Source organism: Dipodomys merriami, unplaced genomic scaffold, assembly GCF_024711535.1.
Source record: "Dipodomys merriami isolate MVZ:Mamm:240054 unplaced genomic scaffold, mDipMer1.0.p SCAF_219, whole genome shotgun sequence".
NCBI lineage: Eukaryota > Metazoa > Chordata > Mammalia > Rodentia > Heteromyidae > Dipodomys > Dipodomys merriami.
The window spans coordinates 688,738-760,826 of NW_027203593.1; the positions used below are offsets into that span (position 1 = coordinate 688,738).

General features: G+C 38.4%; 1 long non-coding RNA gene and 1 pseudogene across 1 annotated transcript; both read right to left on the reverse strand.

Annotated features, from left to right (window-relative positions):
* Nucleotides 1-17,984: 17,984 nt before the first annotated feature.
* Nucleotides 17,985-18,081, reverse strand: LOC138834553 (U6 spliceosomal RNA; annotated as a pseudogene).
* Nucleotides 18,082-25,116: 7,035 nt separating this feature from the next.
* Nucleotides 25,117-31,643, reverse strand: LOC138834543 (uncharacterized). Its single transcript, XR_011374181.1, has 3 exons — nucleotides 31,437-31,643; nucleotides 29,201-29,334; nucleotides 25,117-25,179 (listed from the first exon to the last, which is right to left on the reverse strand). It is a non-coding gene; the product is annotated as an uncharacterized lncRNA (long non-coding RNA).
* Between the last annotated feature and the right edge of the window lie 40,446 nt (nucleotides 31,644-72,089).

Sequence of the window (72,089 nt, forward strand, 5' to 3'; positions counted from 1 at the left end):
AAAATGGATCACATTTAATCATATATAATTTTGAAAAAACATACTAGGAATGAAAATTTTAAAGCCATAATTTAAAACACTATTTACATTATAACTACACAGTATAGTTCAGTGGTAAAATCTTGACTTAGCATATGTGAAATAATGGTGTGATCTCCCAAGCATTACAAAGGTTCACACAAAGCACACACACACAAAAACCACATAAACACACACACACACACACACATACACACACATACCACATACACACATTTGGAATATTGATATTATAATATTAAATAGAGGAAATTATCACAAATAATAAAAAGATTAATATATGAAATCATAATATTGCTCATATTATTTAAACATTTAGTAGAAATCAAATGATCACAATATACTTGGATTCTTATAAAGTAAATGGAAAATTAAGAAATAGAAGACATGAGAACCTTTGTAAATAAGTTTTAAATAATAAACATTTTGAAACATGTATCCTTTAAATTTGACAAAAGATTAATATTACTGGTGTTTAAGTCTCAAGATTTAGAATACAATAACCAGGTGCTCTATATCTCGCTATGAGTGGCTATATCTCAAATCATTTCACTCTGGATATTTTTATGATAAGGTCTCATAGTTTTTCAGGCTCTCCCGAATTACAAACCCTATTCACAGTTACTACCATAGGTAGAAAACGGAACACCCAAATCACCATGCCCAGCTCAAACTTTTTTTTTAATTCAAGTACAAATATTTACAAAAAAGTGACCAGGAAATGAAGCCTTTCTTAATATAGTATGTGATTCTTGAAAATACAGTAATTATTTGTTACCTGGAAAAATATGTTTAGAACTATAAGAAAACCAATTTATGTAAATTCACCAACCATATAATAATTAAGAAAATAATATTAAATATTCATATGTTAAATATTTTAAAAGTAACATATTTGTGAATAATTTACATGTGTAAAAATCATGCAAAATTAAATGAACTAATCCTACAATTCTGAAAAAAGAATTATCTTAAAAAACAAGAAAATAATTAAGACCAAAAGTTGAAATATAGAAAATAAAATGAAGTGTACCCTTTAGTTGCCTTAAGTAACTGTAAACACTTTTTATATCAATTTTATAATAAAAAAAGTATGAAAAAGAAAGCAAAAGTACATTTGAACAATACCAACAGCAAAAGCATCAGTAATTGAGTGTACAAAAAAAAATCGATGGAGGGGATAACAATATTCCTTCCAAAAGAAATGTACTCATTACCTTAATTATGTAACTGTAACCCCTCTGTACATTACCTTTAAATAAATTATACTGAAATTAAAAATAAAACAGATAATATAGCAATTACGAATTCTTAGAAGCCATTAGTTAAAAACTTTATAAAAAACTGCCCCAAGTAACCAAGGAATATATTTTGATGATACTATTTAAATACATAAACTTCAGCAGAAAAGCAAAATGTTTAAAATCTTTTACAAATAAAGTAATAAATTAGAATATATTACTATAATAATCATTGAATGGATTTTTAATGGCAGTCACATATGTAAGAAATGAGGCAATATGCCATTCGTTTGCACTTAATAAGTGAGAAAGAATTTTTTAGGTCTTTTAAAATATATCATAAATTTAATGAAGAAGCTATTCTGTCACATCATATGATAATTAGATAAAGATGATATTAGAGCAAAGAACAGATTGTACTAAGTTTTGGGATGTTAATGTATGTACTTATTTTGGTTTTGGAAAATTGTGAGATTTTAAACTTGTTCTTGTGGAAAGGGAACCCCTATCCTAAAATTAACCACTGATATAATTCCAGCCTAACAAGAACAATAATGCTAGGCTGGCATTATATCAGTGGTTAATTTTAGGACAGGGGTTCCCTTTCCACAAGGACATGCACCTGATGCATCAATGGCATCCGAGTTGCACACCAACTTGTCTAGTTTCCTGGATCCTGCAGTCCTTCCAATTTTAGTCTCTAGATAGTGCAGGATGGTGGAAATGATCCAATGCACCCAGGTATAGATTGGGAAGGAACTCCCCTAAAATTTGTCCTGCTCTTTGTTCTCAAGCGTCCTAAGTAGTTAAAAGTAGAGATTGGAGCCCCTGAAGCCAAGCAGTAACAGTATTTTTAAAGCAATTAGACACATAGATGACAGGCTTGTGATTACCTCAGGAAAAGGATAAAAAAGCAGTGAAGTATAGAGGACAGACAGAATTTTAATTAGCTACTCAGAGGGTGAATTAGCTGAGCTAGCTACTCGGGAGTCCGAGATCAGAAGACTACTGTTCAAAGCCAGTCCAATCATGAAAAAACATGTGATTATCTCCAAAAAAACCAAAAGTGCAGCAGTGGCTCAAGTGGTAGACCACTATCCTGGGGCACAGAAGCTTAGAGCAGGAATGATGAATGCATGCATGAGCACATGAACATGCACGTGTGTGTACACACAAATGAGTATTTCAATGCAGAGTTCTTTATTTTTTTTACCTTGCTGTACTTTATTTCCCTGTATTAGTTCACAAATTAACAAAATTAGCAAAGCAACTATTTACATACAACTCATCATGTTTCTCTAAAGTCTACTCTCTTCATGGCAGCCTGCTTTTATTTGACCCAAAAGTAAATTATTCAGGAGATCAATTCATCTCCCTCAACTCTGTGATGTTGGATGATTGTTTAAGTTCTTCCTAGCAATGTAATTTTGTGAATTCCTGCATCAAGTAGCATATTTCTTTCATGAACTGGGAAGCCTCTGGGGAAAAAAAAAACCTATAGGTTTTACTCCTCCTGGCAAGCATCTGGAAATTTATTAACTTCATATAACCCATGATCAGTCTATGTATGCCAAAGACGGCTGTGAATATAAAAAGACCCTTCTAAGCACATAGAATTCATATACCATTAATAGGTATAAAGGTTTTTTATTATTCTGAAAATACCATAGTGAGGAGTTACAATTACATGGTCAAGATAATGAATACATTTCTTATCAAGCATTGTTGCCTCCTCCTTTGTTTCCCCTTTCTATCCCTTTCCATCTCACCCCTTCTGCCCCTCCCCGTTATTCCCCGCCTTGCGAAAGTTTTAAAGTTCGTTTTTCGACATAACATCTTGTAAATCTCATTGTTACAATGGGTCCAACTCTATCCCTTTTTAAACGATTTGTTTTTCCCATCCCCTCCACAAATTATACCAACATAAAATACAGTGAAAACAGGAGTTATATCATGGGGGAGGGACATACAAAGGAACAAAAATTCATCTTATAAATATATTACAAACAATCGCATGAAAGAAAAAAATATTTGAATACTTATGTTGGGGTACATTTCACATAACATAAACGAATCTTACCTTTTCTGCTTGTCTCAGACGTATACTATTTACTACCAATAAGGGAAACTATGGCGCCTAAGTGCCTTTGGGCCTGGCTTACTTCACTTAATATAATTTTTTCCAAGACTTTCATTTTCCTGACAATGGGGAATTGTCATTCTTTCTGATGGAGGCAAAGAGTTCCATTGTGTATATATACTACAATTTCTTGATCCATTCATCTACTGAGGGGCATTTGGGTTGGTTCTAAGCTTAGCTATGGTAAATAATGTTGCCATAAACATAGTTGTGCGGAGAGCTTTATTGTGGTCTTCTTTGTGATCATTTGGGTAAATGCCCAAAAGTAGGATTGCTCAGTCATAGGGGAGCTCTAAGTAGAGTCTTTTGAGGAACCTCCATACCACTTGCCAAAGTGGTTGACCAAGTTTACACTACCACCAACAATGCAGTAGGGTTCCCCTATTCACATCTCCTCCTGAATCTGTTGTTATTAGAGTTCTTGATTTTAGCCATTCTAACTGGGGTGAGGTGGTATCTCAATGTTGTTTTGATTTGCATTTTACTATGGCTAGGGAGGTTGAGCATTTCTTCGTGTGTCTATTGGCCATCCTTCTATCTTCTTCAAAGAAGTATCTCTTTCGCCCACTTATTTATTGGGCAGTTGTTTCTTTTAGGATTTGTTGTTGGGGGATGTAATTTTTTGGAGTTCCAAGAATATTTTTGATATGAGACCCTTGTCCGTTGTATGGATAGTGAAGATCTTCTCCCAATCCTTAGGCTTTCTATTGATCTTGCTAGCTATGTCTTTGCCATGCAGAAGCTCTGCAACTTCATGCAATCCTATTTGTCCAACCTTTCTTTGATTTGTTGTGTTTCTGGGTATCTATTAAGAAAATTTCGGCCTTTTCCAAGGAGATCTATGGTTTCTCCTATTCCATCCTGTAAAGTTTTCAGAGTGTCTGCTTTGACTCTGAGGACTTTGATCCATTTGGAGTTGATTCTGGTGCAGGGTGATATATAAGGATCTAGCTTTAGTTTTCTACAAGTAATTAACCAGTTTTGAGAGGACCATTTACTGAAGAGGCTGTCTTCCTTCCATTCTATTTTTTTTAGCTGCCTTATCAAGATTAGATGGCTGTAGTTCTTTAGGTTCATTTCTGGGTTTTCAATTCTATTCCATTGGTCCTAAGGTCTGTTCTTGTGCCAGTACCAAGCTGTTTTGATTACTATGGTTTTCTAGAAGAGTTTGAAATTTGTTATTGATTTTCTTCCAGTCCTGTTCTTTCTGTTAAGGATCGTTTTTGCTATATGTGGTCTTTTATTGTTCCATATATATTTTTGGATTGCCTTTTCTATTTCCTTGAAGAATGAGGTTGGAATATTGATAGGTATCATATTCAATTTATAGATAGCATTGGGAAGTATTGCCATTTTTATGGTGTTGATCTTTCCAATCTAAGAACATGGGTTTTTTTTGCCACTTTCTAAGTCTGTTTTGATTTCCTTTTTTAGGTATTTAAAGTTTTCATCATAGAGGTCCTTCACTCATTTGGTTAAGTTAATTCCTAGGTATTTCATTTTTTGTGGGGCTATTAGGAATGGAGTTGCTTTCCTAAGTTCAGCCACAATTTTCTCATTGTTGGCATACAGAAAAGCCATTGATTTTTGAGGATTCATTTCATACACTGCTACTTGCCAAAGTTTTGAGTCACCTTGAGTAACTTGGGAGTGGATTCTTTAAATACAAGATCATGTCATATGCAAAGAGAGGGAGTTTTACTTCTTCTTTCCCTATTGGGATCACCTTTATGTTCACATCTTGTCTTATTGGTGTAGATAGGCATTCTAATACTAGATTGAAGAGCAGAAGAGAGAGTGGGCATCCTTGTCTCATTCCTGAGTTTAGAGGAAATAGCTTTAGTTTTCACCATTGAGTATAATGCTTTCTGTAGTCTTGTCATACACAGCCTTTATTGTATTGAGGAATGTTCCATAGTTTCCTAATTTTTCCCGGACCTTCACCACAAAGGGGTGTTGGATATTGTCAAAGGCTTTTTCTGCATCTATTGAGATAACCATGTGGTTCTTATCCTTGCTCTTTTTGATGTGATGAATTATGTTAATTGATTTGCGTATATTGAAGCAGCTTTGTATCGCTGAAATAAATCCTGTTTGCTCATCATGTATGATTTTTTGGATGAATTGTTGAAATCGATTAGCCAAAATTTTGTTGAGAGTCTTTGCATCAATGTTCATGAAAGAAATAGGTCTATAGTGGTCTTTCTTTGATGAGGGTTTTGGTATGAGGGTAATGATGGCTTCATAGAAAGTGTTCGCTTTATTGGGGAGTTACATCCGTTAATATTGAGAGATAGGACTGAGAGGTATTTGGATGTTCCTGCCATTTTATCCTCCTTCTTGGGAGCTACGCCTACTGCATTCTTCCTATGGTTCTTTGATTCTGTTTTGGTGTGGTTTCTTGGCCTTTATTGTGGTCTTTTTTTTCTATGTGTAGGACATCTTTAACTATCTTTTGTAGAGCTGATTTGAGGGGCATATATTGTTTGTTTTTCTTTGCTATGGAAGATTTTTATTTTACCTTCAGTTATGAAGGAGAGTTTACCTGGGTACACTATTCTTGGTTGATAGTTGTTTGTCTTTATGGCATGGCATACATCATTCCAGGCTCTTCTTGCTTTAATTGTCTCTGTTGAGAAATCTGAGGTGATTCTAATTGGATTTCCTTTATAGGTGACTGATCTTTTCTCCTTGGCAGCTTTAAGGATCTTTTCCTTGATCTGAATTGATCATGTGTGGATTATAATGTGATGATGGGATGTCCTGTTTTTGTCTGGTCTATTTGGAGTTCTAAAAGCTTCTTGTATCTGAATGCCTATCTTTTTGCATGTTGGGAAGTTTTCTGCTGGGATCCTGTTAAACAAATTAACTTCTGTCTCTATGTGCTCCTCTACACCCATTTCCCTCAGATAAGACCTTCTGATGGTGTCTTCCAAGTGTTGAATAGATTTATCATATTTCTTGAATTTGTCTTGGATAGTTGTATGTTCTTTCTTTATAATACCTAGGCTGCCTTCAATGTCGGAGATTCAATCTTCTGCACGGTCTAACCGGATGTCAAGACTTTCTACTACATTTTTTCATTTCTTTTGCCAACCACGGTTTTTATTGCTTCAAAATCTTTGTTGGAGCTTTGTTTTAGATCTTGTATGAAATTCTTTACTTCCTTAATTTGTGTTCAGTGTTTATTCTCAAATCACTTGGATGATTGGTTATGGTTTCCTTGGACTCCCATTGCTTCTGTTGGGCTCCATTCAGCATTCTCTTTGTGGTCTCCCTGACTCCTTTCAGGTGCCTGTTTATGGATTCCATGAATGGCTCTATTGATCTTTGTCTATGCTCATCCCGCTCTTGCACTTCTTGTATTACTCTTTGATTAGATTTCTCACGTTCATGCAACTTGTGTAGTTCTCTTTGTCTGATCTCAGCCTGCTCACACAATTCCTTTATTTCTCTTTGAGTGTTCTCAACCTGCTCACCCAATTCCAGTATCAACCTTTTAGTATCTTCCTCAAGCCCATGAGCTTCCTGTTTTGATCTTTGGTTTGCCTCCTCTCTCTCCCTATCACGCTCACACTGAGTCCTTTGCAGGGTTTCAGTCATTTCATTTACCATGTTTACCAGTAATGTTTGTAGAGCTTTTTGGGAACTCTCCTCTGGATTATTCATTATCTGTTCTATCACCTGATTACCTTGAGTGGGAATTGAGATACCCGGACTTGCCATTTTTCCTTGTGTTTTTCTTGCTTCTTCTGCCCATTTGGGATTAAAGTAATGCTAGTTTTGTGCTAGAAAACCATTTTAAGGCAAGCATCAACCAAAGTCCTGTAATTGCATAGTCAAAAGTCGGCAGATACAATCTATTTCAAGAGATACAGTCTATTCAACATTAAACAACTTTATATTAATGGGGTAAGAATAGCAAAGAAGAATTTGACAAACCAGAAATTATTATGTTTAGGGAGAAAGGTGTGGAAAAATAGAGTTAGAGGGATGTGGAAATGTAAAAGGAGAATGAAATTAACCAAGTCCTTCTCTCAAGAGGGAAATGGATTGGAAAGAATGAAAGGAGAGAGAGAAAAAAATTAAAAGAAGAGACAAGAAAAAAAACGGAAAGACAAATATTTAAATTTAAAAAGTGAAACTCTTAAAAGTAATGAAAATTTAAAGAAGTGACATTGAGAGATGAACGGGAATAGGATGAGAGGAGGGGAGGGATAGAAAGGAGACCTGAAAAACTAAAAAAAAATAATTTGTGGAGGGGAAGAGGAAAAACAAGTCGTTTAAATAAGACACAGGTGGACCTGTTGCAACAATAAGAAGTACAAGTTGTCATGTCGAAAACGAACTGTACAACTTTGGTGGGGGGGGGAGGATTAAATGGGGGGCAATGGGAGGCTGGGAAGGAATGGGAAGGGGAAACAAATGAGGAGGCTACAATGCTTGATAAGAAATGTTCAAATTATCTTGCCCATGTAATTTTAACCCCTCTGTACAGTATTTTCACAATAAAAAATAAATTAAAAAATACTTCAAATATTGTATAGTTATAAATAGATAATACTGCTATTAAGGAATTTAATCCTAAGAAGTTTTGAATTGAGAAATACATTTGTGAATTAAGTATGTACACAATGGGGGATAAGGTCTTATAATCAATGACAGGTATATATGAGGATAAGCAGAACAACAAATAATTCATGCAAAAAGAACAAAAGATGAAAAAGTAAAATGAATGAGAAAAAAGAACAAAAAAGACCTAAAGGTCAGTAGAGATTTTTTTTAAAAAGCACATATACAGACATATACACCTAAAATAAGAGTTATAAGAGGAAGAAAAAAAGATTAATAATAACAATTTTTATAATTAAAAAGTAAATATTTTAAAAGATATAAAAAAAGACTACTTTGATTTTGTTTTTGGGGTGTTGATGGGAAGATCCTGTATCTCCCTTGTGTCAGTAACCAGTCTTTTGGTGGAGTCTCTGGTTTGCTTGTGGTGTTTCGTTTTCTGTGGCTTGATTGGTTTTTTTTAAGTCAGTTTGTTTGGGCAGGCAGAAAAATTCTGTTGGTTTACCCAGAAGTTTGTGATCTTCCTCCCAGGCTAGTTCAGTGGGAGGGAGATCTGCTTTGAGTATCACAAAAGAGGTAGATGGCTGTTTCCTCTAGTTTGGAGTTGTTGTGAAAAGGCTGGGTTCTGGGAAAAGTTGAGGCCTTTCAGAAAACAGTAGCTTTCCCTGAGGGGCTAGCTTCTGAGACATTCACAGAGCCCAGTCTGGAGCCATTCTCAGGGTTTATGTTTACTGAGTTTCAATTGATTGTCAGGGCTGCTGTAGAGAGGAGCAGCCTCTGGCTATTTTTACCCAGTGAAGAAAGCTACTCCTTCGGGGGTGTAGCTTTCTCTGCCTGGTTGTGGAGTTCAGAATGGCAGGTCAGGGTAGGTACTTGTGACTCGCTAAATGACTTTTTTGTTTTCATCAAAGGACTGAGTTGGAGCTAGCTGCTTAGCCAGGACTTTGTATCAAAGATGGATATCTCCGCTGTTGGTGGAGGAGTGGCCTTCCCTCCTCTGCTTCCTTTGAGAAGCAGTGAGAATGTCAGTTTTGTACTCAAGCGGGAGTGTGGGTTCCTGGGTAGCCTATGTTCTGCTATCTGCAGGATGAAGATATCTGCTATTTGTCAGTTCTTGTTGGTGTTGAGTAAAATCTGCTCACTTGCTGCATCTGGCACATTTGTCCCAAACTATCTGGGTTGTAGGTATGGTGGCTATGGACACCACAACAGCCGCCGCAGCCATGGCTGCTCGAAAATGCTCACATCTGTCTCCTTACCTGGATTTTCCCTCTCTGGCCAAACTCTCTGTACTGTGATGCACACTTGGTGTGCCTAGGACTGTTCACTGGAACATTAGAACTGCTTTCTCTGCGAGAGCTTGTTTAGCCACCATGTTCTCCTCTGCCATCTTCTCGAAATTCCTGAAGGTGTTTAAATGTTACTGGATTTGTTTTGGAATAAATATTTTTTACCTTGACTATCTTGAGAAAGAAGATTTGGTTTCTCAGCACTATAGGTAAGAACTTCAGTGAAAGAAACAAAAGGAAAAATGAGGAACAACTCAACACATACATTCAAAAGAAACAAAACAACCCAAGCAAACCCAAATTAACTCAGTACTCAATAACCTGCAGGAAATTCAAAGGTTTTTAAAAATAGATATGATAGGGGCTGGGAAGATGGCTCAGTGGTAGAGCGGTTGCCTTGCATGCATGAGGTCCTGGGTTCGATTCCTCAGCACCACATAAGCAAAAAGAAAAAAGCCGGAAGTGGCGCTATGGCTCAAGTGGTAGAGTGGTAGCCTTGAGCTGAAGAGCTGAGGGACAGCGCCCAGGCCCAGAGTTCAGGCCCCACGACTGGACTCAAAAAAAAATAACTATGATAAGCTTATGAAAATCCTGACTACATGGGAGCCTACTGTGGTGAGGATAGTGGTTAAGCTCAGACTGGACTGAAAGATCTGTACACAATGCCAGGAACCTGTTATTCTAAATTCCAGGAAGAATAACACGAAATAGACTGACCCCACGATCATACACAAGTAGGAAGCGAGATTCAATCTGAAAGTTAATCAGGATAATTTAGGGCTGGGGGCATGCCAAAGTGGTAAGAACATCCATTGAGAAGACACAAGACACTCAATTGAAATTCTAATATTATGGGTATTAAAGAAAAAAAGCTATGACTTTAAATAATTGGAATAATTGCAAGATTTGAATATTGAGTGGAGAAAAATCCATGAGACAGATAGAGTTTACCCATGTTGCAATGCTTTCTACTTATGTGATAATATTATGTGTTACTCCAGATACAACAGAGTTACCTTGCAATGAGCATGGATGTGCAATTGGGTGAAAGAAATACTCTACTTACACAGGTGTAAATTAAATACTTTTTTGGGGTAGATTTTAGTTCTTGAACTAAGAGCCTGGGTGATATCTCTGAGTCTTTTCTCTCAAGGCTATCACTCTACTACTTTGAGCCACAGTTCCAATTCTGATTTTCTGTTGGTTGTTTGGAGATAAGAGGCTCATGGACTTTCCTGCCCAGGATGGCTTCAAACCAAGATCGTCAGATCTCAGCCTCCTGAGTAACCAGGATTCCAGGCCTGAGCCGTCCATGTTTTTAATAATTTAGTAAATTGTACAGTTACAGAAGTTAAAATTTATCATTATAACTTTTATAATATATGTGTGTATATTTATATCAATGCATACATATAGAAATATTTTAATGTATTTTTGTATGTACAGTCGAATTACGAAATCATCCTTCATTACAAAATAACATGGAAACAAGTTTAATGAGGAGCAAAGCATAGGGAATAGTCACGTTTCTTGTTGAATGAAATATGAATTGTGAGAATCAGTTTGAGAAAACCATTTAACAAAATGGATAATGGCTATTAATTCCAATCCCTTTATTTGCCCATATTGTGCATCCTCACACATGAGTGTTAAAGTCAAACCACACATTTTTGCCTTTGTAGTTAAATCATGCTATAACTTAGGGGATAGGTGAAGTAATCAAATAAAGATTAAAATAATAGTAAGTGATGCTATGAGAGCTGAAAATTATTTTAAATATGATAGTAGCTAATTAAATTCCATATCTCTTACTTTTACTCTATTGTCATATCCCTCATTACCACAGTAGGAAAGTACATAGATGATTCTCACTAAATTATGTGTAAAATTATGAAAAATGTATTAAAAGAATATGGGCACATCGGGGCTAGGAAAGTGGCTCAGTGATAGAGCTCTTGCCTTGCATGCATGAGGCCCTGGGTTGATTCCTCAGCACCACATAAGCAAAAAGAAGAAAGCTGGAAGTGGCGCTGTGGCTCCAATGGTAGATTGCTAGCCTTGAGCAGAAAAGCTGAGGGCCAGCGCCCAGGCCCAGAGTTCAGGCCCCTTGACCGGACAGAAAACAACAACAAAGAATATGGGCACAGTGTGGTTTTAGCTGATTCAGACCTGTAGGGGGTAGTGTGTTTTTGACAACTTAAAAAACCTTGTGATGGAGATGAAGGAAGGGATGTGCTTATTCTGGAAAATTGGCTAGAGGGTTGCTCCTAGAAAAATAGTGGTGAATTCTTCCCAAAGGTTACAGTAAAATCAATCTCACAATCATGTTCTCTACTGCACTATTCACCATAGAGAACTTATGGAATCAGCCCAGACGCCCTTTAGCAGAGGGATGGTTGGAGAAAGTGTTGCACATATACACAACTGGATTGCACCCATCCATTATAAAGACCGGTACAGCATTTGCAAACAAATGGATAGATCTAAAACTATGTTAAGTAAACGACGTCAGAGCCAGACACACAAAGGACGCGTATTTGGAAGCCAGAATTTTATGCAAGTTAAACAACAGTATTAATCAAAGCATGCTATTTGCAGAGGAGTAATTTCTTATAAAATTGAACTTTTAATCCAACAAAATGAATACCAGGAAACTATCACTTGGAAAATGTGAGGGGAAGTCAAAGGGAAGGATTAAAGAGACTTACGGTAGAGAGTGAAGCCATAATATTCAATGCAGATAGTATGAAACTAGGAAAAAATGAAAGTGGGGTGAGGTTTGGAAGGATGTGAGAAATTTATGTAAAAATCCATCATACTTAAAAACTGATTCTTTGAATGGAAAACCCTTCGTACAATTATTTACTAAAAATATAATGAAAAACAATGGAGACATCTGATCTTAATCCATGAGTCAATATGATAATTTCCTTCTCAGAAATTTTCTTTGCAGGTATTATCTTCATAATAACAGAAAAGTGAACAACGCAGTGTATATCAATACATCACATTGCCTATCCTAAATCGACGCAATATAAAAATCATAGTACAAATATTTCAATATATCACATGATAAAATAACAAGTAGAAAATATCAAACTATGATTGTTTTTCCAAGTACTTTACCTTTGGTATCTAATTTAATCCTCACAATAATCCCATAAAGTAGAACTACTTCTATTTTTAATTCTAAGATGATGATATGTAAGTCTTCAGAGTTGGAATTACTAGTACAACATTGTACACACGTTAAGTGTTAGGCTGCGGTCAGTTCCCACCATATCAAATAACCTCATTCTATTTTATAACTGAATACCAGCACTCAGTCTACTAATTCTAGGAAAATTTCCCAAAATTATTGTGCACACTCTAATAATATTTCACTTTATCTTTGTTAGAAAATAAGTAACTAAGCCGGACACCAGTATATCACACCTGTAATACTAGCTACTCAGGAGGCTGAGATCTGCTGATTGTGGTTCAGAGCAAGCTCGGGCAGGACAGACTGTGAGACTCTTATCTCTAATAAACCACTAGCAAACTGGAAGTGGCACTGTGGTCCAAGTGTTAGAGACCAGGGACAACACCCAAGCCCAGAGGTCAAGCCCCATGACCAACAACAACAAAAAAAGAAAATAAGTAACTGTAATATGAAAACTCCAAGTTCATAATCAATTTATACCTCCCTGGTGAAAGGAACTGCTAAACTATAACATTCTTGATTTCTAGCTCAAAATACTAGAAATCATATTTTATGCCTTCACTCAACACTGCACTGCCTGGGGACCCCATCTCTGGTTAACACAGTCTTACTGAAAGAATGACCTGCCCAATTCCTGACGGAAACAGACTGCAGGTCTTTTGGAGCAATCGTTTCCACATTGTAGCTCACCTAAATTGTTTACCATTAGAAGTATTTTGATTGCTTTTTATACCCAAAATTTTGAGAGAAATGTACTACTATATAATGTTATTAAAGACTGATATAAAAATCACTTTTCACCCCAGATAAATATTTTACCTTTTGTATACACAAAAATGCAGTCTGATATATTAATGTTAGGAATGAGAGGTTAAAAATCATAGGCACCATTGTAGCCCCTTTGTACAGTATGTTCTCAAATAAAATAAAATACAATTTAAAAAAAAAAAATCATAGGCACCAAAACCTAAGTATGAATTAAAGACTCTCCAACTTGTGAATACAATTGTTTTAAAAAGACATCAATACTACTGCATTTTTAATGATAATGATAATGATAATGATTCCCTATGATAATAATGAAAATGATAAACTCTTAACATTTAAAAATAACTCATTTTCTTGGGAGTAGGACACAAAACACAAGGTTAATTCTAATCATTTAAAAATATCGTTATTTATACAAAACATTCACTCAAAACTATAAAGATTCTAAAACTAACTGAAGTACAGAGACACAAAGGAAATAATTTAACAGCATCATGTACATTCAATGGACTGTTAATAGAAAACAAAGTTATACTAATAATTAGCTTACCCAATTCACTTACATTCTTTATTCTATTCCATTTACTTTCATAAAAACTGGGCTTTCATAAAATGATGCATAAAAAAGCCTATATGCCCACTTACATTTTCAGATCTTAACAATATTTATTTCAGAAATTTTAGCTCTATAGTCAATGAACTGAAATAATACTAAAATATTCAAAGGACTTTCAGAAATTGCAAGACTTCCTCTGGGATGTTATGTATATTGGAAAAGATATTCAAAAAGCCTTATATGTTAAAGTTGCCGTAGTTACTCCCACAAAAGAGCCATTGGTAAAGATCCCTGTGCATGTACAAAACACCTTCAAATGCATACACAATCTGGACATTACACATGCATTTTGTTTGTTCGTTTTTGGAAGGAATATCTAACAAGCATATCGACAATACTTATTTTGTCAATAAGATGGGATATTCAAACTTAATATGGGTTTGATTAACTCTTAGTGCGAATAGATATGGTCTTGCAAAGAAAGTGATTTTCTACCGAAATCCGGAAAGAGTTTATCCAACTTGTGTTTCACAGGAATAACCAGAGAGTAATACCTGTTTGGTCAAGTCTGTCCAAATCACTCCATGAGTGTATCTTAAAAGTATAACCAATTTAAGAGGTCAAATTTTGTACTGACAATCATCTTACAGCAATAACTTACTACATAATTATGTCTGTATCTTCTTACCTCACATACAATAAGAGCTGAAAGCGGTCTCTTTATCTAACTTAATGCTGTAAATGCTTTGATTATGATGACTTTTTTAGTAGACAAATAATATGTACAGAAGGGTGGTTCCACTGAAATGACATGACAGAACATTGATAAATAAAACATTGCAACACAGTTAGCTCTGTTCAGCCTCACCCTGTCCAGATTGGCAAGCAACATTGCAACAGCACACGCACACATATACATGTATACACATGTTTGCACATGTACACACACATATACATGCATGCTAAATTCAGGGTTTATTGTACAAAAAAGTTCAAATAATATATTAGTGATTAGGACAAATGATAATATGCCTTATTACAAAATAATACATGAACCATCACCACCCTTGTTACATTTTACATGCCTCTCCAAATGTGACCACTTAATTTATTTTTAATTAATTGATTACCTTATTAATTCGTTTGGTGCTAATACTAGGGCTTTAACTCAGGGCCTGGCTTTGTCCCAGAATTTATTTTTTATTTCAGTTTTCTCAAGGCTAGCATTTTACTGCTTGTACCACAGCTCCATTTCTAGCTTTTGCTGGTTACGTTCAAATCAGTATCTAATGGACATTTTTTTTTTCTTGGTCTGCTTTCAAACCACAATCCTCAGATTTCATCTTTCTGATTAACTACTACTAAAGACATAAGCCATCAGTGTGGCTTCTACTTTTTCCTCTATAGTTATCTAATGCACATACTTAAATAGTAATTTAAAGCTGAGAGTATAGAAGCAAGATGTACAGTGATGATACTGTCCTGTCAGAAATTCAAGTTAGTAATGTAAATTATTCTTAAGACCATACACAAAAAATACCATATTATAGTGTAAGAGAACTCACTATTTAACATATGAGCTTTAAGAGCTTTCTAATAGATCCATTATTTATTGTTACCCAACATTAGAAAAATGTATGAGGCATTGGTAAAATAGAAGTCCTTTGCATGACTACAAATATTCCTTTTTTTAAAAGACACTTGCTTTCATCTAAAAAGTAGGCCTGTCTATTGTCTTCATGTGATTTTGATGATTGAAAGTGCTTAGTGAGAAGGTCAAAATGTATTAGTAGTCCTTCATTATCAATTCTCATTTTCTTCTTGGAGAATATAATAATCAAATCAATAGTTCAGAATCGGCAAGCAATACTTCAGAATCATGCTTCCAGTGCAAGTGGATCACCAGTAAGAAATCCTCAATACCAATTTCCACAAAGTTTTGTCACAGATACAATCTCCCTGCCTTCTCTAGCTGCTTTACTACCCTCTTATTCCTTCATTGTACAAGAAAAGTATGATTCAACTGATTTCAGTCAGATCTGTTACTAGAACTATCAAGGATTTATTTTACTGTCTGTAGTTTGGTAAAATTATGTCTCTTTATGTAGGCTACTAAAAATGTATTTACTAACTTCAAGTAAATACATAAATTCGATTTCCATCTCTTTTAAAAAATAAAATTTTGTTTGCTCTACAAATTGATCAGAGGCATGGATTATGTGGCTAGCTACGTCATTACACATCTTTCTCTTTCTTTCTCTCTCCCTTTCATGGTTCTCATATATAACACGATTGCTCCATAATTATCCTAATTTATTTTGCTTTTATATTTTTGGTTGTATCATTTCACTTTTTGCCTGCCATTTCCCAAATCATTTATATGGAAGGCATTATTTCCTAGTTTCTCATGCCTAGAATAAGCTGCACATGGAGACATCACTGGTCCTCATTTTCAGTGTGTACATTTGAATATGGAGGAATATCTTTCCTCTGCTCTCCATCAATTCCCTACTATCCAGTTAGAATAATTTCGAATAGTAAAATTGGAAAAAGAGAATATAAATCATGGTGAATAAACAGTTGCAGAAAATTCACCAGATATTTCTGACCAGTTCAACCAATGTGAACTATTAGGAAAATACATGGACACCTCATTCCCACTGGCACTCAAAGTTTCTGGTTAGGCAATTCTTAGGAATATGAAGAACAAGATGAAAAAATAAGGAATGATATCAATTGCAAGAAAAAAAATGGAGAAGGATCCAAGCAAATTTCTTCATTGGGCTGCCAAAAATATTCGGCTTACTACAGTGCGGAGACTTCTTTCCCACAAGGCCACTCATGTGAATAGTAGGGATGACGATGAGTATACCCCTCTTCATTAAGAAGCGTACAGTGGACAATTAGACATTGTCAGTGAGTTGGTGTCTCAAGCGGCACATGTAATAACTGTAGATGACTGGACACCCCTGCACAGTGCATATACGTGGAATAATACCAGAATGACTTATTTATTACTTCATCATGATGCAGATACCAATGCCCAACTAAAGGCCTCTTGTCCCCCTTACATATTGCTGGTGAGAATTGAGCTAGCAAAGATACGCTGAATCTCCTTCTGTTGAACCATTATATAAAACCAGGCCTGGAGAACAACATAGAAAAAATTGCATTTGATATTGCCAAAAGGATAAGTATGTATCACTACCTCTATGAAGTTGTGGAAGGCTGTACAAATTGTTCACCTATGTCCTAATGGTCGGGTTAAGTTTCTTAAATTTCAAAAATGCAAGTCGATCTTTTATGTCCCTACAAAATATTTTCACAATCCAAATAAGAGCAATATATTTTATTTTGGTCTGTGATGGGGCTTGAACTCTGGGCCTGGGAGCTATCTCTGTGCTCTTCAGCTCAAGGTGAGCGCTCTACTACTTGAGCCTCAGCTCCACTTCCAGTTTTCTAGTGGTTTATTGGAGATAAAAGTACCACAGACTTTCCTTCCCAGGCTGCCTTGGAACCATGATCCTCAGATCTCAGCCTCTTGTGTAGCTAGCATTATAGGCATAAGCCACATGTGCCGGCAACACCAATATTTTACTGTAAAAATTCATGGATTCTGCGGAATTCTTCCAAGTGAATTGCCTGCATTGGATGTCAAAATGTATTTAATAGTTTTTGTATACATGTATAATGATTTCTTCAGAGTTTTGATTTTTTAATCAGAAACAATTTTAACTTACCTGTTGAAATGAGTAGTACAGAAACTAAAATATTTCTGGTGCTTGTCTGAAAAAGTATATTTTAAAATATTCTATATTCTATGTTTGCATAATGTTCATAATTTATTTTATTTTCTCCTAGATATACCTTGAATTCTACATTATTTTATAATATTTAGGTTCATTAATGTGTCCTTTGTGATTGCATTCCATATAGAAACAGTTTGATTCCTTTTTTTCTAGGTCTTAATATTATTTTTCTTTGGGATAAAATGACAATGTTGTCTAGTTTGAAAAGTTTTGTAAAGTTTATGCTTTGTAAACGCCTTTCTGAGGTGAATATTTAATACACTGATGTCAACCTAAATTTAATTATATGAATTACGTGTATTGTTACAGTTGTAATTTTATAATCAACTTTTTAATAACTGTTTTTCATTTCTTGCATCTGAAGAATGAAACATATGGAATACTTCTCAAATTTTCATATTATCCTTGTGCAAGTGCCATGTTAATCTCTGCATTGTAATTTGAGTATTCATGCTGCTGAAGCATGTAGTATCCTCTAAATTTAAGTAGTTAATGATGCAATCTTTATACAAGCCTATATAGGCTTGGGTGCCTACTTGTAACAAGGAAACAGTAATGTTCCTAACAATGCTATCGATCTTATTTCCCTAAAATTCTGTGAATAGTAGAAAAAATTATATTGATCAATCGATTGCTCACATTTGCAAATTTTTTGTCAATGACTATCTTAAGTCTTTTTATTTGGAATTTGATCATACTCTCAATTATTTATAGATAGGTCCAAAGGTGATGGCTTTTTCAAGTACTTATTTATCCAACTGTGTTAGCTATGTGGACCTAATGGATTCAAAGTAAGCGTTGCTTAAGAGCTACTTCTAAACTTCTTCAGCTGATATTTTCTCAAATGAGGTGTTACTGGCACAAATGTCTACCTGAGCCTTTACCCTTCTTCCATGTGGGAACAGACCAACCAGAAAATCATACCCTGACAGCATAGATTGTCTTACTAGAACAAAACTAATCTTGGTTACAAGGGATCATAGAGAGATGAACAGTTCAAACAGAACTGTTCAGACTAGAAGGTATTTTATCAAAATATAATTGTTTAATATACCTTCCATTTCAAAAGTAGCTAAAGCCAAGAAGGTGAAAAAATTGTTCATATGCATGATTACTTAATGTCCTGGCCTGTCTACCATCCAACCAGGCAGGAACTTACACTACTGCCTTTTTATCACCAAATATTTTCATAGTTGCAAGAGAAGTCCATATGTTTCTCCTTGTTATTAGGCATTAAATTGATACTCTTTTAATCACAGTGTTTCCTCTTGCCTCCATGCTGTAAATCTACAAACGATAAAGCTTTAGGTCTAACTTTATCAAACACTAAGGTAGAAATAATGGAATAATACTTTAAAACAGAGTTGCCTTTGATACAGTAACTACAACAGAACAATGCAAACCTGTGCCTTTTAATTATATTATATATAATTATGTATTTTATATTTATATGTGCTGATTTTATATTTCACACAGTAAAACTTACTAGAATTAGTTGATATTTTGGCAAATAAATTGATATTTATTTATTCTAGTAAATAGAATTGGAATATAAATAATTAGGTTTAAAATATATATTAGAATATAAAAAGTATCAATGCAATGTCTTTAGTATAAACTTGTGATACATTTTAACTTTTCTTGGTCTTCTGAATCCACATGATAAAAAAAAAAACAATGTTTTCCTCTAATCTATAATGCATTTTACTCTGCTGCTCTGTTTATTGTTTTAACTCTCTTGTCCCAAACTGTTTTTCTCCATATTTTGGAAGCATTCCTATTGATTATACCCAAATTTTGCTAAGATGTCTAAAAAAACATTATTCTTCTGCAGTCCCCATGGATCCTAGGATCCCAGGTCCCAGTTATCTGCATCATCAAATAACAGGGGCAAGACTTCTCACCAAGGCCCATGCAACATGTCAGCACATAGTAATTGAAGACCAATCTCAATTTCTCATTTCCTATATTTCAGGGCCCCAATTCCTTGAGATGCAGGAATTAGCAGTAAGCAATTGTGGAATGCAAGGCAACTTAAAATGAAGAATGAAATAAAATTTGAGAGAAAGTACAGTAATTAAAACATGCAACTTATAGATGACCAGCCCATATGAGTGAACAAGTTCACAAAGTGTCAAAAGATTATTTTTAATACCCCTCCCCTATGATTAATGAAAGATTTTATTCCAACATAAGTGGGCCAAAAAATAGTTCCTTGAAGGATAGATCCATAATTGGTCTACCAAAGCCCGGAAAACTTGACTTAGAGGTCAAATGTAATTCAGAAAAATATTTGAAGCACTAAGGGGTGCTTCAAAACACTGGGACTTCAGTACAACATGGTTCTGTGGTATAAAAATGTCACTCTCAAACCAATGATAATCTACATTTTTAATCTTCTGAAAGTGTATTCCTTTTCAAATAAACTTTTTAAAATCACATTCGTCAAAATGACATTTTACAAGTTGATGATACTTAGTGACATTACAAGTTTTTTAAGTGTAGGGAGCAAGTTACAATAGAGTTGAATTATTTACACAGCACTAATGCCAAACACGTTCAACCATTCATTAAAGTGTAGAAATAGTACCACCCACAATTTGTGTTTTTCAGTAAGGGCCTTCCAGAAATGTGTTAAATAGGTTAGCCTCCTAAATTTCAAACCCAAACGTGAGCTAATAAATTTCATCATTTAATAAGGTACACTTTAAAAAGTCACAAATAGTTGCCTTATCATATGTTATTTTATGTTTTCCTTCTGTCTAATATAGTAAGAAATATGACTTTAAGTCTTGAATATGGGTATTCATCAGAGATATGACAAACATAATATCTGTCTTCTATTTTTATCATATTCCTCTTTTGGAATAAATTTTAATTTTCTTCTTTTTCCAAAACTTATAGGCAGTAGAAAATATTATTCCATGTAAAATAAAAGAATCACACCATTGTACAAAGCCATTTATAAAAATTCGTAGTTAGGAATACATTCTAAGCCATTTTTTTAACTTTCTTTATGTCTAAAGATTAATCTTCCAAATGGATGAGAATAAAGTCTTGTTTAGGTGCTTCACCTCTCCAGTCTCCAGCAAATTGTTGCTGCAGATGAATCAATTATGGAAATATAAGCTGACATCAGTGCAAGAATATGCAGGATTGAAAGTCCATGGAATGCATATAAACCATTCAAAGTATTAATAGACAGTTTAACACAATGACTATCAGGAAGTTGAAACCAGAGAAGAATTATAGTAAAGACATAGAATGAATGAAAAATGAACAAGGGGCAAGTACAGCTAGAATATTCAATGTACACACATGATAAAGGAAGTGGAAAATTGGAAATAAATCTTGGAGAATGGGTTGGTTGAGAATGATGGAAGGAGTGACTCAGATCTAGGAGCGTTGGACAATTAGATGGATATATTTAATTGTAAAACAATTGCACAACCTTTTAAAATTCAGTTAAAAAACACAAGAAACAAAAAACAGAAAAATCACAACCAAACAGCAATCTCCACAGAGTATGAATATGACCTCTCAAAATTTTAATCAATTAATGAAGGGCAGTCTTGGGAAAAGCAAACAAAACTGTTCAAAGAGAGAAGTTTGGGATAGGGGAGAATTTTGAACAGAATTAAATAGATTGTCTAAGGTTATAAATCACCTACATCTGCTGCAAATAGTATCTTTCTTCTACGAGTTTTCTGTCTGAACTGAATAATCCAGTTCTGAGACACATTTGGTAGCTTGTGAGGTTAGTGTGGAAGAAACAAGATCATGAACCCATTACTCCGCTGGAGAGAAAACAATACTCTATATTTTCTCTAATATCTCTTCACTACTCTTTCTTCATACTTTTAAGTCAATTGATTTTGAATTATATTTTTCCTTCTTTCTTCTGGCAAAGTAATTCATTAAATATTATTTGCCATTTTCTTCTTTCATGCTGTTTAATTGGCCATTGATATTTAATGAGTCCATTAAATATCCCTCTTGCATTTGTTTGCCATGAAACAACATTTATGTTAATGAGGAGAAATCTAATGTAAAACTTTGTCTCCAGAATACAGCCCTAGAAGCTGTGATCACAAATATTCAGCTATTTTTTTCTTTTACCTTAAAAGACTTCTTGTGTCTAAAGTGCCCACAAAAATAAGTACTCCATCACTTGTTGGTTCAATCAGAATTGTCTAAGCTCAAAAATATATTTTCCTAACAAGATGCTTATAGGAAACAAAAAACACTGCACTTTTATCTTCTCTCTTAAGATTCTCCTTAGATACCATATCAGGAACAGTGAAGTTATTCTAGGCAAAATTATTTCAATAGATTATTTTTCTCTTGGTCTTGAATTTGTTCACCAAGATGTCTGGAGGACAATAGAGTTAAATGACCCATACCTTGGAAGACAGTGTCTGTTACAAAAGGACAATGCTTTTATGTCCTATTTCTATGTCCTCCTTTTAGCTCTTGCCGGAGTTCCAATTAATCACAGCTTCTTGGCTTCATGTCTAGTGAAGCTGAAGGACTATATGGGCTCCACCACTGTTAAATCTTCATTATTTCTCTTTTAAAACTCTTTAAGTTGCCTCATTTGGACGTGGAATTTATTTTCATGTCTTCATTCAATCAGTTCTGCATTGTAGTGAGCCAAATAGGCTCTGTAAACTCACTTTAGGGAGTAAAAATACTAACACAATTTATATCAAAAAGTTTTGGCCTCCCTTCACTGCTGAATACAATATGCTTAGCTAAGTCTTCTAACAAAACTTTTTTTATTAACTTTTCCATTTGCTCAATTCTTTTCTGAACTTTTTGGCATATGTAATAACAGAAGTATTCACTATCTCATATTAATAAGGATATTACTTTTGTGAGCCATTTAGAAATGTGAAATCATTGGTTTGAAGTATCCAATCAGATTTTTTTCTGTGTTTCACTGCTTCACACCCAAAGACATTGTGGAAAGTGTTATAAACAAAAATGTGTAATCCCAACACCTTCTTTCATTGTGAAGGGCACTTTCTCCCTAAATTGTTTGACTCAAATTATCTTTTTCAGAGAATTGCTCTTTGGTAATTAAAGGTAAATTCACAAATTTTGATGCCTTATTTTTTAAGAACTTTGAATTTAAATTCCAATACAACCTTGTGTCAAACAGTGAAAATATATTTCCTGGGTAAGGATAATTCCAAGGGACCCTACAGGATTTACAGGTTTGTTTGTTTAGTGTGAAAAAGAGCCATCTTCATCCACATTGTTCCCTCTCTACTAAGTCTCATTGGATTTCTTTGCATGAAAACTATTCTTCCAGGCAATTTAAATTTTTGTAATAGGCTAAGTTGTTAAAATTTTGAACAATTAAAATTTACCTGTCATAACTTTAAAACTCTTGAAAATCCTTTATCAGAACCGTGAATTCACCAATCCTAATTCCACCATAACCATCAAAAAGTTAACATGTTATTTTCATGATATATTATCCATGCAGCTATTATATTCCAGTGGCTTTGTTATGCATATATATAACCATATTAGCTGATGCTAAGCAAAATTAATTCCAAGATATGGAACCAGATTTTTTTCATTTGTGGTTGTTGTTTTTGATGAACTATGTGATTTCTGTTTTCTTTGGGTTTTCCCCCTATGGTTTATCCTTCCGGTATATCATTTTGTATTGTATAAACATTTACCTTAATTAGCGAAGGGAAGAGGAAAAGCATAATGGTGAGACAAAGGACAAAAGGCAAACCAATGCAATAGCAATACTCACAAGACAATATATTGGAAATGTACATTACAACTTGTGAGGGATGAAGGGATGAAGGAAAACTATGAGAAAATGAGAGAAGGTTAACAAATTTGAAAAGTTATGATTTAATACCTTACAATTACTGTAACCCCACTGTACATCACTTTGATAATAAAATTGAAAAATAAGCTGCATAAAATATAATTTCACTGTATTGGCACAGGAAATAATATTCTTTATGTAGTAATATTTTAAAAATCAATACTATTTGGCATCTAATTTGAATTAATTACCCCTTATTTATCAGAGGGTGATCAACTTGAATGTTATCCAACTAGACAATATTTTCACAATATACTTGCCAAAATTTTCAAAAAAGAATAAATTTAGTACTTTCTCATTCTAAAACAGAAAACTGTTTAATGCTATGGAAACCCATAACTTTTAATAGTAAGTAAGTTGTTAAGAGGACAGAATATATGTGTTCTTCAAAATTCCTATGACTAATAACTACTCATTTTTAAATTCTTAACATTTCTGAGAGATTCCAAACAGTACCTGTTTGCATGTTATATAATTCTGCAATAGGTGTAGTTTCCAATGGGGTGTTACAGACTGAGAAGTCAACAGAAAAATAGCCACATTCTGGTAGAGGATAAAACTATGAAGCATATGTAATAATTAATTCTTCAAGAGTAAGCTATGGTTTATCAGATTAAGCTATTATTTCTATGACCATCAATCCCAAGATTTATGCCATAAAGTCATCCTAGCCCAACAGTTTCCAACTTTTAAGGGGCACCTTAAAATTCCTTAATTCACATCATGAATACCTTATCTCTATTTTGAAAAAATACTACACCTCTGCTAATGTGACGCCCTCCTTATTCTGAAAAGAACACTATAATACATTGAGCTGCATCATTTTTCCTCCGCTAGTATTCTTGAGATCAGAACACTTGCAAATATTTTTTATATTTATACTTTTTTAACTATCATAGATATTCAGGATGCTAAGATAAAAAAATATGTTTCAAAGCCCACCCAGGCAGGAAGATTTCTTAGAATCTTATCTCCAAAAAAATTCTCCAAAAAAGCCAGACTCAAGTGGCACTGAGGTTGAAGTGGTAGGGCACGAGACTTGAGCATCAACACGCTCAGAGACACTGTCCAGGCCAAGAGTTCAAGCTCTAGGATCAACCAATAAAACAAAAACAAAATTGAAAACAAACCCCAAACCTAGCATTTTTCTCCATGTATACAGAGGCCCGTAAATAAGGAAATGACTTCCTGTGTTACATATAGGTAGAAGAAAGAAGATGTCACACAATTACTCTCTTCATACCATATTAAACCAAATCCTTAATAAATTGGTTTTTCTAAATGTATAAATTAATGTCATCCATTTTTTGGCAACTCTGTCTAGATTATTCACATTAACATAGTGTACATGAACTGTGGGAATTATCTATTAACTATGTTCTAATTATAACTCTCTTGAAAGAATATCTAGACAAATAGAATGCCAGAATCATTTGTGAATTTTTCAATTAATCCCTCTACTTAAAAATAATTTTGTAGTATACTATAGAATATGAAATTACAAACAAAACCAAAAAATATATTTTAAATCTAAATTCTAATTTAACAAGGTCTACAAAGTCCTACATTAGATGAACTTTGCTATTTCTCCAGATTTAAGCTTTTGTAATACTTCAACATTAATTTGGAATCCAACAGAATGAGGCTTACTTACTTTTGCAAATTTTTGGATGGGAATCATGAGCTATTTTTCATCTAGGAATGTTCTGTAATGATGAGAGCATTTAAAACACAAGTGAGGATATATATGAGTTGCATTCAATAGGAAACTTGACTTCTCAAATCATAATGACAAAATTAGCCCAAACTTCCAACTGTGTATTCCATTTTTGTTGTTTGGTTTGTTTTACTGAGACAAAATTATTCTACCTGATCCAGGGAAGGTACCGTTATGTAATTCCACTCTCTATTCTCCTGTTTGAGTGCTATAATTCCAAGCTTGTAGCACTTTGCCCTGCCATAGTTTGTTTATTTAATCTAGAAACAGACTAGCAATTCTGAACTTCTCCTATGATCTTATCCACTAGACTGAATGCTCAGACTGTTTATGTACTATTTTCAAAGATGTTTTAACATTTGACACAGGATATGAACATTTTCAGATGCACCTGCAGGGTTCCCTGACTCATTCTACCATGGATCTTATAATAATAATGATTACTTGACTCTCTTACTATCTCTGTCCCTACCTATGTAATATTCTCAAATTCTGGGGGAAAGATCACTTGAAGGCTTTCTAATATTTAAAATTATCATTTGATTCTAATCTTACTCAGGACTTATTTTCTATTGTTTTCTAACTTTTCTACATATTCTAAGAGTTGTTTCATTTGTGTCTTTTTGTGTGCACCTATAAGTGCCTCTGTGTGTATGTGTATGTTCGAATGTATGTATGCAAAAACCTAAAGCTCTTATTCAGCAATGTTGCTCTTGACTGGTATTCCAGCTTTTGGCTGATTAATTATAGGTAGTGTCTCAAAGCCTATGCTGTCCAAGCTAAATGCAAATTGAACTTCCCAGACTCCTTTACATTCTTAGGTTTTATTTTTCCAGGAGTATCAACTTTTAAACTTCAAACACATTTGTGAGTGTAAAGTCTAACGTGTAGCCCAGATTTTTAACTCAAGAATTCATATAAAGATAGATGAACATATACATTACATATCCTGAGTGTACACTGTTAGAAATGTGATCCTAAACCAAGTTGTTGTGAAATCTGAGGATTGGGGTTTAAAGCCAGCACGGGTAGGAAAGTCCTGGAGAATCTTTTCTCCAATAATTACTAGAAAATTGGAAGTGGCACTGTGGCTCAAGTGGAAGAGCACTAGCCTTGAGCTGAAGAGCTGAGGGACAGCAACCTGTCCTATATTTCAAGGGCCACAAACAACAAAAACAACAACAAAAAGAATATAAGAAAAGGAAAGAATAAGAAATGTGATCTTAGCCACCAGGTTCATTGCTGGTATAATTCCTGTTCTCTCAAGATGGATTCTTTTTTTCCAGTTACATCTACTCTCCTATATCTGACTTGCATTGGAAACAGAATCATTCTTCCATTCTCCTTTTTGCACATTTACGTGATTAGCAAGCATAATTTAGAAAGGCAGTGGCCTCATGCTTCATGTTCCACATAGGAGTAATGCTTTCTCTATATTATTCCCATAAATCTACATATTGGATTTGGCTTTATTTTTCAATATTTTATTTATTTTTTTATTTATTTATTTATTTATTTTTCTATATTTTATTGAACACTTGTACATAAACACAGAACTTCTTTTTCTCCTATAGTTGCTATTGTTTCTCTTACTCTTAACTCATGTACACTTGGGAAATTAATGTACAGCACATAGACTCACAAAAATGATCTGAGAACCTTCTTCCCATTTAACATTCATCTTAATTGACAGAACACATAGGAAGTTTGAACAAAATGTTCTCATGGATAATGTATTTATAAGCAATTTAAATTTCATTTCTCTTTACTAAGTTGTCTCTGAAACACGTGTTACCTCATGGCCAAAAGTATCCTTGTGCTATTTCAATGAAGCCAGAAAACATTCATTTATTTCTGGAGCAGCACCATAGATTGTTACTGGAAGTAAGTGGAAGTAACTGTTACTGGATGTGGAAACTGATCCTAGGAGAGGAATTGAATATAGTGAAATGACAAATTCAAGTTAACTATTGCTTTCCTTTTTACTATATAAGAAAAGGATCCTAGGCTGGAAGGAAACTCTGTCCCTGACTTTTGTGAGTGTGTCCTTTACTCATATAAAACTTGTCTGTGAACTTCTGGTTGAGAGTATAAGGAAACAATATGTCATTTGAAGGCCAGTATAGAACAAAAGGAAGTCACTTTATTTTAAAAATGTTCTATTGCAAAGAAGCAAAGATATGGAGGTTTTGAAGTGTCTTATGGATGGATGTTTCACTCCTGAGATGATTCTCTTGTTGCAGGAATCAGTTATCAATTCTTTTAGTCAAGTCCTGAGTTTTATATAGCAATAAGGATTCCAAAAAAGCAGGATCCAGTGAGTATGATCAGCAAAAGCAGCCTATTTTCGGACCACCACTATTTTAAAGAGAGTCCGAAAGAAATACCCAGGGTTTGTTTTGTTTCCTTGTTTATTTAGTTTGTGCTGTTTCTGGGGCTTGAACTTAGAGACTGGCCCCTGTCCCTGAACAGTTGTCTTTCTTTCCAAAGTGGCCCAAACCAATACTCCGATGCTTGAGCCAAACCTCCACTTCTGGCTTTTTTGGTGTTTAATTACAGATAAGTGTTTGACAGACTCTCTTGCCTGGGTTGGCTTTGAACTAAGACAGTAAGAAATCTAAGTGACCTCAACTGTATGTACTTCTCTTTTGAACCAAGAAATATTAGATGAAGTTTATTATAAAGTTACTATTTGACAATTTTTAAAAAAGAGAATATGTTTAGCAAAGAAGCCATAACAAATAACTCAGCAAAAGTAGGTGCACTACTAAATCATTTGGGAAGATTACTATTGACTTCATCATTCCTTTGAGGGAAACTTAAAGCCATATTTGTAATTTTTTGTTGGTTGTGATTATTGAATATTGATCCTGGGCATTGTCTCTCAGCTTTTCAGCACAAATTGAGCACTCTACCTCTTTAGCTACAGCACCACTTCCGAGTTTCTGGAGTTAATTGAAGGTAAGTGTTTCATGGACTTTCCTGACCAGGCTGGCTTTGAACCACAATCCTCTGGTCTCAACCTCCTCAGTAGCTAGGATTACAGACATGAACCACCAACACCCGGCTCATATTTGCATTTATGTGCACTTAATGTCACTATGTAGACAAAGAATGTAAATCTGAACCAAATGATGTGACATTGAAGCTTGTCAGAATGATTGAGTTAGCAATAAATATGTCCTCCTTTCCCATTTTGTTACATTAATGACCCATGAGCCATGGGACTCTTACATTAGCATCCTCTTTCATCTTTGTAGGTGTATTTAGTATCAGAAAATGTTCACAGAGAAATATAGAAAGACAGATTTTTAGAAAGCAAAGTAGATCAGGTATGAAAGAACAGCATAGAAGGAGGTACATTTATCACACAGAGATTAAGAACTAGCCTAGGAGATTTTGAATGTTAAAGGGCAATGAGGAATAAGCCTAGCTGATAACTAGTTCTTCAATATCCAAAAATGGTTTCCTAGAACGGTTTCTGCTATACCTTAGTTACTATCATTTTTTCTTTCCATCTGGAGTTATTCCTTCTCTTCTGTCACAACTGTTAATTAGCCTCTGCCCTTTTGGTGCGATGACTTGCCAAAAGAGTTTCCAAATCTCACTTAGACTGTTGTTGTTGTTGTTGCTGTTGTTGTTTTGGCAGTCCTCGAGCTAAAACTCAGCCCTTGGGAATTATTCCTCAGATTTTTTTTTCCTCAAGGCTAACCATCCACCATTTGAGGCACAGGACCACTTCCAGTGTTTCCTTTTCAATTTATGTGGTACTGAGGAATTGAACCCAGGGTTTCATGCATGCTAGGCAATCACCATACCATGAAGCCACATTCCCAGAACCCTAAATGACTTTCTTAAGATGGCATTACATTTTCATTCTGTAACTATGTATCATAATTTTAACCAGAAATTTTTGCTAGAAAAGAACATTGAACACAGTACTGAGTCCAGTAAGGCTAGTTGGGCAATGGATTACTGTCACAGTGTAGGCAGGGCACAGAGGGATTTACCTCTTGGAGCTGGTACAACAGAGTGAGCAAGACAGAGCCTGACCCACAGTCTACCTCCAGAATGAGAGGGCCACCTTGGTTCCAACCATATGGGGATGCTGGGCCACCTCCTCCAGCACCCATTGAATCAGTTCCTGAGAGAGAAAGAGAAAGAAAGTAGGTCAGAATTACACTTAAGCCAGGTGCCGGTGGCTCAGGCCTATAATCCTAAGTACAATGGAGGCTGAGATATGAAGATCGTGGTTTATAGCCAGCCCGGCAGGAACATCTGTGAAACTCTTATCTCCAAAAACCACCAGAAAACTGGAAGTGGTGCTGTGACGCAAGTGGTAGAATACTAGCTTTGAGCTGAGGAGCTTGGGGAGCTGCCCCAGGCCCAAAGTTCAAGCCCCATGACTGAAAAGAAGTGGACTTCCCACCACAAGAAGTGGACTGAATAGCGCCCATTGTCCTAAGGAGCATGGCAGAGAAGTCAGGCCGAGCTTCCTGTCAGCTAGGAGTCATTAGTAGGTCACCTGGCTTCTCTGTGCCTCAGTTTCCCCAGCTTCAAAAGTGAACAAAATGAAGGATCCTGTTACGCATGGGGATAGGGTAATAAAGAGAGCCATGTTTTGTTTCATAATCCTATACCTGTTTCACCATTAATAACACACACCATCTGAGATCTTTCTGGGAATCTTCCTCTCATATGGTCACAGAATTGCCAAGAAAAGGATCAGATGGCCCCTCCCTCTGTGCCTGTCCCTGTTCCAGATATCCCTCTGTATTAATCCTTTGTTTCCTCAACTGTACCATGAGGAGATTGAAGTCCAATGGTTGAGGCCCAACCCAGAGCTTCACCTCTGGTCAAGAATCGGCTGCTGTGGACTTTGTTTGGGACAATCCATCTAAACTAATGACTGAGCGTGGTGCTACATGTCTACCATCCCAACTACAGAAGACCGGGCCTGGTGGCTCATGCCTGTCACAGATAGGAGGACCATGATCCAGCCCAGCATGAGCATATATTACTTCTCCATCTCAGAAATGCCCAAGACAGAAATGCTTGACTCGCATGGTAGAAGACCTGACTGGCAAGCCTAAGGTCTTAAGGTCTAACCCTAAAATACCAAAAAGAACCAGAATCCCAGTGCCAGAGGCTCATGCCTATAATCCTAGATACTCAGGAGGCTGAGATATGAAGATCACAGCTCAAGATTTAAGATAGGGTTGGCCTCGCCCATCAGACATCATGATGAGAAGACCCAGAGTCTGACCTATGATGTTGCACTCCATACTAGCAGAACTCGTATCCTTACTAAGTGTTGGTCATGGTCTCTGTCCCCTTGGGAAGCCATCCCCTGCAGGCCAGACTCCCAGGTCCTCCAAATATCCCACTGCCACCAATCAGGCTCAAGGGAGTACCCAGCCCCATTGCACACAGATCCCTTGTTCTTGTAATTTAACAGTGCTGGGTCCCCTTCAAGCCTCTCACCTTTCCAGGCCCCCAGACCTCAGCTGTGAAGCCCATACCTGCCTCAAAGATAGCAGGTAGAAGTTACCAAAGCATTCTGCCTCCTTGTTACAACCCAATTCTACACACACACACACACACACACACACACACACACACACACACACACACACACACACACACACACATCCAGACCGGTGACAGAAGACTCATCCATGCAGCACCTGCAATTTGCCAACTGATCACTCACCTGAGCACAGTCAGGCTGTACAAGGAAAAAGATTATCTCTCTCTCTCTCTGTCTCTCTATGTTTCTCTCTATGTGTTTCTCTGTCTTCAGGGGAAACGTTGACCGAACACAGAACACAAGAGCTCACACAGGAAGGGTGTCTATATTCTGCATCCAACACCTCCAATCCCCAGAAAAAAAGAAAAAGACCCCAGAAGGCAGGTGTAGACATGCTCCTCCCTACCTCTGACTAAAGCCACCAGGTTTTCACCAGGGAGAGGAGGGGTGAAGATGTGCGGCAGTGTGGCTCCCACTACTCCAGGCCAAGGGATCTGTGGCGCCCACTCCTCACCCAACCATATATCTCCTGGTTTCCTGGGACACTAGCCTCTGGGGATGGGGGTGAGATCCTCGGGTCAACACCCACCCCTACCCCTGGGGCACATTTGTGGCATGGCGTAGGCCAGACTGTGGGGCACAGGGGAGGCGCGGGTCCAGGTCAGAGAGGAGGTGATATGGGGTGCAGGGTGCAGGGATGTGTGGCAGCCACTCACATGTGTTGCTGGCAGAAGCTGTTGGGAGCTGCTACAGGTGGGGCAAGCAGCAATGGCAGAGGCATGACACACGCTCAGGCCCTGAGCAGAGGACAGGGGAGCCAGGACCAGGTCAGGGCAGCAAGCTGGCTCGTGGCACACCCTTGCACCATTGCCTGAGGAAACCATGGGTCTGAGCCCACAGCACCAGGTTTGAAATGCTGCTCCATGGGGAAGGGGGGGAGGGGGCCAGAGTTCAGGCAGGCACATGATGGGCCTGAGGAAGCCCTTTCCTCCTAGGCCTCGAGTATTTTACTCAGCCACCTCTACCTTTCTCAACTGCTGGTAGTGGTGTCAACAAACAGAGGGAATCATGGTGCTACTGGTCGGCATGGAATGTGGGTGTGGCCACCATTCTTGTATCCCATTGGTCAGAAAGAACCATGAAACAATGGGGGTGTGGCTGGAATCGTGTGATGCAGGCAGAATGGGAGGAGTCAAAATGACGCAGCCCATTTCCCAGGGAACTCTGTCCATGCCAGTTGGGCACAAGAGGGTGACCTGCTTTAGCCGAATGGCTGCACAGATTGTTGTCTATGTCTGTTTGTTCCCAGACCTTGAACTCAGGATCTGGGCACAATCTGTGAGTTGCTTTTGATCAAAGCTAGCTCTCTACCACTGGATCCACATGGCTTTACTTCTGGCTTTGTTGGCACTAGTTCAACAGGAGTCTCAAGGGCTTTCCTGTCTAGGGTGACTTTGACCATGATCCTCCTTTCACAACCTTGTAAGTTTTAAGGAAGACTGCTGAGAGCCACTGATGCCTGGCTAATCATTGGTTTTGCTGATGTTCTTGGACAGACCTGTGAGTTCCCTATCCTCAGGTTGAAGTGGTAGGAGCTGGAGCCCACAGTTTGAATCCTGGTCCTACCACCAACAAATGGCAGGAGATCCTATGAAACTCATTCCTATTCATATGACTACCAAAGGAATGTGATGTATATCATGATTAAATGGGCAGTACTTGAATGATTTGAGGATAAAACTATACGCAATTACATTATAGGACACTGGTCGATATTAATTAATACTTTATGAAGCATTTAAACAATCACATTCATTAAATGGAGGCCAAATGAAATACCTATGAATTGGGCATCACATAGCATGGAGATGCTATTTTTTCTCCTGCTAGGACTGGAATTTGAACTGGTGGCCTAGGTATCCCTGCTGTTGCACTGTGTAGAAAGGGGAAACTTGTCGCTACCGCCTCGACCACCAAGGAAGACGCGACACCGAACTCCTCTCTGCAGTTTATTCAGGACCTTTGAGCAATCTTCTGACCCAACCCCGGGGAGAATTCCCCACAGCCTTAAGTACCCGCTGGGTAGCCAACCCTGATACACCACGTGGGAACCACCAATAGGTTCAGGTGCACGGAAGCAAGCCAGATTCTTTGCCTTAGCCATATAAGGAGTTGTTTACCACAGAGAGCACTCGCCATCGGGAAGGCGGAGGGCGGAAGCCAGCACCATCTTCCAGGTGCGGCCTCTCGCAGCTCTCTACAGTTCCCCCTTTTTTGTTTAAAGAACACAGATGAGAACAGAGGTCTGATCCCTGTTGTGCAATGCAAGGACTGCATACAAGCCTTCTCCCAGAGGGTACCTTCTCTAGGGATGATTCAGCCTGTCCATTGATTCGTTTTTCACAAGGACGGGAAAAGGCGACTCGAACCCGTGTGCAATCAAACATGCTCTCCTCGAGGGCAAAACTCATGCTTCTCGACTGCAATACTTTGGCATTGCAATCTGTGTTCATTGTTTTAGGGTGGCAAGCCATGCTTGGGGGGACTGACCTGCTCCAATGGTTGTAAAGGCTTGGATAATCATGGCTGCACTGCGACACTGAGAACCTCTAATTTGGCAAATGCACCACAGACATATCAAGGAGGCTAACACCAGGAGGCCTGTCAGGGCTCCCAAAGCCGCCCACTCCTTAAGATGATTCATAGCAGTGGAGATCCATGAAGATAACCCCTCCGCCAATCCGGCATCCACTCGTGTCGAGTTCACCGTGACGATGGCAACCCTGAGCTGTTCCATCAGGCTGTCGAACTCCCCAGTTCAATTACCTAAAAGATAACTAGACAACTGTTTAGACAAATTTGCAGTGTTTTTTGAATAGGTTTTTTCCTGGGCCTGAACTCTGGGCCTGGCACTGTCCCTCAGCTCTTCAGCTCAAGGCTAGCGCTCTACCATTTGAGCCACAGCGTCACTTCTGGCTTTTTCTTTTTGCTTATGTGGTGCTGAGGAATCAAACCCAGGGCCTCAGGCAGGCAAGGCAAGCGCTCTACCACTGAGCCACCTTCTCAGCCCCTTCTGGGTTAATTGCACCACAGCAGCAACTAATCCAGCATTAGTTAGTGGTCCGCCCAGCTCTGTGCAAACTTTCATCCATGCTTCTAGTCCCTTATTCTTATATAGGGTTATGGCAGCTCTGCATTCCTTAGTGCATTGCTCATAAACAAGCTGTTTAATTAATGGCATGGCTGCGTCTGGGTCACCAAAAATTCTGCCAGCGGCCTCGACCATATGGGCAACAAAGTCCGAAAACGGCTCCATAGAGCCCTGCAGGATTATGGTGAGATTGCCAATCATCTCGCCTTTATTTGGTAAGGCCTTCCATGCCTTTATGCCAATTTTATTGATTTCTTCATAAACTTGAACCGGGTAGCCTATCTGCTGATTGGCAAATCTCCCCTGTCCAAGCAGCATATCTCTGTCCCAAGCTGGGTTTCCCGCAGCCTGATTGGCCGCAGCCTCTTCACTAGCAAATTCAATCAAAAAGACCTTCCAATCTAAATACTGACCTGGGCTCAAACAAGCTCGTGCGAGCCCACTCCAATCACCGGGTGTCATGCAGTGTCTGTTTAGGGCCTTCACCTGGGCCACAGTAAAGGAGGCCATGATTCTGTATGTCCGCACAGACTCAGCTAAAGATTTTATAACCTTAAAATCTAAGGGTTCATGATACCACTGTCCCTGTGGATCCTGAAATATTGGACAGGCTAGATGTAACTCGGTTCTGACCGCTTTCCACATGCCTGGGCTGAAAGAACAGCTGGGGCTGCCACTTCCGCGGTCCTCCACATAAAGCAGAGGGGCCGAGGTTGCGGCACAGCACATGAAAGGCGTGCCCTCCTCTTTCTTATCTTTGTTTTTTCTATTTGTTGTATGAGTGATTGTAGTTCCTCTAAATCTGTAGACTCAGAGGTCTCTAGTTCAGCAAGATCGGGATATAACCCCCCCCCTGCTCTCCTCCTTTTCGCTGTCTGCCCTTTCCGATCTTTCTTCCTGAAGCATTTCTAGGGCGGTCTGACCATTCTCTACCGCCTCACTGCAATGCTGGTCCTCAAGACAGCCTCTTATCAGTTTCCATATTGGTCTCACTCCGCTCTTAAGTGTTCCTTGTTCAGAGGCAAAATCTAGGTCCCTCCCTAGTTTCTCCCAAGAGGCCACCGTGAGGCTTCCGGAGACAGCGAACCATGGGGCAACGATGTCACATTCATCCAAAAATCTCTCTAAAGTACTCTTTTTTATTTTTAACTTTTTTGAGTGCAGTAGCTCATTGAGAGCCAAAAAAATTGGGAGCGAAGAAGAAGCAGCCATGTTTTAAACATTTAAAGCTGGTAAACAAACTTTTACTTTTACTTTTGGCTACTCTATTGACTAGCCCCGGGATCTCACTCTCTATCTACAGAGAAGAGCAAAAAATCCCCCCCCCCCCCCGCTCTTGTCGCTTACCTGGGAACTTACCCGTGCACCACCCTGAGGGCAGAGAGTTCTGAGTCCTCATTGGGGTTATGGCTGAGTCCCCGTACGGACCACCACGTGTCGATACTGCCTCGACCACCAAGGGAGACACGACACCGAACTCTTCTCTCTGCAGTTTATTCAGGACCTTTGAGCAATCTTCTGTCCCCAACCCTGGGGAGAATTCCCCACAGCCTTAAGTACCCGCTGGGTAACCAACCCTGATACGCCACGTGAGAACCACCAATAGGTTCAGGTGCACGGAAGCAAGCCAGATTCTTTGCCTTAGCCATATAAGGAGTTGTTAACCACAGAGAGCACTCGCCATCGGGAAGGCAGAGGGCGAAAACTGGCGCCATCTTCCAGGTGCGGCCTCTCGCAGCTCTCTACAGAAACTTGCCTCCTTGAATTCAAGAAATTCAAAGTCTCTTCCTTAGTCCTGAAATCGATGCCCACCACTAGAAAACATCCTATTTTTGTACATTTTAAATATATGATTTATATTTATATACATATGTTGATTCTATATTGCATTCAGTGTAGTTATTTATTTTATTTTTTGTTTTATTCATGTATTGACTTCTCATTTTATTGACTATTATGACTCATAGAACAGTGATTACATTGATTACATAGGATATAGGTTTGCATATGTATTGCACATCCTTCCTGACACCCAGGACTTTCACAGGAAAGGAAAACGTGTCAGCATCAACTTCTTACTACATGATTCATTTTTTGGGAGTGCTGGCATCTGAACTCACAGCCTACAAGGTCCAATTCATGAATGGGTGAGTCTCAGCCTGGCATCCTGTGGCAAATTGAGCTGACAGACAGTTCTGAGTACCTGAGATCGAGTCCCAGCGGTTGACAAAATAAGAAGAGATTGACATCCAGATGGTAGTACACTAATAAATATATATCTTTATAGAGTGCCAGAGATGTCTATACATTATTTGGTTATATAGACTACATTCCTACCAATTCTTGGGTATTTATAATGCCTCCATATAATTAATGTTATTGTTTTCATTCTTAACAAACTATTAAGTAAATCAATCAATATCCTGAAATTATTACATTCTGTAAGTAATAGTATTATTTTAATGCTTCATAAATATTAAATAAAATCAGTCTTCTGAAATGATGCTGTCTAATTTTATAGGAGCATCATTCACCATCAACTCATTCAACTGTGACATTGATAATATTACCTTGTTATTCCCATGGATGGGAACGAGTCTCTTAGTATCTCCTGCCATTGATTGGTGTCAGGACTAGGATTGAAATCAAGGCCTACATTGCCACGTGGACCTATGACTTCCTCAATAGTCTGACAACCTTCAGCAATGCAAGGTGAAGTACCCTTTGCAACAGTGTCATTCAGACTCAGGAGGGTCACCGTGCAAAGGAAGAAAACATAAAAAGGCCATCTCGCTGCATTTTTTCTGTACATTTTTGCCACACAAGGCTTGGGGGTCTAGGATCTCAGGATCTACTGTATGTTCAGTGGCTGCACCCCAGCATAGGGTGTCGAAGCTGAGGCAGAGTTACCACAACCTGAGTTCAAACCCCCTACTGAGCAAAAAATAATTAAAAGAAATTAGCTCCCTGGCTTGCAATTCACCCCATTTATTCTGCCAGGCTTTGGATTTGAACTCAAGTTCTGGGTAAATCTGCAGCACTGTGTTAGAAGGGCAAGCTCACCGTACTTGAAGATAAGAAAATCAGGCCTGTACTCTAAGCCAAAATTCAAGCCCCAGCCTTGGAAAACATACTATTTATATACATTGAAAATGCAGGGTTTGTACTTACCTATGGATGTTCAGTCCATACACGTTTGGTGTGGTTGTTCCTTGTACTTTTTGTTTTATTCATTTATTTACCATTGATTTTACTATGATGACACCCATTCCCTTTATTATATTGATGACATCCTATCACATGGAATCTAAATTTGTAGACATGTTCTCCATCATGCCTTACACCCAGGGCTCTCAGAGAAAAGGAAAAAAGTTTCACACTGGGTTTCTTACTGCATGATCCAATTGTTGGTAGTGCTGGGATCTGAACTCAGGGCCTAGCAGGACCAATTGGTGAATTGTTCAAAGTGACCACACCAGCCTGTGAGCAACAAAGGAGTTAGGCCATTCCCAGGATCTGACATTGATCCCCAGTGTGGGTCACGATAGTCATAAATTAATAATCAAAACATAGGATCAATATTTACATATATGTTTGGACAGCATCTTGCCTTTGGAGTACTTTTTCTCCTCATTTTCTTTCTTATGTAAGTATTGTGTATTTTACTGAGTAAGGTAACAAATATAACAGTGCTTACATGGAAGACAACCTATTGCCCTGGCTATAGGGTTTCCTATGCATTCTCCATCCAAGCTGTGACTCAGGACTCTCACAGGACAGGAAAATAGGTGAATCGATGGGCTTCTCACATCAGGATTCATCTTTTGGCAGTGTTGGGATTTGAACTCAGAGCCTATCAGGCCCAATTGGGGAAAGTGTCAAGGTGAGGACACCAGCTTGTGAGCAACAAAGCAGATAGGCCCTTCCCAAGACCTGACATCAAGTCCCAGGGAGGTCCAGATAGTCATGAATTCATAATTTAAACATAGCGTCTATATTTACATACATGTGTGGACAGCATCTTGCATTCAGTGCACTTCTTAATTTGTGTCGAATTCATGGAATTATTGTGCATGTTACTGAGTATGGTGACAGGTATAACTATGCGGACATGGATGACAACCTGTTCCCATATTTATAGGGTGGCCTATACATTCTACATCCTAGTGGAAGCTCAGGACTTTCACAGGAGAGGAAAACATGTTCAACGACTGGCTTCTGACAACAGAATGAATCTTTTGTCAGTGTTTGGATTTGAACTGAGGTCTGGGTAGCTCTGTTGCACTTTAGGGGAAGGAAAATCTCACCATCCTTGAAGACTACAATGTCAGGCCTGGTCCAGGGCCTGATTTGAAGCCCCAGCATGGGACAAAATAACAAGCCTGCCTTTTTAAAACATAGGATCTCTCTTTACCTACAAGTGTGGTATGCATCTTGCATTCAGTGTAGTTATTCTTTTTATTTTGTTTCTTATTCATGGATGTATTGTGTATTTTATTGAGTATGGTGATAGATATAACTATGCTGACATGGATAACAACCCATTCGAATGGTTATAGAGTTGTCTATATAGAATTCTCCATCCTCGTTGAGACCCAGTACTTTCATTGGACAGGAAAACAGGTGGATCGATTGGCTTCTCATATCAAGGTAAATCATTTGGCAGTGTTGGGATTTGAACTCAAGGCCTAGCAGGCTCAATTGGTGAATGGGTCATGGTGAACACACCAGCCTGTGAGGCACTAAGGAGGGAGGCCATTCCTAGGACCTGAGATGAAGCTCTTGTTGGGGCCAATATAGTCATAAATTCATCATTTAAACAGAAGATCTATATTTCCATACATGGATGGGCAGCATCTTGCATTCGGTGTAGTCATTCTTTTATTTTGTGTCTTATTCATTGATGTGTTGTGTATTTTCTTGACTATAGGATAACAGATATAACTGTGGTGACCTGGATGACAAACTATTCCCATGAGTATAGAGTTTCGTATACATTCTCCATCCTAGCTGAGACCCAGGACTTTCACAGCACAGGAAAACTGGTGCAATGACTGGCTTCTCACATCAGGGTGAATTTTGGCAGTGCTGGGATTTGAACTTTGGGCCTAGGAGGCCCAACTGCCCAATGGGTCCACGTGATCACAACAGACTGTGAGCCACTAAGGAGCTGGTTGGTTCTCAGGAACAGAGATCGAGCACCAGGGGGCGGCACAATTGTCCTGAATGCATCATTTAAACATGGGATATATATTCAAAGCTATGTGTGGACTGCACTGTGCATTTAGCATTTAGTGTAGTTATTCTATTCTGTATGCTATTCATGGATGTATTGTGTATTTTCTTCAGTATATGATGACAGGTATAACTGGTCTCACATGATAACAACCTATTTCCGTGGCCACAGGGTGGCCCCTGCATTCTCCATCCTAGCTGAGACCCAGGACTTGCACAGGAAAGGAACACAGGTGCAACAATTTGCTTCTGACATCAGGATGAATCTTTTGGCACTGCTGGGATCTCAACTCGGGGACCAGCAGACCCAATTGACGAATGGGTCCATGTGAGCACAGCAGTCTGTGAGCCACTAAGGAGTAAGGCCGTTCCCAGGACCTGAGATGGACCCCCAGGAGAGGGTGTGGGGGAAGGGCACACAGCAGTCATCCATTCATAAGTTGAAGGTAGTATGCAAATAAGTACACAATTGTATAGAGTAGGAGAGATGATAACCTGTGATGGAATCCAATCTACCATGTGTCTACTGATTTTTGGATCTTTCCAGATGCCTTCATTTCATGACTGTGATGTATTGTCATGCTTAATCAACACTGCTTTACAAATAAGTGATACCCCATGAGTCTTGCCTATCATTTCCTAGTCATATCATGCATTAACTACTTATTCGATGATATCAATCGCATTCCATGACTTTTCCTGTATCTCAGGATTTTCTGCCATTGCTTTCTCATGGAGGTGGGCTGAATTCAAGCCTCAGTCATGGAAAACATACTCCGTATATACATTTTAAAGATAGGATTTATACTTCCATACAGATGGTCAGTAGATACCGTGTTTGGTGTGGTAGGATTTATACTTCTATACAGATGTTCAGTCCACATTACGTTTAGTGTGGTCATTCATTTTATTTCTTTTTTATTCATTTATTTACGATTTATTTCATTGACTTTCATGACACCTATACCATTTATTACATTGTTTACATCATATCACATACCATCTAGATTTGTAGATGTTTTCTCCATCATGCCTGACACCCTGGACTCTCCCAGAAAAGGAAAACATATATCACACTCGGCTTCTTACTCAAAGATTAAATTTTTGGCAGTGCTGGGATCTGAAATCAGGGCCTAGCAGGCCCAATTCATGATTGGATGAGTGTGAGCACAGAAGCCTCTAGCCTATTAAGCTATCAGGTGGTTACCATGCACTGAGATCAAGCCCCAAGTTTGGCCAAAACAGCAATACATGGATAGGCAGAAGGTGGTATACAAATAAATATATATTGTTAAATAGTTCCAGAGCTGTTTATCTATGACTGAATGACATCTACTACGTTCCTACCCACTTTTAGGTATTTATTATATCTTCATTGAAAAAATATTATTCTTTTCATGCTTAATAAACTATTAATTAATGTCAATCAACATCCTAGGATTATTGCATCCAATTTTAGGCTAGACAAATGCATGAACTACTCTTTCAATCTGTATTCTTATGCATAGGCATGAATCTCTTGTGATCTCAGGCCATTAGTGTGTAAGGATTAGGATTTGAACCCAGAGCATATGTTGACATGTTGGCTTATGGCTTCCCTGATAGCCTGCCAGCCGTCAGAAACAGTAGGCCAGGTCCACTTTGAAACCATGTCATTCAGACCCAGGATGGTCACCATGCAAAGAAAAACTTGTAAAACCCTGAGCCCTCTACAGCTCCCCACTTTTTGTGCTGTTGTGCTTTGTTTTTCTTCCTGCAAACCCTCTGTGCCTAGGGTCCCAGGATCAGCTTTGGGTCTCGAGGCTGCACCCCATCCTAGGGAGAGTGAAGCTGAGTCAGAGTTGTCATGACCTGAGTTCAAGCCCCTTGGTTGGCAAAATTAATTAACTAATTAATTCATTAATTAACCAACTAACTAACTAAATTGAAATAATTAAGCTCCTTGGTTTGGAATTTCTTCCAGTTTTCTTTCCTAGCCTGGGATTTGAACTCACAGTCTTGATGAATCCGTAGCAATATGACAGAAGGCTCAGAGTTGCCGTTACTTGAGTTCAAACCCCATGCCAAGCCAAAAATAAATAATTAAGTCACTAACCTCAGCAGGGAAGTTAGTTGTGAAGATGGGAGGGAAGGGATGGTAGGGGAAAAACAAACGAGGAGGCAACAATGCTCAATAGGAAATGTACTCATTACTTTGCTCATGTAACTGTGACACCCCTGTACAACATTTTTAAATGAAAAACATACAAAAAATTATGTAGTGCTCAAGAAGCACTTTGGGGGTAAGGGATGAATGTCTGAATAGCTGTACAAAATTCTACAATGATTTTTTTCAGTGTTCAGTATGGAACTGAATAAACGTAACTGTTTCTGTTACAAAAATTAAGTCACTGTCTTGGAACTGGGTCCAATATTTCTGCCATTGCTGGGATTTGAGCTCACTGTCTAAGTAACTCTTTTGCACCTTGGGTGAAGGCTAAGCTCCTTGTCCTTGAGGGAAAGATTTTCAAGCTAGTGTTCCCAGGGCTTGAATTAAGGCCCTGCAATTGAAAAAAATATTTGTATACATGTGTAATATAAGATATATAGGTACATATGTATGTTTATTTCATATTATGATTATTTTTGTATTTAATTTTTTATTCATTTAATTGTTTATTTATTTAGTATTATTATACACATAATATTTAGTATGTTGTGTACATATATTATAAAATTATACACAATAATTTAGTACATTGATTCATGCTCATTTTTCATTAATACTTTATTAAGTGTTGAAACATGATATATAATTAAATCGAGGCATTTGTCAAGTCATCACATGGTTAGACTATGTCCCTAGTATGAGCTTTGTCTTATTTATCTTGGACAACTTCCTATAGGGATTTGTTTAGATGATTTATACTCAAAAGCCTTTTCTTGTGGATAGGCAAGTTGAGGGATAAAATCGTAAGGTTGGGGCTGGAACTGTAGGTTAGTGGTAGAGAGCTTACTCAGCATGCTTGAATGCCAGGGTTTGAATCCTCAGTGCCACGTACTCAGAAAAAGCCAGAAGCTGTGGTGTGGTTCAAGTGGTAGAGTGCTAGCATTTAGAAAAAGAAGCTCAAAGCTCAGGCCCTAATTTGAAGCCCCAGGTCTGGCCAAAACAATACGCCAGATTCCAGTGGCTCAAGAAAACTACTTTCTCAGGAGGCTGAGATCTTAAGATCACAGTTTGAAGACAGCCTAGGGAAGGAAAGCCTGTTATACTCTTACCTCCAATGAACCATCAAAAAACCCCATGTGTCACTGTGGGTCAAGTGGTAGAGTGTTTGCCTTGAGCTGAAGGGCTCACGGACAGCGCCCAGGCTTCAGTTTGAGACACACACTGGAAAAAGACTGAGGGATAATCAAAGTAATTTTCCTGTTTGCTATTTATGAGAATATGGTTTGGAAAATGAATGCTGATGTACACCAGAATTGGAGTCAGACCTCAAGGTTCAAGTGTAGCACATCCATAATCCCAGCCTCTCAGATTCTAGCATTATAAACTTGCATCCCACAAGGTTCTGAAAAGCACATTGGTGAAAGGCTTAATATGCTCCCCAAGCCCTTTGTGATAAGCAGTTGACTTGTATTGTCAATGTCATTACAGTTCTGACCCTAGCAGAGAACCAGTAACTTACACCCATTACCCTAGCTCAGGAGGCTGAGGTCTCTATCACAGGGTGAAACCAGCCAAGGCAGGGAAATCTAGGACATTCTGGCTTCCTGTTCTGAAAGGTCAGATGCTCAAGAAATTCCTGTGTTTCGCTTGGTGATGAGAAGTTACTTGCACTCTAAATGTTTTTGGAGTTCTTGAGCTACAGAAGAAGGATAGAAATATTATTGACCCAATCAGGGTTCAAATGAACTTCTCAGGATCCAAGCCCTAGCTCTGTTAGCAGGAAGAACTCCAGAGTAACACTGTATTTGAAGCACAGAAAAGAGTTTCAAAAGCCAGGCTAGGTGAAGAGAACTAGGCCTGCAGGATTCGGAAGCAGAATGTACATACTCAACAGGGAAGTGAGCTGCAAAACCACTTCATTCATTCCAGGCACAGCCAGCAGTGGGAGAAACCTGAAACATTTGTTAGAGTTACAGAAGGGTCAGGCTTCTCTCAGTCTCTTCAAAGGATGACTAATTAAATTTCCTTCCTCAGGTGAAGGGACCCTCAGGCTATCTTTAGGTTACCTATAGAGAGCCAGTTTAGTGGGGAAGAGGAGAGGAACAGAGTAGAAAACCCTGCTCTCTGGTCGTAAGGTGTGGGTTTTTGACTCTCCATTTTTCAGGTTTGAAGGCCCTTTTATCTCTGCTAGTCCATTCTCCTTACTACATTCTCCACATCATTAATGCAAATCCACAGTCCAAGGAGGAAGAGGGCAATTTCTCTTCTGTCTCAAAGCCCCTGAGTTAGAACCTGGCTCTGCCCTCTGGATTCTGGGGCTCTTGTCTGCCTGAGAAGTGGGACAGAGACAGTCATCCTGATCTGCGTTTGTGCGAAGGTGATGCTGGAGTCCTGGAACACTGCAGAAAGACTCGTGACTGGGAAGTGGTCCCTTCTTTCCTTCTGATGTCAAAAACAGATTCATCTATCAGCTTTCTTCCTTATTTTCTTCTTTCCTTCCTTCCTTCCTTCCTTCCTTCCTTCCTTCCTTCCTTCCTTCCTTCCTTCCTTCCTTCCTTCCTTCCTTCCTTCCTTCCTTCCTTCCTTCCTTCCTTCCTTCCTTCCTTCTTTCTTTCTTTCTTTCTTTCTTTCTTTCTTTCTTTCTTTCTTTCTTTCTTTCTTTCTTTCTTTCCTTCCTTCTTTCTCTCTCTCTCTCTCCCTCCCTCTTTCTCTTTTTTTCTTTCTATCTATCTACCTTCCTTCCTGTCTAGGTAGCTATCTCTTTGCCAGTTGTTGGGTTGAACTCAAGGCCTGGGCACTGTCTCTAGCACTCTGCTACTTGAGCCACAACACATATTCTGGTTTTGTCTGTGTATGGGTGCCTGAAGAATCGAACCCAGGCCTTCTTGCATGCTAGGCAAGCACTCTCTCATTAATACATATTCCTAGCCCCTTCACTTTTTTCTTAATGGTAGTTTTTACATAAGAATGCTACCATTTATTTTCTCAAGTTTAATTTTCTGAATACCGGTTACTTCCAAGAGACCTGATCTTCTCTTCCCCTGCCTGATTTGTGATTGTTCCTGCATTGCCCTCATGATAAAATGTAAATAAAGGCTGCTGAAAGCTTCAGTGTGTCTCATATAAAGACACAGGCCTAGAACCCTGGTAGAGAAAAGCAATGGGTCTGAAATGAAGAGAATGATGCAGTATGCACAATTAGCATATCTGAAAAATAAACCAGTAAATAAAAGCAGAATTTGCACTATGGGAGGTAATTTACATACACACATAAGTAGTTAGGGCACTGATACATAAACTTGGCCTTCTTTTTTTGAAATTTTTGTGGCCATCCCAGGGCTTACACTCAGGCGCCGATGTGTTCCTGAGCTGCTTTGCTCAAGGCTGAGGCTCTACCACCACCACAACTCCACTTCCCGCCAGCTGGTAGTTAATTGGACATAAGCAATTCCCAGGCTTTCCTGACTGTCTGGATTGTATCTCCTGCTCAGTTTTCTCTCTCAAAGCTGGAGCTCTACCCTCTGGGCCACTGCTCTACTTCTGGTTCTCTGGTGGTTTATTGGAGATAATAGTCTCAGAGACTCTCCTGCTAAGCTGGCTTGAATGGCTTTCTCCTGAGGAGGCTTCAAGTGGTTTCCTCAGGGATTCACCAAGAAGCCTCTCCACACAAACCCTTAGTCTAAATTTCGAGGAGTACTAGAGAAAAAGGAAACATTGTTATACCGCAGTCGCAGGACCCCCACTAAAAAGACCACCGAGAGTCAGACTTTACAGCTGTTGTAACGTTTTATTTAAACGTGCTGCATCTCAGGCCTTGTCCTACACTCCTACACAGTAGCACCTAGGAGGAGCGCCCCAAGGTAAAGATTTACAGGATATATAAAGTCACACAACCAACCAGGTGTTTGTATTACCACCATGTGTTGCTCTGCTAGAAATAAGCAACAAGTGGTCACTGCCTCAAAACTTTAACCCTTCATTCCCCCCTTGACTTATGGTCCTGGAACACAATCTTGTGGCTCCAGCCTTAAACTGAACTCCAACAGCTCTTGATCTTGAACGGGTTAGCCATATTATTAAACAACTATACCAATAACAATCAGTTCATTTTTCTTTACTTGAGGTGTATGCAGACTGGTTGGGTAAGACTTCCCATGTTTCCCCATGCTTGTCCAGGGCAAACGGGTCAGCCGGTCTAGCGTGGGAGCAGTGGATCCAAGCAGCAATGCCACAGTAGCAGCAGGGCTACACACCAGTAGCACCATGTAAGGGTGGAACCATGTAAGGTCCCTTCCACTGTGGCTCCAGAGATCTCAGGTTTTGCCTTCGAACAAACACCCAGTGCCCTGGTTTAAACAAATGGGGGTAGGAATAGAAGCAGAATCATATAATGCTCTAAGCTGGGGCCACATCCTCTTATGCACCAGCTGTAAATAGACAAGCTTACACAGAAATTCAATATCATCCAAATCAGCAAGCAATTCAGTCTGAAGGCTAGGGATAATGGGTTGAAGGTGTCCATACATTATTTCAAAAGGAGTAAAGCCAAGCTGATAGGGTGAATTTCCTACTCTAAACAGGGTAAAAGGAAGTAGTGATACCCAGTCTGCGCCAGTCTCAAAGGCCAATTTAGTTAAGGTCACTTTTATAGTCTGATTCATTCTTTCTACCTGCCCTGAACTCTGGGGTCTATAAGTACACTGCAATTTCCAATCCTCCCCAGTGCAGAGGCTATTCCCTGACTTACTTTTGAGATGAAGGCTGGTTCATTGTCTTACCAGATGGTGGATGGGAAGCCATACCTGGGTAGGATTTCTTCCAGGATCTTCTTAGATATGACGTGTGCAGTCTCATGCTTTGTTGGGTAGGTTTTAACCCATCCTGAAAAGGTGTCTACAAAAATTAGCAAATATTTATATCCAAATTTTCCAGTTTTAATTTCTGTGAAGTCTACTTCCCAATACACACCTGGCCTATCTTCATGGAGGCGAGCTCCTTTTGCAACCAGTTGATTAGGGACATTGGTAAACTTACAGGCTTTAAAATTTTTAACAATGTCCTCAATGAGTTGATTTCCTTGCCTGATTTTTACTTCTGTATGTAGGAACAAGTCCTCCATTCTTCGGGTTCCCATGTGAGAGACCCGATGGATTCTCATAAGAATCCTCTTGCCCAATCTTTGTGGCAAGATAAGTTTTCTCTCACCAGTTTTCCACCAGTCTTTATTTCTTTCTCTGTTTGGGGGTTTATAGGCCATTGAACTTTTCTTTATCCACTCCAAGTCTTCTTGGAAGTACTGAGGCTCAGGAGGCAAAGCTTGGGGCCCTGGGTCTACTTCTGCTTTGGGCTGGAGATCCACCTCCTTAGCTGCCTGATTGGCCAAATTATTTCCTTTGGTTATTGAATCAGTTACCTTTTGATGTCCAGGACAGTAGATAATGGCAATATTTGCTGGTTCCCATAAGGCCCGGATGAGCCTTAAAATTTCTTGTTCATTTTTAATAGCCTTTCCCTCGGCTATCGACAGCCCCCTCTCTTGGTAAATGGCTCCATGAACATACACAGTGGCAAATGCATACCGACTGTCCATGTAAATGTTTAGTCTCTTCCCTTTTCCCATCTGTAGGGCTTTTGTTAGTGCCACTAGTTCTTCTCTTTGTGCAGACATTCCCTGGAGGAGTTCTTCTGCCCACACTATCTCAGTGTCTGTGGTGACTACTGCACCAGCATACCTTTTTCCATCTCAAATGAAACTGCTGCCGTCTGTGAACCAGGTATGCTCGGCGTGCGATAGTGGTGAGTCCAACAAGTCTGGCCTCTTATCTTTGGCCTGGTCACTCTTTTCACACTAATTTCACATTCTCTGTCCTTCCTTTCCTGTCTTTGGTACTTTCTCTCTCTTATTGTAAACCTTTTCTGCTGTTGCTACTAGATCCCTAATAGACTTTTCACCAAGTCTGTCTAGAGCCTGCAACTTCTGCTTTATGTCTGGTGCAGCTTGATTTATATAGGCAAACATAATCATCTGAGCCGACACCTGGTTCTCAAGATCATACGGGTATATTGACTAAAAGCTTCCCTGAGCTGCTCAAGATATGCTGTGGGACTTTCACTTCCTCCCTGTATAACATCATAAACTTTGGCCATATTAGTAGGTTGGCAAGTCTCTTCCTTGAGACCTGCCAACAGAGCCTGATGATAGACGAAGTGTCGCTCCCTACTTTCAACTGTATTGTAGTCCCATGTTGGTCAGATCTAAGGAAAATAGACAGTGATAAGGGCAGGATCCATAATAGGTGTTCTTGTGGGGCCTGGGATATGTTTCCGGGCTGCCTCTTGGATATAGTCTCTCTCTTCGGTGGTAAAAATGACCTGTAAAAGTGGACTAAAATCATCCCAGGTGGGCTGATGAGTAAAGAGAACAAATTCAAGCAAACAAATTAAATCCTGGGGTTTCTCAGAAAAGGGGGCATTTTGGGTGTGCCAATTGTATAGATCACTGGTAGAAAACGGCCAATATTAGAGTTGCTGTTGACCATCCACATCCACAGGACCTATGGAGCATAAGGGAAAAACAGCTGCATTAGAAGGGGGATTGATCCCACGGCATCTTCGAGTGACTGGCTCCTCAAAAACGTTAAGGGCAGGTGCCGAGTGTTCTATAGCGCCCTCCTCCTCTTGATCATTCTCAGGTTTTGCAAAAGGACCTGGAAAGGAGAATATGGTGGAGGAAACATTTCTTCTTTCAAGTTATCTCCCTGAAAAACCGGGGGGTACCCTGTATCTCAGTTTCTTTTTGTAAGTCTAGGGGGCTAGATGGAGTGGTGCCTATGGTTTCCAGTCCTGTCAGACGTACAGTCCAAAAAACAATAAACAGTACAAACAAAACACATGCAGGCCTGACAATTACTAAAAAAAAGCTTACAAAGTGGAGATCTCCCAAATTGGTCCACTGACTACTGTCATGGTGGGGTTCCACACCCACACCACACAGCAGAAGGAGAAGAGCCACAGTGGGCGAGTTGAGCCTCTGTTAGGAGACCCTCTTGGTCAGTTCTGGCCCAACACTGAACCAACCTCCGTGCCACAAATCACACTGTGGTGTTCCAAGGACTGCCACCCCTGCCCCACACAGTGGGGTTCCAAGGACCCCCGCCCCATGTGGCAGGGTTCCAAGGACCCCTGCCCCACAAGAGGATCTTGGACATATCCTAGTTCCTCCAGGGTTGTGGTGAAAGGGCGCCTGCTTCAACAACCCTTTACAAATCGGAGAGGCCATCCTCACAAAGGAAAATGAAAGTAAAACAGACAAATGAAAGGACAAGACAAATTAATAAAGACAGTGCTGTTTTACCTTTCGAGTTTGAGATCTCGGAGGTCTTTGGGGGCATCCCGGACGAACCCGCACTATTATGTTATACCCAGGTCGCAGGATCCCCACCAAGAAGACCATCGAGAGTCAGACTTTACAGCTGTTTTAAGGTTTTATTTAAATGGGCGGGAGCTCGGGTCTCATCCTACATTCCAACACAGTGGAGCCTAGGAGGAGAACCCTGAGCTAAAGATTTGCAGGGTTTATAAAGGCACACAACCAACCAGGTGTTTGGATTACCACCATATGTTGCTCTGCTAGAAACAAGCAACAAGTGGTCACTGCCTCAAAACTTTAACCCTTCACATGAAGATGCTACTAGTGTGTTCTAGACACTTAAGGTTGGAGACACAAAGCACTCATAATTATTAGATCACTTTATAGGCTAAAGGAGCAATGCAGACTGTATGAGGATCACTCCACCTTTAGGTCCTCATATACTGAGACAGTAAATTCACAGCAGCTCAATGCTAAGTAACAGAACTGGCATGTACTGTGGATATTTGCTCCCAAATCCTGTGACACTCATTTCTCACTTTTGGCCTAAAACCTGTGACCAGAGGGGAAGATGAGGAGGGAAAATCCTTCTCAGGGAAAGCAGCTATAAAGAACATTGGGTATTTTACTTATAAATTAAAACCTTGGGAATGACCATTAAGAAGTCAGATTGTCCAGATTAAAAAATGAAGAAGAGAAGAAAAAAGGTGCCAGTGGCTGCTGTCTGTAATCCCAGGTCCTCAGGAGACTGAAATATAGAGAAACTTAGTTTGAATCCAACCAGTGTAGGAAAATCCATGACACAGTTATTTCTAAGAGATCACAGAAATACCCAGAAGTGGGGCTGTGAATCAAGCTTATTGCACTACCCTTGAGCAAAAGGAGCTCAGGGACCGTGTATAGGCTCATACTTCCACCCTAGGACCTGCCCCCTCAAAAAGAGCCTGTCTTTGTCTTTGTATTATATTCTTATAGGTGAAAATCCAGAGCAGCTATGATGAATCGCACCAACCTAGGAAATTTGTATTCAGTACAATGAGTTCATAACAGACAGACTTCTTTCAAGATAGTGCATGTGCCGGGGCTCCCTTCACTGTTCACATTGTAACTTAAGGGTTTTTCTGAATCACAGGCCTGCTGGAGGAAGACTATCTCATTGTCTGGAGAGGCACACAAAAGTCCTCACTCCTGTACAGCTGGGTAACAAACAACGCCATCTGGGCCAGTTAGTGAGGCTGAGTGTGGGCAGGCTCTGAAAGTCACAAAAAATAATTCCTCTTTGTACCCTTAGCTATCTCTCTCCCCAGTGCTCTGTTTTAACAGGAGACTTTCATTTGTGCCACCTCCCATGGCAGGCCAAGTTCTGTGCACTTATCCTGCCTTTGTGAGACTATAGTCTGGTGATGAGTTAAAGTGCTCAATATAATTCAGTTGTCTGCCTGAAGGGCAGACAGCTAGGGCACTGAACATAATGACACGATTCATTGCAGGCAATGTTGGACCTATGATGCCTCTCCTATGTTTCCAGAAGCTTGGGAAATCCAAGCACATGTTGTATATCACAAAGCTTCCTGTCATGTAGGACTGGTGAAGCTCATCAGGTTTTGAAACCTTTGACTTCTCCTAGTTGGGCCCTGGGTGGCTAGGTTTTGGGATTGAACACAGGGCTGGGTGCTGACAATGAGCTCAGTGCAGAAGCTCAGTACTTTACCATTTTGTGTAACAACATCACATCTGGTCTGTGATGAATGTGTGTGTGTATATGTGCACACCACATTGTGTGTGTGCACGGGTGTGAGTGTGCATGCACACAAATACATGAATCTTGAAGCTTGACCTCCTGATCTGAGCACTGTACCTAGTTTCTCTTGTATAATGATATCCCTCTCCCATTCGAGCCACAGAGCTAGTTCAGGCTTTGTCCTAGTAATGCGGTCCTGAGAAATGAAGCCCACGATTTCATATATGCAAAGCATTCTACCACTAAGGCACATTCACAGCCCTCTACTTCAGCATTGTTAGTTTAGTTCTGTCTTTTTTATTGTTCTTGTTGTCGATTGAAGGAGTTGAAGTCTTGGTTTTGGTGCTGTCCCTGACCTCTTCAGCTCAATTCTTGTGTTCTACCACTTGAGTCATAGAGCTTCTTCCTGTTTTCTGGTGGTTCATTGGAGCTAAGTTTCTCAAGGACTTTCCTGCCTAGTCTAGCTTTGAACCATGATCTTCAGATCTCATCCTCCTGAGTAGGTAGGATAGCTGACATGACCTCATGCACCCAGCTCCCCCTTCAGGTTCTTAGTAGTGAATTGGAGATAATAGTCTCATGGTACCTTTTGTGTGTGAGATAGTTTGGAACCCAGACCTTTAGAACTCAGCTTCCCAAGAAGGCAGGATGACAGACTTCAGCTACTGACCCCTTGGCCATGGCCTCTGCTGCAAGGGGGTCCATGGCTCCACGTGGTGGAGTGCTAGCCATGAGCCCAAGAGGTAAGGGTCACTGCATCAGCCCCAATTTCATGGTTCATGACCAAGAAAAAACCAAACCAAGCCATTGTCTGTTGTAGACAACTCACGAGTCTTCAGTAATACATAATTTTGTCCCTGACATGGGGACCTATTTGAGCCTCAATATTCTTGTCTGTATAATTATCTAAGTTATGGGGCTCTTACATAGAAAAGGTGTAAGAATGCACCCAGTTAAGGACATAGCACATGGCACTCTTTGCACCACTCAGCACACAACATCCTGTGAAAGACTCAGCACCCAGCACCCAATGCAGGACTCAGCACACTGCATCCTGTGAAAGACTCAGCACATAGCACCCTGTGCAGGACTCAGAACAGAGCAACCTATGGAGGACTCAGCACATAGCTCCATTCCACAAGCTGTCATTGGAATTAGGGTGCTTTCACCATTCTTTGAGGAAAATTTACAAACCATACAAGTTCACATCTAATGGTTTAGAGGGGTGTTTTCTGGGGTGTTAGCCATGGGGCTTGAACTCAAAGCTCTACCACTTGGAGCCACATTTTGAGGTGTCTCCCAGACTTCCTGACAGTACTGGGTTTTAAAGCCCCTGAGCAGCTAGGGTGACGGGCATAAGCCAGGATGACCTGGGTAACTCATGGAGCTGGCTTGCAGCAGTTTACATGTGGCTAAGTCAGGTTAGGTGGCAGCTGTCAGCACCAGACTCCTAGATTGCTCTGTAATGAGCAATAAGTGTAGGATGTGCACTAAGTTTAATTAATATTTTATTAAGCAGTTAGAATATCCTACTTTTTTGGCATCAGACCTGTGGCTTGAGTAAGAGCTTAGACACTGTCCCTAAACGTTTGTGCTCAAGGCTAGCACTCAATTGATTGAAAGACAGCAGAACATCTGAGTTTTCTGTTTTGTGACACTGAGGAATCGAACCCAGGGCTTTGTGCTTACTATGAGAGCACTTAACCCCCGAGCCTCTGGAGGGAACGAGGTGTAAATAGAGATTGCTATATATAAATATTATATACAGAAAAAGAGATTTCTGCATATTATTAAATTATAGATAATATTGCTACCAATTCTTAGGTATTAAATTATGTCTCCATTTAATGATGTGTCCCAGTTAAAAATTAATAAAGCATTAATTAATAATTACTCAATATCCTATAATTGTTTATCATTTTTGTACATATATCCATACATATAATTAGATATTTCATAGAATGAGACCAATGTCTATACATTATTAAATTATGCATCATGTGTTACTCCCAATTATTAGTTATTTAATTATGTCTCCATGTAATTTTTATTCTGTTCATGCTTAATAAAATATTAAACTTAGTGCACATCCTACATTTATTGCGTCTAATTTTATCCTAGAATGATTCACTACTAATTCAATCTGTTTATCATTTACTGTAGTGGCAATTCTTCTACCTATGATGTTTTTTAACTTTATTACATCATATTACATAGCATATAGATTAATATCCAAATTATATATCCTATCTGACACCGAGCACTTTCACAGAAAAGGAAAACATGTGTCATGTTCGGCTTCTCACTACAAGATTATGTTTTTGGGAGTGCTTGGATCTACACTTAGGGCAAAGAAGTCTCAGTTCATGAATGGGGGACTGCCAGCACAGCAGCCCTAGCCAATTCAGCTGCCAGGTAGTTCCCAGGCCCTGAGATTGAGCCCCATATGTTGACTCCAAATTGTGCTTAGTGTAGTTATTCATTTTATTTTTTATTCATTTACAACTTATTTTATTGACTGCTGTAACACATGGAATATTTACTACACTTATTACATAGGGTATAGAATTGCCTATGTATAAAACTTCACACCTGACACCCAGGAATTTCACAGAAAAAGAAAACATGTGTCACCCTGTGTCTTACTGCATGATTCAATTTTTGTTAGTGCTGGCATCTGAACTTACAGCCTACAAGGCCCAATTCATGAATGAGTGTCAGCACGCCAGCCTGGGGCATATGAAGCCAACAAGCAGTTCCCAGCACCTGAGATTGAGCCCCAGGGGTTTACAAAACAAGAACAGATGGACATGCAGATGGTAGTACACAAATAAATATAAATCTTTATAGAGTGCCAGAGATGTCTATACATTATTTACTTATATAGGCTACATTCCTACCAATTCTTGGGTATTTATTATGCCTCCATGTAAGTAATATTACTGTTTTCATCCTTAATGAATTATTAATTATATCGACCACTGTCCCAAAGCTATTGTGTCCATGTAATTAATAGTAATCTTTTAATGTTTCTAAAATATTCATTAAAATCCATCAGCCTCCTAAAATCTCTCTCTAATTTTATGCCAGTATCATTCAGGAACAAGTAATTCAACCTTGACATTCATATCTTTCCATCGGTATTCCTATGAATAGGAACGAGACTCTTAGGATCTCCCTCCCTTGGTTGGGGTCAGGACCCGACTTCGAACACAAGGCCTATGTTGCGGTGTTGGCCCATGGATTCTCTGGAAGTCTGACAGCCTTCATCAATGCCAGGTTACCGACACTTTTTTCAGCCCTGTTATTTAGACCCAGGATGGTCACCTTGAAAAGAAAACAAATGTAAAACCGGCAGCCATTGCAAGTTACTGGTTGTTTTTCTGTGTCGTTTTATTTATTTAATTTTCCTGTCATCCTTTGAGGCCCAGGAACCGAGGTTCGGCTGTGGGTCCAGTGGCTGCAACCCAGCCTAGAGTGATCAAAGCTTAGGCAGAGTTGCCATGCCCTGAGTTCAAGCCCTGTGCTTGACAAAATAAAAATATGTAATACATAAATGCATACGTACATATATACATTAAAAATATTTAAACAATTATTAGGCTACTTGGTGTTATATACATTCCATTTTTTCTGCCAGGCCTGGGATTTGAACTCAGGGGCTGGGTAAATCTGCAGTACTGTTGGGGAAGGGAAAGCTCACAATGCTGGAAGACAAGAAAGACAGGCCTGTTCCTAGCACTTGCTAAAATAATATTCATATACATTTTAAACACATGATTTATATTTACATATACATGTTTATTGCATATTGCAGTTAGTGTAGTTATTCATTTTATTTTTTATTTAGTTATTATATATTTTAGAGGATCAATTATATATTTTAGTGGGTCAATGTTAGCCCACCAGGCTGACACAAGTGAAGGTGTCGGGCAAAATTGAGGACCTGAGATGAAGCCCTAGGAGTGGCCAATATATAAACAGATAGATGTGTAGATTGCAGCGTGTGTGTGTATTTAGATATGTATATGAATCTATAAATAAAGTTATAGATAGAGACAGATAGACATTTATGTAGATTCTAGTGTGTAACTCTATATAAAGAATGATGACCTATATCTTATTTTTATATATTCTATTACTATGAATTATTTGGTCTAAAATTATGCCACCATTAATTAATCACAGTAGGAGACTTAATAAAGTGTTAATTAAGTTAATCAATGACCTATATTTATTGCGTACAATCTTATAATACAATGACTAGCTAATTAGTAGTTCAATTGGTACATTACAAAGATTCTATTATTGTTCCTATAGATAGGAATGAGTAAGTGGAAGTCCCAGCACAGAACTCAGGGCCTAGGTGTCTTGGTTGGGCTCAGGCTTCACTGACAGCTCGCCAGCCTTCGGCCATGCAAGGACATGTGCAATTTTCAAGCCGAGTCATTGAGAGCCAGGATGGTCACAGTGCAAAGGAAACAAAGGTAAAACTGTTGTCTAAAATTTCCTGGATTTTCCTCTTCCATTTTGGTTGCTTTACTTTTTTTGCCACAGCTGGGAGTTGATCCCTGGATCATCTGTGGGTTTAAAAGCTGCACCCCAGCCTAGGGTAATCAAGGCTGAGTCAGATTTGTGGTGACCTGAGTTCCAGCCCCATGCCTGCCCCCCCAAAAAAGTTAAGGTCTTGGCTAGGAGTTTGGGCCACTTTATCTGCCATACCTAGAATTTGAACTCAGAGACTAGGTAACACTATTGTGCTCTGGGTGAAGTGAAAGCTAACCTAGAAGAAAAACAAATCCGGAGCATTTCCCAGTGTGTGAATTCCAGGCCTAGAACTGGCAAAAATAATATTTATATACATGTATAATATATATCATACATATGTATTTGCATAGATATTACATATTGTACCTAGGGCACAATATTTCCACGGAAAGAAAATTAGGTCATCATTGGCTTCTTACTCCACCAATTGACTTCAGCATTCCTGGGATTTGAACTCAGGGCCTGGAATGTCCAATTCATCAAGGGGTCAGTTTAAGCACAGCAGCCTCAAACAAATTCAATGCCAGGCAGTTTCCAGGACCTGAGTTCTAGCCCCAGCAGTGGCCAATATATAAATAGATAGATGTGTAAATTGCTGCAAATAAGTGTATATAAATATATATAGAGAGAGATGTATATGTATATTCCACTGTACATTTAAATATAAATATATTTATAGAAAATATAAATATACTTATAGAATGTGAGATGTCTATATATTATTAAATTACATGTAAAATATTACTAATAATTATTAGGTATTAAATTATGCCTCCATTTAATGAAGTATCATGGATTAAGGCACAATAAAGTGCTTCCTTGTGTAAATGGAGCTCAGGGACAATTTCTAGGCTCAGTTCAAGCCTCAGAATCTGCACTAAAAAAAAAGAACCAGTAACTGCATGTGTCTGCATATATATGCATATATTTCTTTCAGTGAACATCCATAGTCGTTATGAAGAATAGCACCCAGCTAACAAATTTGCTTTGAATAGAATGATATCATAGCACAGAGAGTGCTCTCAAGACAGTTCATGTTCCTGGTTAAAAATAATTTAAGACCCTGGCTTCGAATTCTCACCATTTTTCTGACAGGCCTGGGATTTCAACTCAAGGTCTGATTAACTCTCGGGCACTGTGGGGGAGGGGAAACCCACCATGGTTGAAGACAAGAATTTCAGACCAGTTTCCAGGGCCTGATGATCTTTAGATTTATCTCTTCTGTGCACCAAGACATTCATGAGTTTCAATTAAAAAATAGAAAAGGAAGAAATGCCATGACACCTCCTGCTGAAGCTGCGTGAGAGATCATGCCAGACAAAGCATAAGCTTCATGGAAGCATGCTTGCAGGAAGGGGTGTTGGTTCAAGGCTTCCTCTATACTTGGCTGCACCTTTATTGCCTCTACCTTTATTCTAACTATATTTTTCTTGGCTGTACATTTGTTTCCTTTATTCTTGTTTTGGCTATTTTTCTATTGATCCACGAACAGAGCATGTGAAGCCACTTACCCTCGTGCCTATCCTTGCTCTTCTCTGCTCTCTCTCTCTACTTCTACTCCTCTTGCAGGCCGCCTCACATCCTCTGTGCATGTACATCTGCCCCTGGGAGACCCTGGCCACTGCTGACACCACATTGAGGCCCCCGACCCTCCCTCCTCCTCCCCTCTGCCCAGTCCCCTCTTCCCCTTGGCTCCACCCCCTACCCTTGCCCAAAAGATCAGCCCTGACTGGCCCCTAAGGCTTCCAGGCCATGGGAATTACAGCCTCACCTCAGCTCTGCACTCCCCGCCAACCCTAGCGCTTGCTCAGGGGATCGAATCTCCCCTCAGCCCCACCTCTAGAGGAGACTCTCCTCCAAGCCTCTCCACTCCACATATCAAGAACGTGCACAGTGACCCAGTTAGAGAGAGAGACAGAGAGAGAGACTGAGAGAGATTGTTGGGGAAAACTACCTCTCAAGGACTCAGAACATGGCACACTTTGGGATGACTCAGCACACAGCATACTTCAAAAAACAGCACAAAGCACACTATGTAAAAGACAGCACAATGTGTCCTTTGAAGGACTTAGCATATCGTAGCCTTTGGGATGACTCAGCACACAACACCCTTTGAAGGAGGGAGTCCATAGCACGCCCTGTATAGGACTCAGTGCATGGCATGCTTTGAAAAACTCAGCACATAGCACTCTTTCCCAGGACTCAGCATATAGCACCCTGTGTTAAGATTATTTAAATACTTATACTTCAGCAGAAAAGCAACATGTTTAACAACTGTTACAAATAAAGTAATAAATCAGAATATATTACTATACTAATCATTGAATAGATTTTTAGTGGCAGTCAAATATGTAAGAAATGAGGTAATATGTCATTCGTTTGCACTTAATAAGTGAGAAAGAATTTTCTAGGTCTTTTAAAATATATCATAAGTTTAATGAAGAAACTATTCTGTCATGTCATATGATAATCAGATAAAGATGATATTAGAGCAAAGAACAGATTGTACTAAGTTTTGGGATGTTAAAGAATGTACTTATTTTGGTTTTGGAAAATTGTGATGATTTCAAATTGGGGTATTGTTCTTGCTAGGCTGGCATTATGTCATTGGTTAATTTTAGGATAAGGGTTCCCTTTCCACAAAAACATGCACCTGATCTGTCCTTTTAAGTTTCCCATCATCAATTGCATCAGAGTTGCACACCAACTTGTCTAGCTTCCTGGATCCTGCAGTCCTTCCAATGTTAGTCTCTAGATAGTGCAGGATGGTGGAAATGATCTAATGCACCCAGCTATAGATTGAGAAGGAACTCCCCTAAAATTTGGCCTGGTTTCTGTTCTCAAGCCTCCTAAGTAGTTAAAAGTACAGATTGGAGCCCCTGGTGCCAAACAGTAACAGTATTTTTAAAGCAATTAGACATTTTTATGACACGTTTGTGATTACCTCAGGAAAAGAATAAAAGAGCAATGAAGCATAGAGGACAAACAGAATTTTAGCTAGCTACTCAGAGGGTGAATCAGCTTAGCTAGCTACTCTGGAGGCCGAGATCTGAAAACCACTTTTCAAAGCCAGTACAATCATGAAAAAACATGTGATTATCTCCAAAAAACCAGAAGTGCATCAGTGGCTCAAGTGGTAGACCACTACTTTGGGCACAGATGCTTAGAGCAGGAATGATGCATGCATGAGCACATGAACATGCACGTGTGTGTACAGGCACGTGTGTGCACACACATACAGATGAGTATTTCAATGCAGAGTTCTTTATTTTTTTTTACCTTGCTGTACTTTATTTCCCTGTATTAGTTCACAAATTAACAAAATCAGCTAAGCACCTATTTACATACAACTCATCATGTTTCTCTAAAGTCTACTCTCTTTTGGGCAGCCTGCTCTTATTTGACCCAAAAGTAAATTATTTAAGAGATCAATTCATCTCCCTCATCTCTGTAATGTTAGATGATTGTTTAAGTTCTTCCTAGCAGTATAATTTTGTGAAATCCTACATCAAGCAGCATATTTCTTTCATGAAATGTGAAGCCTCTGGAAAAAAATAAACTATAGGTTTTACTCCTCCTGGCAAGCATCTGGAAATTTATTATCTTCATATAATCAATGATATGTCTGTGTATGCCAAAAACGACTGTGAAAATAAAAAGACCCTTCTAAGCACAAAGAATTCGTATACCATTAATAGGTATGAAGGTTTTTTTTTTTTTATTATTCTGAAAATACCATACAGAAGAGTTTCAATTACATGGGCAAGATAATGAGTACATTTCTTATCAAGCATCGTTGCCTCCTCTTTTGTTTCCACTTCCTATCACTTTCCATCTTATCCCTCCTGCCCCTCCCCCCATTATGCCCCTCCTTGCGAAAATTTTAAAGTTCATTTTTCGACAAAACATCTTGTACATCTCATTGTTACAATGGGTCCAACTCTATCCTTTTTTAAAAGATTTGTTTTTTTCCTTTCCCTTCCACAAACTATACCAACATAAAATACAGTGAAAACAGGAGCTATATTGTGGGGAAGGGACATACAAAGCAACAAAAATTCATCTTATAAATATGTTAGAAACAATCGCATGAAAGAAAAAATATTTGAATGCTTATCTTGGGGTACATTTCACCTAACATCAACGAATCTGACCTTTTCTGCTTGTCTCAGACATATCCTATTTATTACCAATAAGGGAAACCATGGGGCCTATGTGTACTTGGACCTGGCGTAGTTCACTTAATATAATTTTTTCCAAGACTTTCATTTTCCTAACAATGGGGCAATGTCATTATTTCTGATGGAGGCAAAAATTCCATTGTGTATATATACCACAATTTATTGATCCATTCATCTACTGAGGGGCATGTGGGTTGGTTCCAAGCTCAGATATGGTAAATAATGTTGCCATAAACATAGTTGTGCTGGGAGCTTTAGTGTGGTCTTCTTTGTGATCATTTGCGTAAATGCCCAAAAGTGTGATTCCTGGGTCATAGGGGAGCTCCATATGAAGTCTTTTGAGGAACCTCCATGCCCCTTTCCAAAGTGGTTGAACAAGTTTACACTACCACCAACAATGCAGTAGGGTTCCCCTATCCACATCTCCTCCTGCATCTGTTGTTAATAGAGTTCTTGATTATAGCCATTCTAACTGGGGTGAGGTGGTATCTCAATGTTGTTTTGATTTGCATTTTTTATAGCTAGGGAGGTTTAGCATTTCTTCATGTGTCTATTAGCCATCTTTCCTTCCTCTTCAGAGTAGTTTCTCTTTAAGCCTTTAGCCCACTTATTTATTGGGCTGTTGATTCTTTTAGGATTTGTTTTTGGGGGATTTAATTTTTTGGAGTTCCAGATATATTTTAGATATGAGACCCTTGTCCATTGAATGGCTAGTGAAGATCTTCTCCCAATTTGTGGACTTTCTATGGATCTTGCTAGCTATGTCCTTTGCCATATAGAAGCTCTGCAATTTCATGCAGTTCCATTTGTCAACCTTTCTATGATTTGTTGTGTTTCTGGGTCTCTATTAAGCAATTTTCAGCCTGTACCAAGGAGATCTAGGGTTTCTCCTATTCCATCCTGTAATGTTTTCAGAGTGTCTTCATATTGTGAGGTCTTTGATCCATTGGGAGTTGATTCTGCTACAGGGTGATATATAAGGATCTAGATTTATTTTTCTACAAGTAGTTAACCAATTTTGAGAGCACCATTTACTGAAGAGGCTGTCTTTCTTCCATTCTATTTTTTTCAGCTCCCTTATCAAAGATTAGATGGCTGTAGGTCTTTAGGTTCATTTCAATTCTATTCCATTTGTCCTGAGGTCTGTTCTTGTGCCAGTACCAAGCTGTTTTACTTACTATGGCTTTGTAGAAGAGTTTGAAATTTTGTACTGATTTTCCTCCAACACTGTTCATTCTGTTAACGATCGTTTTTCCTATTCAGGGTCTTTTATTGTTCCATATGAATTTTTGGATTGCCTTTCCTATGTCCTTGAAGAATGAGGTTGGAATATTGACAGGTATCACATTCAATTTGTAGATAGCATTGGGAAGTATTGCCATTATCACGATTTGATCTTTCCAATCTAGGAACATGGGAGTTTTTCCACTTTCTAAGTTTGTTTTGATTTCCTTTTACAGGTATTTAAAGTTTTCATCATAGAGGTCCTTCACTCCTTTGATTAAGTTAATTCGTAGGTATTTTATTTTTTGTGGGGCTATTACGAATGGAGTTGCTTTCCTAATTTCAGCCACAATTTTCTCATTGTAGGCATACAGAAAAGCCATTGGTTTTTGAGGGTTAATTTCATACCCTTCTAGTTTGCCCAAGTTTTGAGTAACCTTGAGTAACTTGGGAGTGGGGTCTTTAAATACAAGATCATGTCATCTGCAAATAGGGAAAGTTATACTTCTTCTTTCCCTATTGGGTTCCTCTTTATGTTTGAATTGAAGAGCAGTAGAGAGTGGGCCTCCTTGTCTCGTTCCAGAGTTTAGAGGGAATAGCTTTAGATTTTCACCATTGAGTATAATGCTTTCTGTAGTTTTGTCATGCACAACCTTTATTGTATTGAGGAATGTTCCATAGATTCCTAATTTTTCCAGGACCTTCACCATAAAAGGGTGTTGGATCTTGTCAAAGGCTTTTTCTGCAATTATTGAGATAACCATGTGGTTCTTATCCCTGCTCTTGTTGATGTGATGAATTATGTTAATTGATTTGTGTATATTGAAGCAGCTTTGCATCCCTGAAATGAATCCTGTTTGCTCATGGTGTATGATTTTTTGGATGAATTGTTGAAGTTGATTAGCCAAAATTTTGGTGAGAGGCTTTGCATCAATGCTCATCAAAGAAATGGGTCTATAGTTCTCTTTCTTTGATGAGGGTTTGTGGATGAGGGTTATGATGGCTTCATAGAAAGAGTTCGGTAGGGAACTTTCTCTTTGAATTTCATTGATGATTTGGAGGAGTATTGGTGTGAGTTCTGCTCTGAAGGCCTTTTAGAATTCTGCTGTATAACCATCTATTCCTGGGTTTTTCTTAGATGGGAGTTCTCTTATTGCTCTTTCTATTTCAATGCTTGATATGTACCTGTTAAGATGGTTTAACTCATCTTAGTTTCAGCATGTCAATATTTGCCAGGAAAATGTCCATTTCTGCCAAGTTCTGAAACATATTAGCATAAAGTTTTGAGCAGTATTCCTTTATAATGTTCTGAATCTTGGTTGTTTTTGTAGTGATGTTTCCATTCTCATCTCTGACTTTATTAATTTGGGTGTGTTCTCTTCTTTTTCTTTTTTCAGGGTCTGTCAATTTTGTTAATTATTTTGAAGAACCTTCTCATTTTGTTGATTCTTCATATGGTTTTTTTTGGATTCTAATTCATTTAATTGTGATTGAATTTTAATTCTTTCTTTCCATCAACTTGATTGGGGTTTATCTTGATTCACTTTTTCAAGGAGTGTCAGATCTCATTAAATTGTTGGTTCCAGGTCTCTCCAATTTGTTAATATAGGAACTCAGAGCTATATACTTGCCTCTGAATCGTGCCTTTTCTGTGTCCCAGAGGAGCAGAAAATCTCTGTGCTAGTTTTTGTTGAATAATATGAACATTTGAACTTCGATTCTAAGCTCTTCCATGACCCATTGGTGTTTGAACAGTGTGTTTTTGAGCCTCCATCTTATACTGGACTTTCTTTGGTGGCTTTTTGTGTTGAGTTCTAATTTTATTCCCTTTTGGTCTGATAGAATGCAAGATATGAATTCAATGTTTCTGAATTTTGACAAGTTTGATTTGGTAAATGTTCCATGTGCTGCTGAGCAAAAAGTGTATTCTTATGCTGCTGGATGAATATTTGCTAGATGTCTGCTAAATCAGTTGATGTATGCACTTGTTTAGATCTGCAGTTTCTCTGTTGAGTTTTTGCCGAGTTGATCTATTTAGTGGGAATAGTGGTTTGTTAAAGTCCCCAACAATTAATGTCGTTGGACCTATGTGAGATTTAAAGTAGTATTTCTTGTATAAATTTGGGTGCACTATTGTTTGGCAAATATTTAGAATTTTAATATCCTCCTGAAAGAGATATCCCTTAATTAGTATGTAGTAACCTTCTTTATCTCTTCTCAATAATGTTAATTTGAAGCCTATTTTATCTGATATTAGGATTGCAACTCCTGCCTGTTTTGGGGGGCCGTTTGCTTGGTAGATTTTGTTCCAGCCTTTCACTTTCAAAATGTGTTTGATTTTTATGGGCAAGTTGTGATTCCTGAAGGTAGAAGATAGAAGAATCTTGCATTTTAAACCAACTAGACAGTCCATGTCACTTAATTGGAGAGTTACATCCCCTAAAATTGAGAGAGAGGACTGAGAGGTATTTGGGTGCTCCTGCCATTTTATCCACCTTCTTGGGTGCTGCGCCCACTGGATTCTTTCTCTGGTTCTTGGATTCTGTTTGTATGTGGTTTCTTGGCCTTTATTGTGGTCTTGTTGGTTTTCTATATTTAGGACATCATTTAGTATCTTTTGTAGAGCTGATTTGGTGGAGATATATTGTTTGTTTTTCTTTGCTATGGAAGATTTTTATTAGACCTTCAATTATGTTTGAGAGTTTAGCTGGGTACACTATTCTTGGTTGATAGTTGTTTGTCTTTAGAGCATGGCATACACCATTCCAGGCTCTTCTTGCTTTAATTGTCTCTTTTGAGAAATCTGAGGTGATTCTAATTGGTTTTCCTTTATAGATGACTGATCTTTTCTCCTTGACAGCTTTAAGGATCATTTCCTTGGTCTGATTGATCCTGTGTGGCTTATAATTAATTGGACGATGGGAAGTCCTGTTCTTGTCTGGTCTATTTAGAGTTTTAAAAGCTTCTTGTATCTGAATATGCCTATCTTTTTGCGTGTTGGGAAGTTCTCTGCTGGGATCCTGTTGAACAAATTTTCTAGACCATTACCTTATGTCTCTATATGCTCCTCTACACCCATTTCCCTCAGATAAGGCCTTCTGATGGTGTCTTCCAAGTGTTGAATAGATCTATCATATTTCTTGAATTTGTCTTGGATAGTTGTATGTTCTTTCTCTATAATACCTAGGCTGTCTTCAATGCCGGAGATTCAATCTTCTGCATAGTCTAACCTAATGTCAAGACTTTCTACTTTATTTTTAATTTCTTTTCCTTTTAATTGGTTGGCTGTTATGGCTTCAAATTCTTTGTTGGAGCTTTGTTTTAGATCTTGTATGAAATTCTTTACTACCTTAATTTGGTGTTCAGTGTTTACTCTCAAATCACTTAGTTGATTGGTTATGGTTTCCTTGGACTCTCATTCCTTCTGTTGGGCTCCATTCAACATTCCCTTTGTGGTCTCCCTGACTCCTTTCAGGTGACTGTTTATGGATTCCATGAATGGCTCTAGTGATCTTTGTCTATGCTCATCCAGCTCTTGCAATTCTTGTATTACTCTTTGATTAGATTTCTCATGTTCATGTAACTTCTCTAGTTCTCTTTGACTGATCTCAGCCTGCTCAGACAATTCCTTTATTTCTCTTTGAGTATTCTCAACCTGCTCACGCAATTCCAGTATCAATCTTTGAGTAGCTTTCTCAAGCCCATGAGCTTCCTGTTTTGATCTTTGGTTTGCCTCCACTCTCTCCCTAACACGTTCACAATGAGTCCTTTGCAGGGTTTCAATCTTTTCATTCACCATGTTTACCAGTAGTGTTTGTAGAGCTTTTGGGGAACTCTCGTCTGGATTATTAATTATCTGTTCTGTAACCTGATTATCTTGAGTGGGAATTGAGATACCCGGACTTGCCATTTTCCTTGTGATTTTCTTGCTTGTTCTGCCCATTTGGGATGAAAGTAATACCAGTTTTGTGCTAGAACACCATTTTAAGGCAAGCATCAACCAAAGTCCTGTAATTGCATAGTCAAATGTTTGAAGATACAATCTAGTTCAACAGATACAGTCCATTCAACATTAAATAACTATGTTTTAATGGGCTAAGAATACCAAAGAATAATTTGACAAACCAGAAATTATTATGTTTAGGGAGAAAGGTGGGGAAAACAGCATTAGAGGGATGTGGAAAGGTAAAAGGAGAGTGAAATTAACCAACTCCTAATCTCACAGAGGGAAATGGATTGGAAAGAATGATAGAAAAGAGAGAAGAAAAAATTTTTAAAAAGAGACAAGAAAAAATGGAAAGACAAATATTTAAATTTAAAAAGTGAAACTCTTAAAAGTAATGAAAATTTAAAGAAGTAAAATTGAGAGATGAACAAGGATGAGAGGAGGGGAGGGATAGAAAGGAGACCTGAAAAACTAAAAAATAAAAATACTTCAAATTTATAGTTATAAATAAATAATACTGCTATTTAGGAATGAAATCCTAAGAGGTTTTGAATTGAGTAATACGTTTTTGGATTAAGAATGTACACAATTGTGGATAAGGTTTTATAATCAATGACAGGTATATAGGAGGTGAACAGAACAACAAATAATTCATGCAAAAAGAACAATAGATGAAAAAGTAAAACGAATGAGAAAGAAAGAACAAAAAAGACCAACAGGTCAGTAAACATTTTTTTTTTAAAAAGCACACACACACACACACACACACATACACCTAAAATAAAAGTTATAAGAGGAAGAAAAAAAGATTAATGAAAACAATTTTTATCATTAAAAAGTAAAAATTTAAAAAGATACAAAAAAGACTTCTTTGATTTTGTTTTTGGGGGGTTGATGGGAAGATCCTGTATCTCCCTTGTGTCAGTAACCAGTCTCTTGGTGGAGTCTCTGGTTTGCTTGTGGTGTTTGGTTTTCTGGGGCTTGATTGGTTTCTTAAGTCAGTTTGTTTGGGAAGGCAGAAAAAATTCTGTTGGTTTACCCAGAAGTTTGTGATTGCTTCCCAGGCTAGTTCAGTGGGAGGGAGATCTGCTTTGAGTATCACAAAAGAGGGAGGTGGCTGTTTCCTCTAGTTTGGAGTTTCTGTAATAAGGCTGGGTTCTGGGTAAAGTTGAAGCCTTTCAGCAAACAGTAGCTTTTCCCTGAGGGGCTAGCTTCTGAGACATTCACAAAGCCCAGCCTGGAGCCATTCTCAGGGTTTATGTTTACTGAGTTTCAATTGATTGTCAGGGCTGTTGTAGGGAGGGGCAGCCTCTGGCTCTGTTTACCCAGTGAAGAAAGCCACTCCTTTGTGGGATTAGCTTTCTCTGCCTTGTTGTTGTGACTTTCCCATGGGTGGAGTTGAGAATGGCAGGTCAGGGTAGGTACTTGTGACTAGCTAAATGACTCTTTTGTTTTCATCAAAGAACTGAGTTGGATCTAGCTACTTATCCAGGCTTTTGTCTACATCAAAGTGGATATCTCCGGTGTTGGGGGGAGGGGTGTCCTTCCCTCCTCTGCTCCCTTTGAGAAGGAGTGAGGATGTTAGTTTTGTACTCACGCTGGAGTGTGGGTTCCTGGGTAGCGTCTGGTCTGCTATCTGCAGGATGAAGATATCTGCTACTTGTCAGTTCTTGGTCGTGTTGAGTAAAATCTGCTCACTTGCTGCATCTGGCACATTTGTCCCAGACTCTCTGGGTTGTAGTTATGGCGGCTATGGATGGCACCACAGCCGCCACAGCAACCTCAGCCATGGTTGCTGGAAAATGCTCAGATCTGTCTCCTTACCTGGATTTTTCCTCTCTGCCCAAACTCTCTGTAATGTGATGGCACACTTGGTGTGCCTAGGACTGTTCATTGGAACACTAGAACTGCTTTCTATGCAAGAGCTTGTTTAGCCACCAGATTCTCCTCCGCCATTTTCTCGAAATTTCTGAAGGTGTTTAAATATTACTGGAATTGTTTTGGAATAAATAATGTTCACCTTGACTATCTTGAGAAAGAAGAATTGGTTTCTCAGCACTATAGGTAAGAACTTGAGTGAAAGAAACAAAAGGAAAAATGAGGAACAACTCAACACATACATTCAAAAGAAACAAAACAACCCAAGAAAACACCAATTAACTCAGTACTCAAGAACCTGCAGGAAATGCAAAGATTTTTTTTAAAAATAGCTATGATAAGCTTATGAAAATCCTGACTACGAGGGAGTCTACTATTGTGAGGATAGTGGTTAAAGTTCAGACTGGACACAAAGATCTGTACACAATGCCAGGCACTTGTTATTCTAAATTCCAGGAAGAGTAACATAAAATAGACTGAGCCCACGATCTTACACAAGTAGGAAGCAAGATTCTATCTGAAAGTTAATCAGGATAATTTAGGGCTGGGGGCATGCCAAAGTGGTAAGAACAACCATTTAGGAGACACAAGACACTCAATTCAAATTCCAGTCTTATGTGTATTAAAGAAAAAAAGCTATGACTTTAAATAATGGGAATAATTGCAAGATTTGAATATTTGAGTGGAGAAAAATCCATGAGAAAGTTAGAGTTTACCCATGTTGTAATACTTTCTACTTAAGTGATAATATTATGTGGTACTCCAGACATAACAGAGTTACCTTGCAAATGAGGATGGATGTGCATTTGTGTGAAGGAAATACTCTATTTACATAAGTGTAAATTAAATACTTTTTGGGGGTAGATTTTAGTTCTTGTACTAAGAGCCTGGGTGATATCTCTGAGTCTTTTCACTCAAGGCTATCACTCTACTACTATGAGCCACAGTTCCAATTCTGATTTTCTGTTGGTTGTTTGGAGATAAGAGGCTCATGGACTTTCCTGACCAGGATGGCTTCAAAACCATAATCATCAGCTCTCAGCCTCCTGAGTAACCAGGATTCCAGGCCTGAGTCGTCCATGTTTTTAATAATTTAGTAAATTGTACAGTTACATAAGTTATAATTTATCATTATAACCTTTATAATATATGTGTTTGTATTTATATCAATGCATACATATAGAAATATTTTAACATATTTTTGTATCTACAGTAGATTTATGAAATCATCCTTCATTATAAAATAACATGGAAACAAGTTTAATGAGGAGCAAAACAAAGGGAATTGTCACATGTTTCTTGTTGTTGAATGAAATATGAATTGTGAGAATCAGTTTGAGAAAACACTTTAACAAAATGGATAATGGCTATTAATTCCAATCCCTTTATTTGCCCATATTGTGCATCCTCACACATGAATGTCAAAGTCAAACCACACTTTTTTGCCTTTGTATTTAAATCACATGTTATAATTTAGGGGATAGGTGAAATAATCAAATAAAGATTAAAATAATACTAAGTGAGGCTATGAGTTAGAGCTGAAAATTATTTTAAATATGATAATAGCTAATTTAATCCCATATCCCTTACTTTTGCTCTATTGTCATATACCTCATTCCCACATTAGGAAAGTACGTAGAAGGTTCTCACTAAATTATGTGTAAAATTATGAAAAATGTATTAAAAGAATATGGGCACATCGGGGCTGCGAAAGTAGCTCAGTGGTAGAGCTCTTGCCTTGCATGCCTGAGGCCATGGGTTTGATTTCTCAGCACCACATAAGCAAAAAGAAGAAAGCCAGAAGTGAAGCTGTGGTAGATTGCTAGCCTTGAGCAAAAAAGCTGAGGGACAGCTGAGGGCCCAGAATTCAGGCCCCTTGACCGGAAAGAAAACAATAACAACAACAAAAGAATATGGGCACAGTCTGGTTTTAGCTGATTGGTACCTGTAGGGGGTAGTGTGTTTTTGAGGACCTGAAAAACGTTGTGATGTAGATGAAGGAATGGATGTGCTAATTCTGGAAAATTGGCTAGAGGATTGCTCCCAGAAAAACAGTGATGAATTTTCCCAAAAGGTTAGAGTAAAATCACTCTCACAATCATGTTCACTACTGCACTATTCACCGTAGAGAATTTATGGAAACAGCCCAGATGCACTTTAGCAGAGGGATGGTTGGAGAAAGTGTTGCACATATACACAATTGGATTGCACCCATCCATTATAAAGACTGTTACAGCATTTGCAAAGTAATGGATAGAACTAAATTATGTTAAATAAATGAAGTCACAGCCAGACACAAAAAGAACGTGTATTTAGAAGCCAGAATTTTATGCAAGTTAAAAAACAGTATTAATCAAAGCATGCTATTTGTAGAGGAGTATTTAACAGGTGTAATTTCTTATAAAATTGAACTTTTAATCCAACAAAATGAATACCTGGAGGCTACCACTTGGAAAATGTGAGGGAAAATCAAAGGGAAGAAATAAAGAGACTTATGGAAGTAGAGAGTGAAGCCATAATATTCAATGCAGATAGTATGAAACTAATAAAAACGAAAGTGGGTTGAGGTTTGGAAGGATGTGAGAAAGTTATGTAAAGATCCATTGTACTTATAAACTGATTCGTTGAATGGAAAACATTTTGTACACCTATTTAATAAAAATATAATTAAAAACAATGGAGACATCTGATCTTAAACCATGAGTCAATATGATACTTGCCTTCTCAGAAATTTTCTTTGCAGGTATTTTCCTCATAATGACAGAAAAGTGAACAACGCAATGTATATCAATACATTACTTTGCATATCCTAAATAGACAATATAAAAATCAAAGTAAAACTATTAGAATATATCACATGATAAAATAAAAGGTAGAAAGTATCAAACTCTGATTGTTTTTCCAAGTACTTTACATTTGGTATCTAATTTAATCCTCACAATAATCCCATAAAGTGAAACTATTTCTATTTTTAATTCTAAGATGATGATATTTAAGTCTTCAGAGTTGGAATTACTAGTACAACATTCTACACACGGTAAGTGTTAGCCTGCGTTCCATTCCCACTATATGAACTAACCTCATTCTATTTTATAACTAAATACTAGCACTCAGTCTACTAATTCTAGGAAAATTCCCAAAATTATTGTGCACACTCTAATAATATTTCCTTTATCTTTGTTAGAAAATAGGTAACTTAGACAGACACCGGTGGCTCACGCCTATAATGCTAGCTACTCAGGAGGCTGAGATCTGAGGATTGTGGTTCAAAGCCAGCTTGGGCAGGACAGACTGTGAGACTCTTATCTCTAATAAACCACTAGTAAACTGGAAGTGGCACTGTGGTCCAAGTGGTAGAGCGCTCGCCTTGAGTGGAAGAGTGCAGGAACAGCACCCAAGCCGAGTTCAAGCCCCATGACCAACAACAACAAAAAAAGACAATATGTAACTGTAAGAAGAAAACTCCATTTATACCTCCCTAGTGAAAACTCAATTTATACCTCCCTAGTGAAAGGAACTGCTAAACTATAACATTCTTGATTTCTAGCTCAAAATAGTAGAAATCATATTTTATGCCTTCACTCAACACTGCACTGCCTGGGGACCCCATCTCTGGTTAACACAGTCTTACTGAAAGAATGACCTGCCCAATTCCTGATGGAAACAGACTGCAGGCCTTTTGTAGCAATCGTTTCCACATTGTAGCTCACCTAAATTTTTTACCATTTGAAGTATTTTGATTGCTTTTTTTTTTGGGGGGGGGTTCCGGTCGTGGGGCCTGAACTCTAGACCTGGACACTGTCCCTCAGCTCTTCAGCTCAAAGCTAGTGCTCTACCACTTGAGCCATAGCGCCACTTCCGGCTTTTTTCTTTTTGCTTATGTGGTGCTGAGGAATTGAACCCAGGGCCTCATGCATGCAAGGCAAACACTCTACCACTGAGCCACCTTCCCAGCCCTTTTGATGGCTTTTTATACCCACCATTTTGAGAGAAATGTACTACTTTAAAATGTTATTAAAGAAAGAATGATATAAAATCACATTTGACCCCAGATAAATATTTTACCTTTCATATACCCAAAAATGCAGTCTTACCTATCATTAATGTTAGGAACGAGAGGTTAAAAATCATTGACACCAAGACCTAATTATGAATTAAAGACTCTCCAACTTGTGAATACAATTGGTTTAAAAAGACATCAATACTACTGCATTTTTAAGTCCCTATGATAATGATGATTCGCTATGATAATCATAATGATAAACTATTAACACTTAAAAATAACTCATTTTCTTGGGAGTAGGACGAAAAGCACAAGGTTAATCCTAATTATTTTAAAAGACCTTTATTTAAAAGTTCACTCATAACTATAAAGATTCTAAAACTAACTGAAATAGAGAGGAAATAATTTAACTGCATCATCTACATTCAATGGACTATTAATAGAAAACAAAATTATACTAATAATTAGCTTACCCAATTCACTTAATTCTTTCATTCTATTCCATTTACTTTCGTAAAAACTGGGTTTTCATAAAATGAAGCATAAAAAAGCGTATATACCCACATACTTTTTCAGATCTTAACAATATTTCAGAAATTTTAGCTCTACAGTCAATGAACTGAAATAATACTAAAATATTCAAAGGATTTTCAGAAATTGCAAGACTTGCTCTGAGATGTTATGTATATTGGAACAGATATTCAAAAAGCCTTATTTGTTAAAGTTGCCGTAGTTTCTCCCACAAAAGAGCCATTAGTAAAGATACCTGTGCATGTACAAAACACCTTCAAATGCATCCACAATATGGAAATAACACTTGCTTTTTGTTTGTTCGTTTTTGAAAGGAATATCTAACAAGCATATCCACAATACTTATTTTCAATGAATAAGATGGGATATTCAAACATAATATGGGTTGGATTATCTCTTAGTGAGAATAGATATAATATTGCAAAGAAAGTGATTTTCAACAGAAATCCGGAAAGAGTTTATCCAACTTGTGTTTCACAGGAATAATCAGAGAGTAATACCTGTTTGGTCAAGTCGGTCCAAATCACTCTATGAGTGTATCTTAAAAGTATAACCAATTTAAGAGGTCAAATACGTATTTTGTACTGACAATCATCTTATAGCAACAACTTACTAACTAATTATGTCTGTATCTTCTTACCTAAAATACAATAAGAGCTGAAAGCGGTCTCTTTTTCTAACTTAATATTGTAAATGCTTTGATTATGATGTTATTATTAGACAAATAATATGTACAAAGGCTGGTTCCACTGAAATGACATGACAGAACACTGATAAATAAAAACATTGCAACACAGTTAGCTTTTTTCAGCCTCACCCTGTCCACATTGGCAAGCAACATTGCAACAGCACACACACACATATACACATACACACATGTTCGCACATGTACACACACATATACACGCATGCTAAATTCAGGGTTTATTGTACAAAAAAGTCCACATAAAATATTAGTGATTAGGACAAATGATAATATGCCTTATTACAAAATAATACATAAACCATTACCACGCATGTTACATTTTACCTGCCTCTCCACATGTGACCACTTAATTTAGTTTTAATTAATTAATTACCTTATTAATTAATTTATTTGTTTGGTGCTACTACTAGGGCTTGAAATCAGGGCCTGGCTTTGTCCCAGAATTTATTTTTTATTTCAGTTTTCTCAAGGCTAGCATTTTACTGCTTGTACCACAGCTCCATTTCTAGGTTTTGCTGGTTACATTCAAATCAGAATCTAATGGACTGTTTTTTCTTGGTCTGCTTTCAAACCACAATGCTCAGATTTCATCTTTCTGATTAACTACTACTAAAGACATAAGCCATCAGTGTGGCTTCTACTTTTTCCTATATAGTTATCTAATGCACATACTTAGATGGTAATTTTAAAATGAGAGTATAGAAGCA